Below are 72,089 nucleotides of genomic sequence, written 5' to 3'. Positions count from 1 at the left end.
AAATAACATGTATTTATAGAGTAATAAAGTAAATTTTCGTGTTGCCCAAGTTACTTGGAATATTTCCCAAGTTTTCTAAAATTTTGGGGGCCAAGCAATCAAATTTGGAAACTTTCCCTTGTTGTTATAAATTTAAAATCATGTAGGTCAGTCAACTAAAATATCGGGGTCAGTCACTTGTGCCCTTTAAGTACATCGTATTTTCAAACATAGAATGGGGTCAGCCTGATCCTAAGAGGTCAGTCGCCTGATTCTATTATGTCTATTTAATTTTCATTAGCCCAAAATGTCAGTCGCCTGATGGTAAGGCATCAGTTGCCTGATTATGCAAAACATATGCTTTTAAAAACTCTATTTTCGAAAATATTTTTAGTTTTTATACTTATAATATTGATTTGAGACTTTTGAAAATATTTTCCAAGATTTTAAAACATAGGTCTCTAAGTCAATATTAATTCCTAAAAGTTCCATGCATCAATATTGAATTGTTTGAAGTACTTACATGAGACTTCTTAAAGACTGACTTTCTAATCACTAAGTCTTCATGTATTTGCTTTGCTCTCAATGTCTTCATGTATTTGCTTTGACTTCCTTCATAACTCATTGACTTAAGTATATACTTCATCAAATTCTTCTAACTTTAAGTACAAGCTTTCAATAGACTTTTCAAGCACTTGATCTTGATCTTTTATCAACACACTTGAGTCCTGAAACTTCATTTAATCAAATATGTTAAGTCACTTTGATTTTTTTTCATCAAAATAAGATTTTAAACCTTGTGAGGCCAACACCATCACTGATATAAAGACTAGCAGTGTTGGTCTTTCTTCCTGGACAATATATATATATATATTAGCAACAGTTCCTTTCTATCCACTGCAACGACGATAGTCTCATATTGGCCTATCTGAATAGTAATCATCTTTACAAGAAACCCACCCATGCATGCATCGACATGGCTATTGTGTATGCAAAATCTCACTCCGGCTTAACTGCAGCCGATGCAGACCTCGAATTCATCCACTCAGACGGCTACTGGTAATCCTTATATATGCCTGGTTCACTATCAATGACAGATCTTCCATTTTTTTCATCCACTATGTTAAGAACAACCCCAGTCCATGGCCAGACATATAGATTTTTCCTTCAAATTTGAAAGATGTTGCTTCTATTAGGAAAAGTGAGAGAATACCTTCAGGATCTGATTCATTGAAGAAGCTAAAAATGAGTAATGCTTCCATACGTGAAGCATTTGCACATTAACACAACAAAGTCTGTCTCAAAGAAACTACAAATTAAAATCTTCCACAAATGATGAAAGTGGGACTTCCTAATTAGTAGAAAAGATATATAATATGATGTGCAAGGGGTCTGGTCCCATTAAACCTAGGACATGTTCTTCTCGTTGTAGTTTATCTTCAACTCATCTAGATTCTCATTTGTGGTGTCAAGTTTTTCTTACTAGCTGAACAATATCAACAACTCTTTTTATCTATCCGCTGCTACGAAGATAGCCTCTTAGCTTACTAGCCCTGCTGAATTGTAATCATCTTCATGAGGAACCCACCCATATATGCATAGACATTTGAACAAAAGCGCGTTGTTTCTCTTTTGTACATCCCATTCCTTTTACTATACGTGATGAACAACTTCAAAATATCTCTCAAATTAACTTTATTGCATTTAAGAAATCAGTCCAATCATTATAGAACTTCACCACACCTACCCTGGTCTATACATGATCATTCCAAAAGGTATGAACTTGAAGAGGTTTAAATTTAGAGAATCTTTTCAACCAATATTCACTATATATCAATGAAAGTTCTTCCATTTTTTTTTCGTCCAATATGTTAAGAACAATCCCAATCCATGTCCTGACATATAGATCTTAATTCCTTCATATTTGAAAGAGGTTGCTTCTATTAGGAAAAGTGAGAGAAGACCTTCAAGACTTGATTCATTGAAGAAGTTAAAAATGAGTAATTCTTTCGCGTTTGAAGCCTTTGCACATTAACACTACAAAGTCTATCTCAAAGAAACTACAAATTAAAATCTTCCGCAGATGATGAAAGTGAGACTTCCTAATGAGGGGAAAAGCTATATAATAAGATGTGTAAGGGGTCTGGTCCCATTAAACCTATGACATGATCTTCTTGGTGTATTTTATCTTTAGCTCATCCAAATTCTCATTGTTGGTGCATCTTGACCACTTAGGTGACCTAAAACACTATGTGCCAGGGTAGGCATATATGTTTGTCTAGTACGACAATTAAGGTGATTCCTTGGTAATCTTTATCTTAGTGGGAAGGCCTAACTTTTAGGTTTGGATTATCTATAAGCTAATCTACTTGTTTTTAGTGGCGAGACTAATATAAGACTATTAGTGATGCTTTAATAAATTCATTGCTAATAATATACTATTAGTAACGGTTTTAACAAATTGTCACTAATAATAGACTATTAGTGACAGTTCTTCTAAATCGTCACTATTCTTGTAAAAGAAATTGTGTTTATAGTTTTTACATAAAAAACACTATTACTAACGATTTAATAAATCCATCACTAATAAGTTACTATTAATGACGGTTTACCAAATCGTCACTAATATAGTTAAATAATTTTTTTATTTTTTAAATAAATAATTTTATTAGTGACAGTTTATCAAATTCGTCACTGATAATGGACTATTAGTGATAGTTTTTATACACCGTGACTAATATAATACTATTAGTGACGGTTAAATAACCGTCATAATATGTCATTTTAGTGACGTCATCACTAATACCCCAAGAAACGTCGCTAATATTTTCTCGGAAGGTTAAATAACCGTCATAATATGTCATTTTAGTGACGTCATCACTAATACCCCAAGAAACGTCGCTAATATTTTCTCGGAAAAGTTTAAGCGAGAAAAGTAGTTTCTCGCGATGGTTTGTGCGGGGAGAGCTGGTCTTTAGTGATGCAAGTAGTAGTGATGGTTTTAGTTTTGTCACTAAAAGTATATTATTAGTGACGACGTCAATAACTGTCACTAATAGTTGCACTAGTAGTGACGAATTTTAAAAACTGTTACTAATATGTCACTTTTAGTGACCAAATTGGAACTGTCACTAATACTTTCGTCACTAAAAAGTAATTTTTTTGCAGTGATTAATATCCGATAGTCTATAATAATCTGAGATTCTTCAGTTGTATTACTTGAATATTTGTTTATATTTGATAGTCTAAGATCTTCTTGATTTAGTATTTAAATACGTTCGAATTTGTAACAACTATGCCTTGTACAAGTCCTATATATAGGACATCTCCCTATCATTGAAAGTGTTCTGAATTTTCTATATGGTATCAGAGCTCTTTCTCTAACGAGCTTTTATTTTCCTCATAGTCGTTTCCTCTGAGTTTGTTATTGTCAACACTCTTGAGCTTCCCGGCAGTGACAAAACTCCCCTTATTGCCATCAATGTCGGCTCCCAGCTTCCTCTGAAGCTAACCCCTTCCAACTTCCCTCCTTGGTGTGCCCAAGTAACGTCATTGCTCATTGGTTATGACCTTTGGTAAGCTCGTCAAGGCTTGGGTCCTTAACTACCAAAGATAAAATTTATAATTTGTAGTGCTGTACTCATAAAGGCATAGAAGTATAAGCAAAGTAAGATCATGAGAGCATTTAATTAATATAGCTATGAAAGAAAAAAATGCTCTCCCTCAGTTATGCACTCTATACATTACCATCTTATGCATTTAGCTTCTTTTCAATCTTCAAGTTCTTAGCCAAGTGCCCTAAGATTTTTGATGTTTTAAACTTGGCTTTGAATCCCTAGGCTCCCTAGGCTTAGAGGACCAAAAAGTCACAAAGAATATCTCTTTATATGTACTAAGCCTATTTTTCCTCTTTTCTTATGAATCTTAATGCGTGAGAGGCTCAAGTTCGAATGGCTTCCAAATTTAACTGCTCATGCATAGGTTTCTTTAAACTTTGAACTGTTATCTAGATTGAAACCATGTGTAATCATCTTAACCATTCAACACATCTCTAAGGATATAAAGCTCTAATGGATTTGAATTTTATTTGAGAGCTTATGAAAGGAGAGACAGTACATTATTTAGGATAAGCAAGCCAACCATGATTAATGCAAACTGGGTCGTCATGTGTTTTTATACCATAATTTCACTGGCCATGTTTTTTCCTTTTCGTATATTAGGATCATCTTGCAGCATCTATCACTTAAACTATTAGGTCTCGCAAAGGATGATAGTATACGCATTGTAGGATCCCAAAGAAAATGGTATAGTCCTCCAACAACAAGGGTGCATTGGCTTCTTCTTCAAGACATCTTTAGACTCTCTGAAATCCTTTACAAAGCCTGGTGTGAAACTTTGATCCTTATCTTGGCTTTGATAATCATCTCCTAATTTCACAAGATGATAATCAGACGGTGAGTATTTCCTCTTGCAGGAAATTGGGTCAAAGACCATAATATGAAACACCAAGTTCCTGTTCATGCTTGAACACTAAGAAATTGCCCACGTGCAAGTCATGGTTTCTGGAAAACTCTAACCAACCATCTTCCAGATGCAACTGCTACTCAAGATAGCTTGCTTGCAATGTTCACCATGAGTGACATCCAATAAGTACTTGATCATGAAAGAAGATGTAATCAATAGTTTTGAATGTCCCAAGGAAGTTCAAGCTCTAAACATGATCAATAGATAATTGACATCCATCAAAGAGATTTAATCATTTAATATATTATGGATAAGCTAAGATGGATCCCTAGGGCTCAATTTTTTGTAATGGACGAAAGATGCTTAACTTAAGATATTCATGTTTAGGCAATGGTTAAGCATTAAGAATCATGCACCAAGCAAGGATGCTTTTATCCATTTGGAAGTGAATTTTAATTCAAGCATGCTTTTGAGATAATATTCAATAATGAATTTATGTTATTCATCTTAGAAATGAGAGGTTTCAGATATTTTAGCCAGTTAAGCCATCAACCTTTACTTTGAACCAATCAGAGGAATGATGTGGATTATGTGGAGACTGACGTCTCACTCAAGTAAAGATTACCACATTCCTATTCAGATCAAAGCTTGCATGCTACAACCAATAATTTTATATTTCAACCAATCATTACGATATATATGTATTAAGTTCAGATTGAATATGCTACTTGAATCTCCATATTGGCTAGCGTCACTAAGATTCTTAGTATAACAATAGTGTATAGTGAATGCATATACTAAGATTTGACCTTTTTAGGCACAAACCACTTCCTAAGCCTTTTAGTCATCACTACCCTTAAGCTTAAGAACTAAGGAAGGATTAAACAATTATGTAATTCCAATTGGAATCCACTCTTCTTTGGGTTCTAAAGGGTTTGCTTTTCTGATTATCCATATCATCTTCTTTTCTATGCCTCTAGCACCTTTTAATGAGCAGGTATATCAAATGTGCCCTTTTCTTTCATAATATAAGCAAGATTTACATGCGTGTGAAAGATTTTGCTTATATGTCCAATTTTTACTGAATGAGGCAAACAAATGACTATGGGATTTATGGGATGATCTTAAACCCTTTTTGATAAGATTATTTCTTTTAACTCTTAAGGGTTTATTTGAATTATCTTTTTCACTTATGGATTTGAAAATCATTTCAGAATAATCTTTAACTTTTCTTTCTAAGCAAGTGATTTTCAAAACCTTCACAATCTTTTTTCTTTTCTAAGGTGGCATGGTATTCTCTTAGATTGTCTAATTATATTGCCAACCTTTTATTTTCCTTTTTCAAGATTATTTTCTGCTTAGACACCCTAACTAAAAGCTTATGCATTTTAAATAAAGTTTTTTCTAGTTCTTTGTTAAAGGGCATGCTTTCATCATTAAACTCATTGCATGATTCATCACAAAATTTATCACAATAACTACTTCATAAATCATCACATGCAACATTAATAGTATCATCACTATATTCAATAAAGAATTAAACACATGATGTATCGCAGCATTCAACACAAGAATCATCAATAGAGGTAGAGTGAGAAACATATACCTCTTCGTATGCTAATGCAATAAAACAATACCTTTCTCCTTTTTTATCATTCGAGTTAGGAGCATCCGGAGAGGTGGCTATTTATTTCTTGGTCTCTCCATACCTCTTATCAAGCTCTTCCCATATGTCTCTCGCACATTTACATGTCATGATTTCATAAAAAATATTAGAGTCTAAAGCGCAATATAAAATATCCATGGCATTTGAATTTGCATGCATTAAACTAATATCATTTTCATTCAACGGCATACGAATTCCTTTAACAATCACTTGTCAGGCCCTCCAGTCCATTGATTTTATAAATACACTCATTTTTTGTTTCCACGAGGTGTAATCAACACCACGGAATATTGGAGGCGTGATACATGATTTTCCCTCATAGAATGGGGATACACCAGTATGAACCATTGCGATCTTTAACACAAGCGATTAAACTTTTTACAACGAGGCTCTGATACCAATTGACAGAAATGGTGTACTCTCAAGAGGGGGGTGAATTGGGTATTAAAAAATCTTCCTAAGTTAAGTGTGTTCAATTTTAAACTGCAACCACTATTACACAACCTAGGGTTTTTCTATGCAAACACCAATACCACAAATATTTAAAGCATGTATGTAAAACAATCAAGACAATAAATAATTAAATATACATGTACAGAAATTAAATAGATAAGAGAGAGAAAGAGCAAACACAATATTTGTTATCGAGGTTCGGTCAATCCTGCCTACATCCCCGCCTCAAGCCAACTCTCTTAAGGATTCCACTACCTTGCTCACTTAACTAGGTAGAGCAATGTCGTTTACAAATGTCCTTACAGGGCAGAGTTTCTCTAACTCACTTAACCGGGTGAAACCAAGTATGTTCTGCTTAGAGGGCGGAGTCTCACTAGCTCACTTACCAAGTGGAACCAAATCGGTTCTCCTTATAAAGTAGAGTCTCCCTAACTTACTTAACAGGACGAAGCCAAACTCTCCCTAGCTCACTTAACGGGTGGAGCCAAACCGGTTATAGATATGAAAATTTGTATATAAATAAAGTGCTTCTCAAAAAAGCTAATGTGTACAAATTAAAACACTATATGCACTCTTATATGATATGATTTCAAGCTCAATAGAGTATGTTTATTTTTCTCAAAATAATTTTTGCAATCTTTGAATAAGATGTATATGATAAACACTTCAAAGATTCAACCCCAATTAATATTTCTCCAAAAAAATATTTTTCAACAAGAAAGTAGGAGAACCTAGGGTTTTGCTTTCAAATGATTTTTGCAAAAACAAGATTGATCTATGAAAGCGCAAATGCAAAAAGACTTTTCAAGCACAATATATATGAGTGTAAATATGTGCTCAAGTCTTTCCAAAAATATTTTCTCTCAAGAAGTTTTTCAAATCAACAAGTAGGAGAAAATAATGATCTTTGATAAATAAATAAAATATTGATGCCCTGATGAATGCTAATGCTTCTTTAACAACCTTCAAGATCAATAAATTTGCAGATAAAGGAAGTAAATGATAATCAAAACTCTCTTTCAAATAATTTTTCAAATGAATAAGAGAAAGAGAGTAAAAGCTTTCAAGAAATAAGAAATAAAGCTCAAATATTTTTAGAGAGAATTTAAGATAATCAAATATGATAAATGAGCTTTAGAGTGGGCTATATATAGACATCTTTAAAATTTTGACCATTAGGAACATGTAGGGTATTAACTAATTTGAAACAAAAATTAATGACCGTTTTTGGTTAAAAACTTGCCCAACCCGAGAGGTCCGATCGAATGGGGAAGCCACCGGTCGGTTGGCCTTAGGAAAAAATTCAAATTTCAAAGACGTCCGGTCAACTGGGGAGACCTTTGGTCTGCTGGTTTTTGGCAAATTTCCAATACGCAAGGTCCGGTCGGCTGGAGCTCAAGGTCCGGTCGGCTGAGCCTCGAAGGCCATTCGACTAGGGTTCGGACATTCAAAAACGGACCGGTCGAGTAGGGCCTACAAAACTTGGCCTTAAGCTCTTGCCTGTCGACTGAGCTTAACAAAGCATGAGATGGTCGATCGACTAGGCACACACAACCCAGGCCAATATGACTGGCCAGTCGACTGGGCCATTTATACTTAACCACAACCGGTCGATTCGGTACCTTGAGAATTTAAGTTTTAACCCCTTTTTGACTTCAAACCCATTATAAAAACCTTTATAAGATTTTATCATTTTAGAAAAAAAATTTTCATTAAAGGTTAGGTTTCCTAAAGTCTGTCTATGGTCATGTTTGAGCTTAGTATCATACCATGCAAAATATGCATTATTATAATATAGAACTAAATGCAATACAATTTAAATAAATATCTTCATACCCTTTGCTCTTTAATTTTCCATGGAATATGCCGGACAATGTGTGTGCTGAATTATAAACTTGTTCACATACTAAAGACACACATAAGATACATGTGTTTTGTCATTATTAAAATAGGGATCAGACTCAAAAAGTCAACAAGTGTGTCTCAAGGTGTGGACGTAGTGAAAGTGTTGAACCACGTTAAAATTGTTTGTCAAACTTTTCTTCCTTACTCATTAATTTACGTCTTATGCATGATTTACATTTTATATATTGTGATATAATCATTTGTAACTTGCAAATATTTTACATTTTGTAGAAAAAAGCAAAAATACGCAAAAGAGTCTATTCACTCCCTCCCCTTTAGACTCGACTCTAGGACCAACAAATACCATGTTTTTTTTTTTTTTCGAAATATTGATGTTTTGTAAGATGATGAAGAAATTAAGCATATTGAATTTTTTATTGGCAATATTGAAAAATATTTGAATGATGATCATTTTGAAATATGAATATGTTATTGACCTTATTGGAATATATTGCTATGAAATTTAAGATGCTGAAATTTTTTTATTTATAAATAATCTTCTTGAGAACATTAAATTTTTTAAATTAAGCATATTGATTATCTTGTGAAAATTGAGCTTGCTTGAATCAATATCATGTCATTACTGAGCACATGGAGCACTATGATTTTTATTTTTTTTTATGATCATATTGGAATCTGAATACATCCTTGTAGCATACTTAATTGAATTGAGCATTTTGATGTTGTGAGCTTGCGGATGTAAAAAATTCTTGATCTTATTGAGATATTGAGGACATTGAATGTTTTATTATCATTGCCTCCTTGATGAAAATTGAGGATATTGTATACTTTGAAAACCTTTGTGAAAATTGAGAATTTTTTAGTATTATCTTGTAGAAAATTTCGTTGTGTATGAACATTTAAAATTTTGAAATATGGAAATCTTGAATGATTTTGGAATTTCGAACATTTTGTGTTTTTATTCTATATTGAATTTCAAACTTGAATCATATTTTTTTTTTTTTTTTTTTTGCAAAATTCATAATCCCCATCCCCACCTTTTTCCTTTTGATAATGACAGAGAGAAATTTTGTAAGCATGAAAAGCTTTAAAGTTAATTGGGCTTATTTTTGAAATGGCTTATAATCAGCAACAATTAATATCAATTTTCTCGAATGACTTATGACATGCAACACTTAGTATCAATTTTTTTATCATAATTTTGACCATGCAAAATTTTGAAATTATCTTGGATATATAGAGCATATTGGAATATTGAAATTGAGATGTAATTATGATTAAATTTTCATTTAAAACACTTTGTGCTTAATTAGTTGTCAACTTAAGTCTCACCTTCATTTGGTTTTGATGATGTTGAAAGGGAAGATATATGAGAATATATTGATTAGATTGAACTTCATTGATTATCTCATTTTACTTTAGTTCCTATTTTTGAAAGTAGTTTGTCATTATCAAAAAAGGAAAATTATTAGTCCCAATTCTAAGGTTTTATTAACCTAATTTTAATGATAGCAAATTATTTTGAACTAAGGGATTTGTATTAAAAGTTGTGCCTCTATAAGTTAAGTCATTTATGTGTAAAGATTTGAAAGAAGACTTCAAGTTGTTAAAACTTATTTATCTGTATTCATTTATCTCAAATGTAATACACTTTATATTGTAGATCTTTTAAAATATAAAGGTTATGCCACTAAAGTACTTAAACAGGGAAAAATAGAAACAAAATTGGATTGTTCTGGGCTATCCTACCAAGGATGGCCCTAGTCAATTGATTGGGCTAGGCAAAATGCTTAGGCAGTCGACCAGTCTTACTTTTTAGATATTCCCAGGGTCAATTTTTCTCTCTAATGGCTAGTGTCTAATTGACCAACCTGTGACACAGCTCGACCGGTCTAAATAGAGAATTGACTAATAGGCAGAAAATAACTATTTTGACTCCAAACTATATATATACTCTACTAAACCAAAGGAACGTTAGAGTAATTAATATTGATTTTCTAATTTGCCCACCTTTGAGAGAATTCTCCAAAACTCTAGTGCTATAATCTAGTATATTTTTTTTGAGAGTTGTTTTGTTACACTTCAATTTGTATATCCTTATAAGGAAATTTATGTTGCAAACATTTTTGTATTTAGTTACCTTGCCTCCATATAAGACAAAGATTATATTTAGATGTTTTGTTTTCATACAAAACAAGGAGTGTATTAGTGTCTTCGCCACCATAAAAGTAAGGGAAATAATGAAACCTTGAGGTGTTTTGTCTCAAGAGTGGAAGTAGGTGAAGACAATCCAACTACTATAAAAGAATTTACATTTTCTTTCCCTACTCTATCTATTAAATTGCTTTAATATTTATATATTTACTTGATTTGCTTAATTTGTTTTAAATTTAGTATCAACGACTTCAATTTTCATTCAACCCAATTCACCCCCTCACACTATTTGTTTGTGCTTTTGAAGGTTCACCTTATTCAGAGTGAGCACAACACACTGCGGGTAGTCACCGGTTAGTGATTTTTTTCTGCAACCGTGTACCATACCTCAATCAAACTAAAATGGGGATTCTAGTTCCTAAGATACTTCAAAATATTTCATGGACACTGGATTGGACTTGAGTCTGCCCCTTCATTTAACAAGGGTTCTATCTTCCTGAAACAAGAAAGCTAGATGAAGTCCAACTCCTTTGGCCCATAAATCAACCATGTGAAAAACATTTAACTAGAGGACGGACTTGAAGTAACGATAAGATTGCTCCTTTATGACCGATTGATCATGAATTCAAATCCAAGAAAGCAGCGCTACAAACCCTGTTATGACCCTTTCCCTGCCCTTCAAAGTGTGGAGCAAGACTTGGAAAATTAAAAGTTCTTGAAGAGATCATGTTATTGAGGGGAGAAAAAGTTGCTAAACCTCCATCCTAGAAAACAGTCATTCAATTCTTTTGCAAATTCAAGTCCTGCTGGAAATGAAAATAGCAGCCACGAGACGGGGCGGTCATCAAAGAGCTGATGGAATCAAATCACAAAAGGGAACAGATGTCCTTGAATTGTTTGGTCCACAAAGACACATAATACTGGACAACAATTTGCAATGCAAGCTGGGAGGGTGTAGTTTGTATTACCTCTTTAAACAACTCTTGTTTTTTCTGCAGAATCCAGGTAGAGCAAACATGGGAATAAATTGATGCTAGACATTGTCCGACATAGAAGAGTCAATAGCTAATCTCCACTTTTTAAGTCAGGTGACAACATTTTACCCGTCTCATGCTTCCAACAATTTACCCCATTTTCGGGGGTGGGTAATCTCTTTGGCAGGGGCAAGTTGAGGGGGCTAGTTATTCTGTTAGGCAACTGATAATCATCCAACTATAACATATTTCTACTCCCTTCTAGTCCTGTAGGACTAATAAGGTCGATACCGCCTGCCACGATTCCCATCATCACTGCCACTTCCTCCTCGCCCTTGGTGTACACTTAAGCCATTGCTCCGATCATTTCTACGAGGTCTTGGAGGTGGCATCTGTCCTCCAGGCTGCTGTCTGCACAATGCTCAAGTACAAGCAATAGTCAAAACAGTGGTGGAAATAGTATAATTGGATCAAACTGCAAGTAGAGCAACTTACAGAACATAGCCAATGCGACCATCTGGCAGAACCATTGGCACCATTTGCATACCAGCTGGCATTGGCCCCCTACCGTATATCACAGGCTGTTCCAGTTTGCAAACCCGTGAGATGAATATTGACTAATAAGTGAAGACTGATTTGGCAATTCTGTATTGTTGCTAATCCAACAACATACCTGCTGAAATCCAGTGGAAACACCGTACCCAGCAGCCAGAGAGCCATATGGATTTACAGGAAGACTACCATACCCAGGATGTGGAAGATAACTTGAATGAAGCCCGGAACCATGGAGAGCAGGCCCATCAAACTTTTTATCAGTCTGAGGCTTAGCAAGGGTAACTTCCAGCACCTGACCTGAAAGACAAGTACACCAATGCATAATTTTCCAAACCACACAGGTTAAGCAAATACAAATCAATTTGTAAAGCAGTCGAAAACCCAAGGATTGTGGTCCTTTCTTCACTACTGCATTTTAATACAACAGCTACAAAAAATAAAATAGGAGAAGTGATCCTCATTCCTCATCGTTTGTTTCTTTTATGCTGACAGGACATATTAATGCCACTTCTTTCCTGATATTTTTCTTTGCTCAGGATAGTGTTAACTGATCCACGTCCAAGCTTCTAAATTCCCAAAACAGGGGCTTTCTCCAGTAATAAGTACTAATAACCAATGAAGCAACGAGTGAAATATTTCACTACACCATATTTTGAAATATTGGTATCATTGAATATAATTTTATGACATGCAATTTTTTAAAAAGGAATCAAATTTAAAATCAGTTTTAAAATAAATAATACTACAATGGAGGTCAATCATAGTCCACATTTTTCCCCTTTTGAACTTTTGTGGCGTAAACAACTGCAACACATCTTGCATCATAGATCTTCCAACTAGACAGTATTTCAATTATTATACTCAAATATTAATGAACAAACAAGTGTTACAGAAGTTTAATTTACCTTTAACAGCTCTAATACACATATTTTAAAATAGAAAATGTGCTAGAACATTACCATGCATTTCATATTTCTCGGCATCTTTGATAGCTTTCAATGCACTTGACCTTTCTGCATAATGGATGAATCCAAAATCCCGCTTGTTACCAGATTTGGCAGGGGGCAAGACAACTTTTGTAACTTCCCCATGGCGCTGAAATAATTCCTTCAATTGTTCAGACGTTGTATTTTCTGGTATGTTTTTCACATAAAGGGCTTTCACCTGGGAATCCAAGTACAGAAAATTTCTCAAGGCTTAACAGCTTCCAAAATTTCAATAGCAAGGCAACATAGAGAAGTAGAAAGCTCAGCACGAGTTCTATAGACAAAAAAAATATTGGAAATCTCTACTAAATGTTTTAAAAGGCGGACTAAATGTTTTAAAAGGTGGAGGTGTAAGGCTAGGCGTTTTAACCCTAAAAAGGTGAGGCGTAAGCCTTTTAAGAATTTATTTTTAAGATTAATAAATGTAAATAAATTTTATATTTTTTAAAATGAAGAAAAATTAAGAAAATCACAAATATAATGTAAGAAAGAAAAATTATATATACTTTGCAAACTACTCGACTGCCGTTCAAAAATTGCTAACTTGAATACATGACATAAATCGTGACAAGGGATAGCTATACTATTACAAAGTTCAAATTATTTTCATGATCTAAGATGCAACTCTGTTATTTTGGAAATATTGAGGTTCAAGAGTTCTAGAAATCAACTCATATTATGTGATTCCTTCTATACAAACATGTAGTTAAAATTTTTTAACCAATTTTTACTTGAGAATCACATACCCAAAATGCATAAGCCTCAACTAAAAAGGCGCAAAAGGCATGCCTTTTGTAAATATACATTAGTCACATCATATAATGTGTTAACCTTTTTGGAATTTGGTATTTTAGATTGAGCCTAAAGTCATTTTAGGCATGTTGTGCCTTGAGGCGAGCCTTGATTAAGCCTTTTGAAACATTTTTTCTTTTTTGAATTTCTTCCCCCCCACTAAGGTAACTTTAAACCTCAAAATTTTCCTCTACGAATTGTTATCAATTTGAATAAGAGGTTAAACAGCATTAAAAAAGTTGCAACACCAATGATTGTTAAAGAAGGAAAGAAAAATATGGGCATTGAAAATTATTTCAAGTAATTTGTTCGAAGAATTCAACCCAAATGCAGTGGTGGGAAAAGCTTTGAGCAAATACTAATCCAGGAAAACATCTGAGACCAGGAAGACCATGTAAATACACAGGCCTATGTTCCATGAATATTTGCAAGGACTTCTAATGGAGTACTGTAAAGATTCCATTCCATGGTAAGATTAACTGTGTGTGTGTGTGTGTGTGTGTGAGAGAGAGAGAGAGAGAGAGAAAGAGAGAGAGAGAGAGAGTTGGAGGAATGGGGTGGTTGCAACCACAACTAAAAGAAAAACAGAACAAGCAAAAAGCAATACCTGGAAGGATTGAGGGGCATCAAGTCTCCAAGAAACCCTTGCAAAGCAAAATCAGCTTAGATAGAAAATCAACATCAGAGATGGCCCAAAGCCCATCTCAAAGGTCAAAAGATACTCACCTCCCCTGAGATTTGACAAAAAGACAGAGACCTCCCCTAAGATTTCAAAAATGCCATAAACCACTCCTGAGATTTCGAAAATGTCACGGACCTCCCTTGAGGTTTGCTAAAATGACACAAACCTCCCTTAAAAAAGCTTATCTTTTTGCAAAATACAAGTGAAAGTTTACGTCTCTTTGGCAAACCTCAGGGAAACTCTGATATTTTTGAAACCTCAGGGGAGGTCAATGTCTTTTTGCAACACCTTAGGGAAGGTCATTGTCTTTTGCCCATAAAAAAAATCTAATCATAAGCCTGAGAAGCTCAATGTCCTCTATGTAGAAGTTCCAACAGCCCATCTTGCCCAACCATAATACAAGTTCAATCTTCTCCTCAATCATGTAGGTTTAGTTCCAGGGGGCCTGCTTGTTTCTAGACCTTCTAAGCCCAACAATTGTATCTCTATTCAACTCATACAGGTGACACCATCACTAAAGCCTTAAAAATAAGCAAAATAAATAAATGAATTTTGTGACCTAACACCTAATTGACCTTAGCTACCTAAAGCATAAAGCACCTGCAGGAATTGAGCTTACAAGTTACAACAGCATTCGAGGGAGAAACCCAAAAGGTGAGAGAAACTAAAATTTCTTGTTATTATAGAACAAACTCCAATCCAGTCTCAGAGGACTAAAGAAGAGACTCCTATTAAAAACTTCAAAAACCAAAGCAAGAATAAAATAGTAAAACTTTTAGTTTCTTGAAATTTGACTCTTAGAGGCATGCAATCTATGCAGGCCAAACTAGATTAGTAAAAAATCAAAGATATGTGACAATGAAAGTAGAAAGCAGTCTTCGGAGTCTCAGGCTTCTTAATTCCTGCATATAGCATGACACAAATAATTGGAGAATTTGACTACAGGTTTTATATTACGAAGTAGGTACTAACCTTCCATTGAGCCACAACAAACACAAGTGCTTGACATTAAGGGAAACCTTGGCCATACCAAATGACTTATAAGCAGATTGGATGGAAGCAAGAGAAAACTGAAAAAACATAATGATATTGAGAAAGATTTGCAAAGAAAAAGAAAAGTGAGAATAACAAAAAGTTAGGATCAAGGGGCATCTTCAGCTGTTCAAAGCTCAGAAAGATGAAAACCTTCATGAAAGTCAGGAGAAACTGCACTTAAGTTCGGATTGAAACTAGGGAAAAAAAAAACCGACAAGGCTAGGAGTTTACAACTATATCTAATATTCCAGTTACAAGGAAGCTACGAAACATATACACCAAAATAACGTTTCATAACAAGATTTCACATAAATCCACACAGAATAAATATAGAGGGAAAACACGTGGATAATAAATTTCCCAGGAAAAAAATACAGTAGCAGTTGGGCTGAATTCTCACAACCATTTGAATTTTGACTCTGACAACAGCCAGAACATGCAAAAACTATTGGACTCTTTTAGAAGCCTTCAAATCCTCTCACCCAACAAAACCACATTCTTAACTGCCATGTTACTGATATGACACGGAGAACATTAAAACAAAATCCACTAAAAGACCCTTTCCCTCACCCAAGCTTGTCCACTATTGTTTTGGATTTCCACAATCCAACAAAAATTTGAACAAGAGCAATTAGTTTAAGAAATATTGCCAAGAGAGGATTGAATTAGTAGTGAATTACAGTAATTCTATTATTTAAAACCCATTATTTTTTGTCAGAACCATGATGTTATGAAATATCCAAAACCAACATGTGCTAAAATTTTTAACAGTCCCAGGATTATTTACTGAGAAGGGACCAAATTCTACAAGGCTACCCACTCAACAACTAACTCAATTCTTACTTAAAAACCAATATCACATTCATAAAATTTTGGGTTTAATTGTGTTGTCTATGATTCCAAACCAATGATGGATGAGTTTAGGTTTTTACACTCTTTAAGGTTAGCAAAAGAATCACGCAATGATTTAATGAAAGAGATACACATATTGCACCAAAACACCAAAAACCTCACTCTGTAAAAGGATTATGCATTATAATTATCCACTCAAAATATCATCCACCAACGTTCATAAAGAAAGGAATAGATGGCCTGATGATAATCGCACTCAAACTAAATAGAAAAACAGATAGAAGCTGATTACTGATTATCTCACACACCATTAACATTATCTTTCAAATCAACCAGGACAATTGACCCAACCACTAATCAATTCCATCTTAAGCCAAAGCCTTTCCTTTCAATGACAAAAACTAAGAATCCCTTATGTCATATCAGAATCGTTCTTAAGATCAAGTCCAATGAGAAAATGGATTCACCGGATCATTAAAAAACTCAAGACTCACCGGCAACAAGAACAAATCTCAGGATATAATATTAGGAAGTTCTTGCATATCTTGGGACTACCGAGCAAAAATATTGTATGAGATGTCTACAAGGCTAATGCCTCCCTTCCTCCCTAGGGAATACTTAAGGTATAATATCATAAGAGATGTCAACAAGGCTAATCTCTCTCTCCATCCCCATGCCCCTCCTGGGCGGTAATCACATCGATCATTCTTTGAAAACACATGCAACTCAACAAAATCATTAAGAGATCTTCCTTTTATTACATACTAAAATATTGATACAATGCAAAACTTGAACCATTAAGAACCAAAAATTTGTTTCTAACAAAAACAAAAGGAAGTACATTTTTTCAATTTCAAAAGGCTTTCCAAGCTATTAATGATTTTTCACTTTTCAAGCTATAAATGAGTTTTCGCTTTTCAAGGAACCCCAATTTCACTTTTCATGAAGTCTAGCAATGCCCCATAATATTTTTGACTTGCTTCAACTAATAAGATTCCAAATGTTTCCTAGTTATTCGTGAAAGTGGGGAATTTTTGCTGTTTTGAGGGGCATTTGGTTGGGAGAGGAATGCACGTATCTTTATGGGGAAGAAGATGTTTTGGACTTTGCTCCTGGATAGGATTAAGTATTTGATTTTGTTATGGGCCTTTGCAGCAGGTTGTTTGAAGGAGGCGTGTTTTTTAAATTTACAGCATGACTGAAAGGTTGTGCATTTTGACCGGAATTTTTTTCGTGTTTGTTCTTTTTCTTTCTTAGGTGGATTTCTTACACTCCTTTTTGTACGTTCTTTCATCTTTCATTATTTTTTCTATTTCTATCCCCAAAACAAATTAGTACAGAGAAGAATATGTTTTACAGAAATGTGTTTAATTTGCTGGTAACTAGAAAATTTTGGAGGTTAAACCAATTATAAAAGAGTTTCCGAGACTCGCATCCAGAAGCCAGATATATTGATAAAACATCTTAAAAATATTTGGATTTCTGTGACTGTCTTGCGTCCTCTATTTGCAGTAGAAAATTTTAGACAATTAAAAAATCACCTCCCAATACCAAAGGACTCTGTTCCAGGGTGCAGGTAAGTGAGATCATCTCATAATTCATCCCAAGCCTAGGATCAATAGAGACACATACCAATAACGCCAAGAGGATTTCAATTTTAGAAATTAATTAACTACAGAGTTAATAAGAGGACCTCAACCCTCAAATCAAGTGAATGCCAAATACAATCCAAAAGGAACCAATTTTAGAATGCAAACCAGAATTTTTACCATTTTAACATTCCACAGACAAATTTACGTTAAGAATCATACCTTTAGTGAACCTTGATCCTCTTTTCCTTCCAAGGACCTTATTGCTCCAACTGAAATATTAAATTCGTAACTCTGTTCCTCTTTTAACCCCTTAAATCCTCCTTGGCCTGGATGATTTGTTAATGATGCCAAACTTAAATTTCCTAAAAACTATAAACACTTTCAAATCCCTGAAGGATTCTCGAAAAACTTTTTACATGGCAGTACTCTCCTATTGGGATACAATGTTATGCTTGTTACTATCCTTTAGAGACATCCCCTACTCAGAAACTAACAGAATACAAAAGGGCCCACATAAAACATAAACCCTCGCAAGGATTCATCACACATAAAAAAAAAAATTAGACAATTAAAGAAAAAGGTATTACGATGAACAAAGACAGTAACAAGGATGCCTATAGTTTGAAATTATTTTGGCAAGGCCAAGAATAAAAAAGCTGCCAACCATGGGCAAACATTGCAACAGGATGAGGAAAAATTTTGCAACAAAATTAAGATCAGAATCATTTATAACTGAAGTCTAAGAAATAGATGACTGAAATATAAGGACATTGTAAGAATATTAATGCCTGGATGCAACTAAAGCAGGAGACAACGGCAGATGCTTTCTAGAAAAGGTTGAAATATCCTCAGGCATGCCCTTTCAAAGTGCCAAGTGGAATTATACTATCACAGTCCATGCACACAAAAAAATCACTGTGGAGCAACCTCTGGGATTTGAAACATTAATTTACATGATCACATCATTATTTCATGGGGATTCTAAATAAATGGCAGCAATACCAGGCACAACATGGCATCAGGGCCCAGCTGGAGATGATGACTCTGTTGCTGACCTGTAATCCTCAAGAACATCTGAAAAATCAGTGTCTAAATCTGAGTTCCCCAATCCAACGATTTCTGTAAGGCTGATGAACAGTCCATAAAGTTCCAGTAAACCACCAAGGAGTGAAAGGTCTGGAGAGCAGTAGGTTTAATGGGGAGTGAAGTGACTGCCTCGGGGGGATTGTCCGGGAGAAAAAAAAAAAGACAAACATTGGGCAACAGGAGGAAAGAGGCCTGGGCATTTAGGGGAGCAGGAACAAGATATTGATGGGACTAAACACTGAACAGGAAAAAGGTGGTAAGAAGGTCCTCATATAAGCTGGATCTCTCAGGTTCTGAGGTTCTGAGTTGAGGTCTAGAAGATAAGCCAGAATTTATCTTTCAGGTTCACTTAACTGACTCGACAAGCTCAGACCAAGTATCTAAAGGGTCAGGAAATACGCCATTATTACTCAAAGATTTGGGCAAAGTTGTTCTTGAGCCGATAGTTGTACCTGTAACAATGCAACACAGAGGCTAGCAAAGTGAGGCAAATGCCTTCTCTTCAGGTAGTTATTGGACTGACTCAAAAGGGTTCAAAAAGTGTACCACATCATCCTCTAACTTGAAATATAAGCTCACAATGTATCTGTATGCATGTGCACGTGTGCATTTCTTGTCCAATATCCCAGTCATTTATTAACTTTATTCCCAGTTTTTCTCTCTTTTCTTCGTGTTATTTTTGTGTGTACACATGACTGTGTGTGTGTGAGAGGGGGGGGGGGGGGGAGGTTTAGGTCCTACCGATTATAATTCACGAAATGGCACTTTGGATACACAAAATTGCATGAAAAAAAAAACAATTTGATCAGGTCCAATGAAATGTAAACCTAATTTACTAGATAAGATTTCATAGATCCATTTCAATAAATGAGAAAGAGAATTATAACCTTCCTCTGGGAGGTTAAAAATGGAAAAAGGAAACTTAATATTGCAGGCAAAAAAACCTTAGACCTATATAGAAGGGGGATTACATATATCATGGGAGTGCATATCTGTTTGTCTGTTTTAACACTTTTGCAGAAGTAAACTATTGTGCGTAGTCTAAGAGCTTCTAGATGAAAAGAGAAAAACCTATATAGGAGGGGTTTTACATATCTTGGGAGTGCATATCTGTTTGTTTTAACACACCTGCAGAAGTAGACTATTGTGCCTAGCCTAGTAGCTTGTAAGATGAAAAGAGATAAAAATGAGAGAAAATGCATGCTCCCTCAGTTATAAAAAATTTAAGTGGATCATGTAAAAGCTTTTTAAAATGTAGTTTTTCAAAATTATCCATCTTTGGAATTTACCTGAGCAGCAGCAGCGTGGTCTGGTGTACTCTTTGGATCAGCCCAGCTGACAGTTGGTGTATTGCCATCCAGCTTAAAATTTGCACTTGACATCTTCTGTCTTGAATAATCAGCACAGGCATTGTTGTAATACTCAATGAATGCAAAACCACGATTACGGCTTGGATTTTGAGGATCCTAAATGTACAAGAAAAACAATGGACTAGGCAGTGTGAGTAGATACAAGTCATAAATGATACAACACTGCATTTTTAATAACAGACCTCATTTTAAGGATTTTGAGGATCATAAATACACAGAAAAACAGTATAGCTGGTAGTGTGAGCTGATAAAATCTAACAACACAGTGTTCTTGATAAAAGAATGATAGCCTTTTAAGCCAAACCACCTTTATAAGCTCAATGTTATCAATTCCAAGTCCAGCCTCCTCGATGACTTTTCTAAAATCATCATCCGTCCAGCTCTTTGGGATGTTTCCAATAAATAATCTGTGCTTTGTTTCAGACAGCGAGCATCGTATCATTTTTCCCTGCAGTAACAAAAATTAGTAAAAAATCCCCAGCCCTAATGTACAAATAAGGCAGGAAGAGGATGCACTTGCAATAAAGTGTTTTCAAATATATCATGCCACAGAGATTAATAGGTCTTTCATAGAATCATCAAGCTTACCTTGAATTCCTTATTATGTAACTCTTCAATGGCCTTTTGTGCAACATCTTTTGACTTGAAAGCTATAAAAGCGTAGCCCTTGCTTTCACCAGTATCCCTATTTTTCATCAGCCTTATCTGCAAATTAGTTCAAATTATAACCAAGTTAAAAATCCCAACAAAGAACTGCACAAAATCTGAACATGTGAAATTTCACTGTTTCAACCTCATGAACTTCGCCTAATGGTTCACAGAGATTGCGCAAATCTTCTTCCCGGACATCTCGAGGAAGCCCACCGATGAAAATTTCCGATCCATGGGGAGGAAGAGCAAGAAGATGGGAATGCTTATCTTTGTCACCTTCGTCATTGGAAGTAGTAGGCTTTGCTTTGTCTTCAACAGGTTCAGTGGCTATTTGGTCTCCATTAGCTTCGAGCATCTGATCTTTCTGAGCATCCCAAGTTTCTGAATTTTCAACTCCTTCAACATTTTCATCATCACCTCTATCTGCTCCTTCGTCTTCTATATGTTCTTCGACATCATCATCAATCTCTTCGCTGTAGTTGTCCTCATCAAGATCCACCCTCTCTTCAATTTCCGTACCCTCAGCCATGAGTGTTTTATGTTTGAGGCTTTGTCATCCAATCTGTCCCTGATCAGGTCCTAAACTACATGAAAGCATGTATTTAAGATATGAAGGATGAACAAAAAGCCATGAGAATTTGCATACATGCATAATGCAGGGATATTCATACGGGTGTGCCTCATAATGCAGTGTTGGCCAAGAGAACATGTAGGACAGAGAAATCTTGACAGTATCTCTTCAGGTGCGCAACAATAACAAATAGAAGGACAAATATTCAAGGTATTTCTTAAAGACATCATAAGGATGCTTCCAAACTGACAACGTTACCTATCAGAAACGCTCTGCTTGGCTGCCAGGAAATTTATGGGAAAGGAAAGAAAACTTGGGATGTTAACACTGCCATAGTGACAACGACCAGTTATGAGAAACCACGCTTTCAAATTTCATGTAAAAAAAAAAAAAATGATTTATTGATGTTTAAAAAGACTAAGAGAGTCAAAAGGCGAACACAAGAAAAAAAAAAAAAATGCTTCCCCCGAATATCTCTGGATGGAATAGCAACATCTGGACCAAAAATGGCACAGAAACGCCCTATGAAGTAACCAGATTTGCAAAAACCAATTTGAAATTATCACATCTACAGAAAAATGTTGAAGATATAGAAGAAGACTGATTAACACAACTCAATATCCAACCAGATAACGAAAAGTGGAATAATTTCATCAATATAATATTAAAATTTACGCGAAATGTACCCATTTTCATAAGTTCATCCACTCCAAATCGAAAACATAGATAGCGGCGGAGGCGGGGGCAAAAACCAATCCTAAACCCTAAAACAAAAGGATAAATAAGGGATCAGAATTTGAGTGTTAAGAGCGAATCGTAGGTCTAGAACCAGTGAAGGATGCCCAAAAATAATCACATTTAACTGAAACTAAACAGATTTCTAGAGATTGAGCTAACGAGCTTCGATTTGCCAAATCTGAACACTCTAATTGGAGAAACTACAGGCTCGGAAAAAAGGAAATAAAACTGAAAAATGACGAGGAGGGAGAGACTGCATACCCAGGTTTATTCTCTTGCGATTTTGCGTTTGGTCCGTATTTGGTCTCTGCCCTTCTCAATAGCTGTTACTGCTCCGTCAAAGCCTTCCTCAATAACATATTTATATATATCGTTTTCAGTAGGTATATATACCCATGTCTTTCCAAAGGCATTAATTTTGTTCTAAAGTCGGAATTGATGAGGTCTAGTAGTACAATTTTGAATAGGAAAGAAGAGAAAAATGGCGAAAACAAAAATTAATAAAGTAATATTTGAAAGAAATAAATTTAATTATGTTGCTACTAAATTTCATCTAAAATTATAATAATGTTAAGTATGAATTCATATTAAGTGTGGGGTAAAGATTTTGTTGTAATATGAATCGGATAAGTAGAATGCAGAGCGGAATAAATACGCAACAAGCAAAATCAAAGTCAACCAAACAACATGAAATAACAAGCACAACAACAAGATATACGTGGTTCAATAAAACTTATATCCACAGAAACAATTGGTATAAAAATTTCACTAAAAAATTTGAGAATATACAATACACTTCACAAAAATCTCTCTCATGTCTCACAATACCCTTAGATAGGGATAAATAAACATTCTTTCAGAGGTTTCCCTCCAGTTACCCAACCACGCCAACATTCAAATTCAAAATTAAAATTTCTTCTTACAACTCAGGTGCACTCGTCGACGAGAACAAAAGATTCGTCAACGAGTTAAAGAAGTTCAATCGTCGATGAGTCTATCCTTTTTCGACGAGTCTTTAACTCTAAGTTTTTCAGGCTCTTGGCATCCATTCGTCGATGAGCACAGGACGCTCATCGATGAATCTTCTGCTACCAACACAAGAAGACTTCTCTCACATGTTTTTCTTCCTTTACTTGTGATCCCACTAAGAATAAGAATCACACACAAATATAACAATTTCCACCTTGGTGATTATACGCCCCTTAGGAGAACCCAAAAAACATGATTGATTCTTGAACTTGAAACGCTCGGTTAGGACCGTCTCCGGTCTAGTACTTGGAGAGGTGCACCAAGTCCAAGCAATGCCACTTGAACTTCCCGATGGCAGCTTCAACTTCTACCATCAAATCTGATATAGTTGTAGATTCACCCGAAAACTCCACACTAGGCTTCCAATAAGACTTTCTCACAATAGTAAATACAATAGCTACGGCAAATCTTATATCACCAAAACCTCGTGCATAGTCTTCAATAGAACTAACAACTGACGATCCACTCTGTTACCTGCTAAAACACTCCATTACACAATCATGGAGGACCTTTGACATATCCCGAACATCACAGTCCATCATTGGGTACCAAACGGTAGACATTTCACAACGATTCTCCACAAAACCTCCCTGAGACAGCAAACAAAGTCTCCCTACAGTTCCCTCTACAAACCCACTGCAGCTTTGTCCATGCAAATCAGCAAACCAAGACCCATCTTGGCTATACCCAACACACACATGTCAAAAACTTCCAACATAATTCCCAACTGATTAGCCTCAGTTAAAGCATTTCCAGTCAAAAACATGTCATTCACATACAACAGATATATCACTTTATGCATCACTATCACCCTCTTCCCAATTGGAAGCATCACCAATTTATACCTGAATGGTGGTCTGGTAATGCACATGGACCCACCGTGATCCTGCTGGTCTCCCAAGTTGAAACTCCCTACAATATGACCAATGTCAACTTTGCCCTGAATCTGTTGCTCCCCCTGCATCGCATGCTTATTCATACTGTGATACTGTTGACTCGAGATGGAACTCCCCACATTTCTGCCTTGAGTGCCTAACTCCACCTGAATAATATGATTGCTACTGCCGTAATTTTCTGCAATTTGTTTCTCTTCCTTTTACCTAAGTACGCTGCCCCATGACTTTAACAACAAAAGTCATGTCCTCGATCACCCCATTGTTTGCCATAGGATCACCTAACTTGCACCCACCTTTCTTATAACCCAAAAAGATGTATTGTCCGGACATAACACCAAGCCTAGATACTCCATCACTAGAATAGTGCACCAGTGGACATCCACTCACAACCGAGTAGTCTACCGCGAAACCTGCCCATAATTCACTTGCAACTTTCCCATCTAGCGATCCCTTTGGCGATCGGTCACACGAGAAACGCATCATACTCATTGACTTCACCAAGAAGTACCCTGCAAGCCTTGCATATGATTTGCCATGCTCACAAAACTCCTTGAACAAAACCAACCTACTCAATCCTAATGACTGACATGAGGATTTTTGTAACACCCCGAAATTTCTAGCTATATATATATATATTTTTTTTCCATTTTACTTAATAAACCCTAATACCACAAATAGTAAACAAAGTCAATCCAAACCAAAAGCGGGGTATTAGGGATACACCTATTCATAAATACATATCAACTATGCGGCGGGAAAACATGATATACCTAAACCTTATACACAATACTAGAGCCCTACTAACTTCATAATTATATATATACATCCCCATAAATCCATAAAAAATTTCTAGGGACTCACACAAAAACCCTATTCTAACTCAAATATTTACCCTGTAGCTAGGGCAGCACTAAAACCTCTTCTATCTCGAAGCTCGCTCCACTCATCTGATTGAGTTTCTTGAAATGTTTGAATCTAGGGGTGAGATATCTCTCAGTAAGTGGGATAGAATAACATTAGTGTGTGGCATATGAGTTCTATTGTGTTATAAACATATATTGTACATAATTAATTGCATCTAATAAATCAAGTAAATCTGTTCTGTATAAATATGAAGAAATCATATTTCAACATAGACATACTGAGTCATAAAAAATTTCTGTATGCATATAAATCATCTATATAATACTAAAATTATATATGTATAAAAATTGTCTGTTGTAACTGTATAACACTGAAATTATGTATGCATATAAATTGTCTGCTTTATCTGTATAATACTAAAATTATCTCCAAGATGGATAGGTAGCTGATATCATGTATTACCCCCACATGATTAGGCTGTGCAGCCCGTAGGCGGGACCTAACAATGGTTAGCCTACCATGCTAAGCCAAAACTGACTCGTCTGTGAGTACGATTGGCCTGCCCAGCCTAGTCCGAAGGGGGGCACACTACTACACTGGGCTCAATCGACTCTCCATACACCAATACTCCATCGAAGATGTGTGGTGACACTAATTTGAACAGATAGCTACAGTACCGTGCTCTAAAACTAAACTAAGTCATCCGGGTTCTGCTATCGTATAATAAATTTCATAATTAACTATAATATAACTGTTTCATGGTTTTGTGTAAAATATGTCATAATAATGTTTCTGAATAAACTGTTATAACTATATCTAGTTACGGCATCTGGGCCGGCTGAAATATCACGGCATCTGGGCTAGTTGAAGTATCATGGCATCTAAGCTGGCTAAATTATCATGACATCTGGGTTGGAAGAATAATCACGACCTCTAGGCTGGCTGAATAATCACGACATCTGAGATGGCTGAATAATCACGGCATCTAGGTTGATTGAATAATCATAATATACTGAAAATATCATAAGCACTGTACTATTTATAGATTTTCTAAAAATTCGTTATAAAACATGCTTGTTCTATATAACCATAAAATAACCTAACATGCTAATATCTACAGTAAAATATTTATACTCATGTCACACGAGTGAGTGCTATTCTATAATATGCTGACTGTCTGGGAAGATTATATTTTTTTGAAAAATAATATTAAATTTGTTTCCATAAATCTGAATATCTAGATAATTCATATATATAATTTCTAAATCAAATACTATATTTTAAACAATAAACTTTCTGAAATACCTAACATAATCTATCCCCTTATATGTTTCCTAGAACTATGTCTGCAGGGAATTCAAAGCTTGTATCCATAAACCCTAATTCAATCAACTTAACCCCAAAATAATAGTCATTCAACATACCTAGGCCCACATATTACTAATAACTAGCTAAACTTTTAAAATTAACCTGCTTACCTTGGTTTTGGAGTGGTACTTAAAATGCCTCATTCTCAAAATTACTCCGATTAAACTGCAGAGAACATTGCCAGGATCCCAAAATGGCGTTCCTTCTTTGATTCGGGCTTAAACTGGGTGAGAAAATGAAGAGAGAGAGAGAGAGAGAGAGAGTTTGATCGTTAATCAATTAAAATGATTTAAACCCTTTATATAGGGTTGCTGGCGTAGAGGAAACCGTCGACGATTTGGTCTTTTAACAAAGTCATTTTTATTGTTTTACCCTTACCCTGTCGCGGTAATAACAAAATCGTCGACGATTTCCTGCTCCCCCACCAAACCGTCGACGGTTTGGTCTACACCAAACCAAATTCCTCTTTTTCTTTATTTTTCTCATTATTCCTATTTTCCGAGTACTACATTCTCCCCTCCTTATAAAAATTTCTTCCTCGAAATTTGTCATCTATCTATAGTACCAATCCTGAAGAAAAACACTAAAATTTTATTAATTACCCTCACTTATGGCGGAGGAATACCGTGGTACATATACAATTTTGAGAGATTACAATAACTAAATCAAAACTCTCCCAAAACCAACCAAAATAGAAAATTATTACATTCAACTAATTAACCTGCACAAAAATCTACTTACATACATGATTTCTTACCTAAACCATTACCTTTCCCTAGCTAATGCTGAATCCCACTAAATAAATGTGGGTACTTTTGATACATTTCCACCTCTAACTCCCATGAGGCTTCCTCAACTACATAATTCCTTCAGAGTACTTTCACCAGTGGGATTTTCTTGGTTCGTAATTCTAGCTCTTTATAATCTAAGATCTGAACGGGCACTTCATCATAAGGTAAGGTCTCACCAATCTCCAGTGCCTCATAACTTATTATATGAGATGGATCTGGGACATATTTCTTCAACATGGACATATGAAATACATCATGGATTCTAGATAACGCTGGGGGTAATGCTAGCCTGTAGGCAACTAGGCCAACTCTTTCCAATATCTCAAACGACCCAATATACCTAAGGCTAAACTTACCCTTCTTCCTAAATCTCATTACCCCTTTTATTGGTGCAATTTTTAAGAACATATTATCACCTACATCAAATTCTAGTGCTCGTTGATGAGTATCTGCATAGTTTTTCGATTGACTTTGAGCTTTTCTAATTCTTTCTTGGATAAGCTTGATTTTCTCAGAAGCTCACTGTACCGTTTCTAGCTCTAATGTTGGAATTTGTGTATTCCCAAGAGGGGGGTGAATTGGAGATTTAAAAAATTCTTCTTAGGTTTAATGTCCAGGAGCAGTATAACACAACCTAGGATCAGTCTTTGCAATCCCAAATGCGCAGATAGATATAACATGCGGAAATTGAATCATGCGCAACAGTCATAGCCTATTGAAGATAACATACACATGCAGTAAGTAAAGTGCAAAAATATAAAGTACACACACAATATGTTATTAGGGTTCGGCCAATACTACCTACGTCCCTGCCTTGAGTTCATAAACAAGAGGGTTTCCACTACGGCTCACTTAACGGGTAGAGTAGCACCATTTATAATACCTTACCAAGATGGTACACCTAACTTTCCTAACCGAGTCAAAGCCAATTCGGGACTTTTCCCAAGGCAAGTCTCCCTCTTCAAGCCCACGCTTAGAATACAATCAATCAGCTTAAATTCTGCTTACAAATAAAGTTGCTTCTAATACAATAAGATTTGTACTGATACGCACAAGCAATAACTAATGCACTTTCAAATGATAGATCTATAAACTCAGTGAAGATATGTGTAATAACTCTCAAGGTAAAGTTAATAAGCAATCAAGCATGTGAGTGTATTATCAATCTATCTTTGAAACAATATATAATTATATATCAATCACAATTAGGGTTTCAAAGATTTTCCAAGAATGTAATCAAATATCTCAAAATGATTTTCTCAAAATTTAAGCACAAGAGATATTAGTAATACTAGTTTGTCAAAAAAAAAAAAGTTTTTGCATAATGAGTCTTGCAATAATAATGTAAAGACTCACTAGTTAAAAAGTTTTGCCCACACAATGAATTTATTAATTAAATTGGGGCGAAAAACTTTGGCTAAACTCTCAATCAAAAAACAATCAAACAATCAAAGCAATGAGAGTTATAACTTTGGTAAACAATGTAGGATGATTTAGAATACTCTTACTCAAATAGATTTTACAAAGTAATGATAAAAGAAAGAGTATTTGGCCTTGTATATGAAGAAGGTGCTCTCAAAATTTTCAAAGAAAATTTTCCTAATCAAAATCCCTAATCCCTCTATAATTTTTGCAAATGAGCCCATATATATATAGACACACTCAAAAAATAACCGTTGGGGACATAGATGGAATTTTAGAAAAGATTAAGTATGGTTAATAAAAAATAACCTCATTTTAATCTTGGTAAAATTCGAGCAACCCGAGAGGTTCGATTGACCATTTTTAAGGTTCAGTCAACTAGGGTGTTTTTGAACTGAGGTGTTGGTCGACCAAACTTGAGGCGATTTTTGAACCTTCGAGGTTTGGTTGACTTGGCTAAGTTCAGTTGACCGAATTTGGATGTTTGGTCGACCAGACCATTTTATAACTAGGAGGTTCGGTTGACCAGCGCGTTGGGATTTCCCATGTGCCAATTCAATCGACTAGGGCGTTGAAGTTCATTTTAAGGACGGTCAACCAAATAGTCCAACTTTTGACCTTAGGGAGGTTCGGTCAACCAAAGGTCTATGTGTGTTTTGGTTCAGCGACTAAGTAGTCAAACTGTTGACTTTGGCAAGTTCGGTCGACCGAAGCTTTTATAGCTCTTCGGGTTTGGTTGACTGAGGTCATTCAAATTGTGCATTTAAGTCCGGATTTTCATTTGAAGTCGCCTCTATCCACATGATTGTTACATCTAAGTTATAGGGGACTTGTTATGAGGAACTTGGGGACCTAAGGTTAGTTTGTGGTCTAGGCTTTTAAATTAAGCCCAAAAATTCGACGTTGGTCGACAAAAGGTCAACCGAAGGGTGATCCCTAAGGTCATTTTATAGTCTTTGAGCTTATAGTCATTGCCATGCATAATATGTAGATTATTACAGACTGATAGATAATTAATACAGACCTGATTGATAAATATAAAAATATAATACAAGTTGAAACACAAATCGATCTTCATGCGCTGCTCCTTTGCAACTCCATGGAATACATCGAGGCATGCTCATTTAGGTGCTCTTACGGCTTCCACATTGCATCATCATATGTGCTAACTAAAACATAAACCCGCCCAAGTACTCAAAGCACACAGATGAGATATTATGGTTTGTCATAATCAAAACAGGGTTCTGACCAAAAAGTCAGCATCTAATATTTGCTTTTCTCCAATTTCATCCCAATATGACGAAGATCGACATCTCCAACCATATAATGCCTTATACGGGGCCATCTCAATACTGGTTTGGTAGCTGTTGTTGTAAGCAAATTCCACTAGTGGTAGGTTTTGAATCCAATTACCTCTGAAATCAAGCACACAGGCACGCAACATATCCTTTAGTTTTTATATAGTCCTCTCTATTAGTCTATCGGTTTGAGGATGAAAGGTCGTGCTAAAAGCCAACTGGGATCCCAAAGCTCTCTGTAAGCTTTTCTAGAATTGAGACGTGAAACGTGGATCCTAATTAGAAACGATGGACATAGGCACTCCATGCAATCTGACTATTTCCTGTATATACAGTTCTGCCAATCTACCTATGGAATAGTTAACTCTAATGGGAAGAAAATGGGCAGTCTTCCTCAATCTATCAATGACTACCTAGATGGCGTCCTGTCCATGAAGTTTTGGCTGTAACCCCGATATGACGTCCATAGAAATATGCTCCCACTTCCATTTAGGGATGTGAAGTGGTTACAATGGTGCCACCAGTCTCTGATGTTTAGCATTCACCTACTGTCATGTCAAACACTGCTCTATATATTCAACAATTTCTCTCTTCATATTGCTCCACCAAAGGATATCCACAAATCCATGTACATTTTCGTACTTCCTGGATGTACTGTATATAGGGAACGGTGCGTCTCTTCCAAAATAGTCTTTTTAATTCTGACGTCATCAGGTACACATAACCTACTATGAAACCTCAGAGTTCCATCATCTAAAATATTAAAATCAGCTCCCTGTCCAGTCTACACTCTATCTATGATCTTTACTAATTCTACATCTTGCATATGTGCAATCTTAATTTTCTTCAGCAAAGTCGGCTGAAGTACCAGATGAGCGATTAATGCCTAATGACTACCCTTTACCAGCTTTACACCAAGTCTTTCTAAATTCATTATGATCTGAGGTGCAGTTACTATTGCTGATATGGATGCGCACCCTAATTTATAACTCAATGCATCAGCTACCACATTAACCTTCTCTGGGTGGTAACTGATGGTACAATTGTAATCTTTAATCAGCTCGAGCCACCTCCTTTGCCTTATATTCAACTCTTTCTACGTGAAGAAATACTTCAAACTATTATAATCTGTAAATTTTCACACTTTCCACCATATAGATAATGTCTCCAGATCTTTAATGTGTACACCACTGCAGCTAACTCTAAATCATGCGTAGGGTAATTATTCTCATACTCTTTAAGTTGACGATAAGCATAGGCTACAACTTTCCCCTATTACATTAGCACACATCCGAGCCCCTTTTGAGATGCATCACTGTAGATTACAAATCCACCATGTCCTGATGGAATAGTCAAAACTAGTGCAGTGTTGAGCCACTGCTTCAATTCCTAGAAGCTTTGCTCACAATCGTCATTCCATTCAAACTTAGCATTCTTCCTTATTAGCCATGTCAGAGGCCCTAATAGCCTAAAAAATCCTCTATGAACCGACGATAGTATCTCACCAGTCCCAAGAAACTTCTAATTTCTTGAACATTCCTCGGTCTCGCCTAGTTCACTACTGCCTCTATCTTACTTGGATCTATAGAGATACCATTCCCAAATACCACATACCCAAGGAATGTAACTTTCTCTAACTAGAATTCACACTTCATGAATTTGGCATACAATCCATTTTCTCTAAGTATCTGAAGTATCATCCTCAAATGTGTCTCATGCTCCTTGGGACTTCTCGAATAGACCAGTATATCATCAATGAAAACAACAACAAATTGGTCCAAGTACTGATGGAAAACTTTGTTCATCAGACCCATGAATGCAGCAGGAGCATTGGTGTGATGCCCTATTTTTTTTTTTTTTTCAGTCAAATACCTTTGATACCATAATAATGATAATAAAGTCCACCCGGACCCAAGGTGGGCTACTGGGGATACACCTGTCCATATCCTTATTTTATCTATGCAGCGGAAAACATAATCTTATTAAACTTTAAGTACAATACCAGAGTGCTATTGTCACCAAAAAATATACATACTAACCCCCAAAAATCATCAAAACCTCCCAGTCTATAAAAACATATATCCAGTCCCAAAATAAAAACATGCCCGCACTAATAAAAATCTACTCCTCCTCTATCTCGGAGCTCAGTCCACCTGACGTCCTGGATTTCCTGAAATGTTAAAATCTACGAGACACCTATCAGTAAGTGACAATAAATTATTATTAGTGTGTGGCAATGAGTTTTCGTGTATCACATCATTTTTATAAAAATATTAATTTAACAGAGAAATCATGGAAATCTATTCTCATATCCATATATATATATATATATATATATATATATATATAAAAATATATATATATATATACATCTATAACCATATATTATTCTCAAAATATAATCATGCTCAACAAATATTCCTGTGTACAAAGTAACATATCTATCAAAGTACAATCACATGAGTGTATCGCATTTGTAATGAGGAGACCCATTCATATCATCGTCATGTAATAACCCCACATGACTAGATTGTGCAGTATGAAGGCGGGACTTAACCCTGGTTGGCCTACGAGGCGAAATCAAAATACCTCGTTTGTAGTATGATTGGCCCACCACAACAAATATTCCTGTGTACAAAGTAACATATCTATCAAAGTACAATCATATGAGTGTGTCGCATTTGTAATGAGGAGACCCATTCATATCATCGTCATGTAATAACCCCACATGACTGGATTGTGCAGCCCGAAGGCAGGACTTAACCCTGGTTGGCCTACGAGGCAAAGTCAAAATACCTCGTTTGTAGTACGATTGACCCACTATAGCTTGGTCCGGACCTAGGGGCAGTTAACATCTTTTTGAAGGCTCAATTGACTTCCATTACCAACATGCTCCCCGAGCTGTGTGGTTGCACTATCTCAATCACTAGTGACGGTACCGTGCTCTCATATCATTAAACTACTGGTCTCTTATTTCCATCACTCGTTATACATATAAGTTTATTTCCAAAATTTATATTTCTCATAAATATGCTTAAGCTCATGAGTATCCATGTGTATGTATCACATCTCGTTTGTAACTCATGGCTCATTTCTCATGAATATGCACGAGCTCATGAGTATCCATGTATATGCATCACATCTCGTCTGTAACTTATGGTGGTACATCATATCTAATAAAAACATGTCTGTATAAAATCTCATTTCATCATATGAAATATTCACAGATTTATTTCTCAGTAATCACAATCGTTTCTCACGCCACACAAATTTTCAATAATATTTAACCATATAATAATTATCTAGTAAAACATTGGTTATTTCCAAAACTACCAATATATATATATATATATATATATATATATATATATATATATTTGATAAGTCAGAAAATTCACATATAATATTTTCATATCATACTTCAATTTAATCAGTAAAATTCCCCAAAAGTCTTGACATAATTTATTCCCTTTATTTCCCGAGGAAACGCTCGCAAGGATCCAAAATCAATGCCTGCGGTGTTCGCACAAAACCCTATATTCCACAAATTCTAATTTAGTCAGCTCAACCCCAGTATGCATACCATCCTAATATTCCTAAGTCCACAAAAATTAAATAACTAATTAAACTTAAAACAAATCCCTTACCCTAGTTTTGGAGTGGTACCTAGGATCCTCAAAACACAAATCGATCCCGGTTAACTTGACGAGGATCATTGCTAGGCCTTAAAAACAGTATCTGATCATCAATCTAGGGCTTTTGGAGAGAGAGAGAGAGAGAGAGAGAGAGAGAGAGAGAGAGAGAGAGAGAGAGAGAGAGAGAGAGATGGGGAGTGAATTTTAAGTTTACAAAGAAAAATGACATGCAGCCTTGTATAGTTTTCTATTCCAAAGCAAAATCGTCGACGGTTTTCTCAAGCTCTCTGAAACCATCGATGGTTTGGTCTCTAACCAAACCTAAATTTTAACTTTTTTACCTTTATTGGGCCTCGGTAGTACGAAACCATCGACGGTTTTCTGAGCTCCCATCAAACCATCGACGATTTGGTATGCACCAAACCATTTTCCCCCTTTTTCCTTATTTATATTTATTCTTGTTATTTTCCGGGTCACTACATTCTGCCCTCCTTGTAAAAATTTTGTCCTCAAAATTTGTTATCTCTTGCTTATACTATCATTTGAAGAAAGACTAGTGAAATTTTATTAATTACCCTCACTTATGACGGAGGAATACCGTAGTTACTAAGGAGGGTCCTGAGAGATTACAATCAGTCACATAAATAAAAGTTCTCTCAAAATCATTTATAACCTAAAATAAAAATACATTTCTATAGTTAACTATCCTATACTGTACAAGACAATAACCAAAAATCATTATTTACTTTTACCTGTCTAACTCTGGGTCCCACCGAACAAGTACGGATATCTCTGACACATCTTTTCCTCCAATTCCCACGAAGCCTCCTCCACTGCATGATTGCGCCAGAGCACTTTTACCAATGGGATCCTCTTCATGCCCAATTCATGTTCCTTTTAATCCAAAATCTAAATGGGCACTTCCTCGTAAGACATGGTATCTCTAAGTTCTAATAATTCATAATTGATCACGTGTGAAGGATTTGGGACGTACACTTCAACATAGCTACATGGAAAACGTCATGGATTCTAGATAATGCAAAAGGTAAAACTAACCTGTAGGAAACTGGACCTACTCTTTCCAAGATTTCAAATGGTCCAATATACCTAGGACTTAGCTTACCCTTCCTCCCAAATCTCATGATCCCTTTCATCTGTGCAATTCTAAAAAACACATGATCCTCTACTTCAAACTTTAGCTCTCACCAGCGAGTATCTACATAACTTTTTTGCCGACTCTGTTCTGTTTTGATTATGTCTCTGATAAGCCTGACTTTATCATAAGTTTTTTGTACCTACTCTGGTCCCAAAATTTGCCTTTCACTAATTTCATCCCAGTATAAGGGAGATCGGCACCTTCTACCATACAACGCCTCGTACAGTGCCATCCCAATGTTGGCTTGGTGGCTATTATTATAAGCAAATTCAACCAGTGGCATGTACTGGATCCATCTTCCATTGAAATCCAATACACAAGCCCTCAACATATCCTCCAATATATGTATTGCTCTCTTTGTCTGTCAGTCAGTTTGAGGATGAAAGGCTATACTAAATGTCAACTGAGACCCCATGCCCCTCTGCAAACTCCTCTAGAATTGTGACGTGAACCATGGGTCTCAGTTAGAGATGATGGACACGGGCACTCCATGTAATTTCACTATCTCTTGTACATATATCTCTGCCAACCTGCTCATGGAGTAGCTAACTCTAATGGGAAGAAAGTAGGCAGTCTTCGTCAACCGGTCCACGACTACCTAGATGGCATCCTGTCCATAAGGTGCTGGCGGCAACCCTATGACAAAGTCCATTGAAATATGTCCCCACTTCCATTCGAGGATGTGAAGTGGTTGCAATGTTCTTGCCGGTCTTTGATGCTTAGCTTTCACCTGTTGGCATGTCAAACACTGCTCAACATATTTAGCAATTTCTTTCTTTATATTATTCCACCAAAAAGACATCCACAGATCCCTATACATTTTTTTGCTTCTAGGGTGCACTGTATAAAGGGATCGATGCACTTCCTCCAAGATAGTTCTTTTAATTTCAGTATCTACAGATACGCATAGTCTGGTACGGTATCTTAACACTCATTCATCTGAAATATTGAAATCATTCCTCTGTCCACCCCACACCTTATCCATGATCTTTATCAACTCTGTATCTTTCATCTGAGTAGCTTTGATCCTTTCTTGTAGTGTGGGCTGAATAACCAAATTAGTGATGTATGCTTGATGATTACCCACAACCAATTCCATTCCATATCTTTCCAAATCCATTCTGATCTGATGCTAAGCTACTATCGCCGATATAAATGCACTTCCTGACTTACGAATCAACGCATCAGCTACCACATTTGCTTTCCTTGGGTGGTAACTGATGGTACAATTATAATCTTTAATTAATTCTAGCCATCTCCTTTACCTTATGTTCAGTTCCTTCTGTGTGAAGAAATATTTAAGACTCTCGTGGTCTGTAAATATCTTACGCCTACCCTCATACAAATAGTGCCTCCAAATCTTCAATGCATAAACCACTGCTGTAGAGACTCGAACCTGTAAAAATAAGAAAAAGATAAAAAGGGAATTTTGCAAGCTTCATCAACGAAGCCAATGTTCTTGTTGACGAAGGCAATTTAGTGCTTCATCACCAAGATTCAGATTCGTCGATAAAGAGATCCTAACCGACGAGGAAAATATCTGGCTTGGGTTCGTTCATAAGGGAAGAGGGTCGTCGACGAATAGCCTTCTATGGTTAATCGACGAGGGACCAATTCGTTGACGAATTTGATTGGGTCAAAAGGCCTATAAATAGGATTTTTCATTTCTTAAGGGTTAAGAAACCCAAAAAAATCTCTCTTTTTTAGCCTTGGTGTATTCCCAAGAGAGGGGGGGGGGTGAATTGGGTATTTAAAAATTAATCCCCTTGGTTCAACTAACCTAGAAAGTAGTATTTCACAAACTTAGGGTCTTTCTATGTATTGACAATCCCAACCAAATATTTAAACGATAAACATAAACATACAGGTGCAGAAAGTAAATTGCAGAAAAGAAAATCAACACCAGATATGTTATTTGGGTTCAGCCAACTGTGCCTACGTCCCCACCTCTAACTTGCAAGCCCAAGGATTCCACTAAAGCTCACTTGACGGGTGGAGCGGCACCGATTACAACCAGATCAATTAACGGGGTTGACCTCAACCAACATGCCTTACAAGGATGGTGCACCTAGCTTTCCTAATCGGGTCTAAGCCAGTCTGGGACTATTCAATAGGGCTAGTCTCCCTCTTCAGGCCCATCCCTAGAATACAACAAATGATTTGAAAATTTATGTACAAATAGATGCTTTTTGCACAAGCAGATATGTACCGATTCAACACAAATTAATCAATGCACATCAATATGTATGAACTATAAGCTCTGTGTAATGTGTTCAACTACACTCTCACACATGTCAATATACAATAACCACAAGGAGTGTACAATTAATTTATCTTTAAAACCAAGTGTCAATATTGATCAATCATAGCAAGGGTTTCAAAGATTTTCAACAAGAGTGTTCAAAATATCTCACAAATGATTTTCTAAAAAATATAGCTCAAGAGATATTTGTAAATTTTGCTTTAGAAAAATATATTTGCACAATTAAAAACACAAGCCAAGTGAGTCTTACAATGGTGGTGCAAAGACCGGCTAGCTATAAGTTTTTCCCACCCAAAGAATATTAGTTAAACTGGGGGAAAAACCTTAGCTATAACTCTCCAATAAAATCAACAATCAATCTATGTTCAATGAGAGTTTTAAGCAAGAGTAGCTGATCAAGATCACACCCTAACACTCTTTGAAAACAAGGTTTGTCAAGGTAATCACAAAGAAAGAGTGTATTTGGCTTGGAATATGAAATATGAGCACTCAAATTTTCAGAGGATTTTTAAGATAATCTAGGTGCTAATCCTATGTTAATTTTGCAAATAAGCTTGTATATATAGGCATAGGCAAAATTATGAACATTGGGGACTCAATGGGTATTATTAGATTTTTTTTTAAAACCAATTAAGAAAATTAACCCAGTTTATTCCATTTAAAAATCAATAAAAAATATTTTAACCCGAAAGGTTCAGGTGGCTACACTAGTTCGGTCGCCCGAACAGAGATAATAAAAAAAGCCCTTTAAATCAGTTTGGCAGCCTGAGTTTCCATTCGGTGGCCCGAATCAAAGTCAAAAACATTTCTTCATATTTTTAGGTGCTCGATCATAAGTTCGGTAGCCCGAACTCATGTGTTCGGTCGCCTGGGGCTTAATTTGAACTAAATCGCTCGGTAGCCCGAGTTGGTGAAATTTCCTTTTCAGGTGATTCGGGCGCTCGTGGACAGTATGCACAAATTTTTTTGGTCGCCCGAGAGCCTAAGTCAACTGCTGACTTCTCAATAGTTCGGGCGCTCGAGGAGTTTTGAACTCCTAGGCTTCGATCGCCCGAGCTCTCTTAAATTCCCTAAACATATTCAATCAAGTGCATTTGTAACACTCCTGTATTGTGTATGATATATGTGCATGAGTGTTGGGACCTAGAATCAACTAGGGTTTTACTGAGGCCGTTTTGAGAGTCCCAAAAATCTGGCATTGATCGACTAAAGGGTGCCCTAAGGTCGTTCGGTCCCTATGGTCAATCTACGACATTTCTGAGCTTATAATCCTACATGTATGATATGCATTAATATTATAGACCTTTTCCTATATTTATTATTACATACCTGAATAGAGCAAATATTAATTACAACAAAAGAAGTATTCGGGGTCTTTAGACTTTGAGTCTTCATGTGCCATTAGTTGATCTGCTAATTATACCTGCACACAAACAAGAAAGTCATCAAATACCAAGAGTATTTGTCATTATCAAAGCCCGGTATAACCTATAAGATCAACACACTCTCTCTAAAACCAGCGAGTTCTATCTCTCTCTCTCTCTCTCTCTCTCTCTCTCTCTCTCTCTCTCTCTACAGTTTTTCGCCATTCGTCGTCCGTTTCGACGATTGGAAGTTACTGCGAGGATCAGGGAGCTAAGATCTACAGTACTAGAGGATTATATTTTTGATTTGGTGATAAAGGTTGGGATTGATTTTTGAGCATTTTGGTTTCTATTTCGAAATTAGGTAAGGTGATTATGTTTAATGCAATGTTTTATCATTTTTGACCGATGGAAATGTTTATGGTGTGAGTATGTTTATGTTTTCTGTTGTTCTTCTAAAAACCAAACATTCAAAAAGCTTGTTTCTAAATTTAGGATATATGATATGATATTTTGAGTAGAAATGAACGGTGGAAAGTTCGGTTTGATCCTATAAACCATTTATTTAGTGTTTTCTGTGGTTGTCTATGGGCTATGTTTTAAATATGAAAATTTGTGTGGCATGTGAATATGAGTTTTAGACTGATGGAAATACTAGGATGGATATGTTTGTGTAATACTAAACTGTTTGCGAAAATACTGGAATTGTTTTGAGAAATGCAGGAACTTATGAGAGGGCCGAGGTCGAGTTTGTATTAAATGACCAAGCCTGGGTTTTATAAATAACAGAGTTTATTTTGAGGCAGGATTTTGTATTAAACGGTCGAGTTTTAACAGAGGGGCCGAGGCTCGAAATTTGTACTTTATGAGAGGACAAAGACCCAAGTGGTGTAAAACGGCGAGTGGCCGGGTTTTATGAAATGAGTTTTAAAGTACAGTTTTATTTACTTAAATTGCATGATATAGTTTAGGAAACTTGTGAACCCAGTGTTGCAAGCGCCGTACCATTGCTAGAGAGAAAGTTTCATCATTTGACCACATGCATCCACATCTACGAGCGTGTCGTGTTGGGTGGTCCTAGCTAATTGACCTTGGTAGATATAATACCCTTCTTGGAAGTGGTAAGACAGTTGGACTTGCAAGTGAGCTTGCGGAAGCCTGCCAGTGGAATGTGCAGGGAGTTGACTTGCCTTGGGTTGATCACACTAGGTTTTTATCCAACCTTCGGGCCACACAACCCTTACCACGGGGGTTTATACATGGCGAGTAGTTCTAGGGTGTATCTTTTATGCATATCTAAATATTTATGTAATGATGTAATTTTTTTCCAGTATTGATTTATGTTATGAGAAATGAGTATACATACTATGTTTAATAAAAGAGAGAGGTATGGTTCTAGTATACACTGAAAAGCATGCTGCCACACACTGTTATTAACTTAATCTTCCTTAGAGAGGTGTCTCACCCCGTTGTACAACGTATCTTTTCAGAGAATCACAGAGCTTAAGTTTAGCTGATTCTAGGGGGTAGAGAATAGAATAGTTTTTTGTGAGTGTCTTCAAAAACTCGGATGTGAGTATGTAAACTCATTTTTGGGATGTAATATGTGTATGGACAGAACCTTGATATATATGTTGATTTAGACTCTGGTAATAGAATGTTAAGAATGTTTCATTTACTCCGCTGCATATCGTATATGATATGATGGTATTAGATACTCAGGTGTCACTAAAGTAGCACCTTGGGTCCACATATCGGATCGAGGCGTTACAACTGTTGCTAACACCAGATCATGGGTAGGATAATTCTTTTCATACTCCTTAAGTTGTCGGGAAGCATAAGCTACAACTCTTCTCTACTGCATATGAACACACCCAATCCCTTTGTGTGACGCATCATTGTAAATCACAAAGCCTTCTTCTCCTGAAGGGATTGTCAATACCAGTGTATCCTGGTCAATTTGGTCAAAGAGCCCGACAATTTAGAAAGCCCCTCTACAAAGTGGCGGTAGTATCCTGCCAATCCCATAAAACTCTTGATCTCGTGGACATTTTTCGATCTCTCCCAGTATACTACTACCTTTATCTTGTCCGGATCCATAGAAATACTACCCCTAGAAATAACATGCCTGAGGAATGTGATTTGCTCTAACCAGAACTCGGACTTTTTGAATTGACATATGATTTCCTTTCTCTCAGCACCTGTAGTACTGTCCTCAAATGATCCTCATGCTCATGAGGGCGCTTTGAATATATTAAGATATCATCAATAAAAACCATGACAAACGGATCCAGGTACTGATGAAAGACTGTGTTCATCAGATCCATAAACACAACAGGAGCATTAGTCAGTCCAAACGGCATGACTAGAAATTCATAATGACCATACCAAGTTCGGAACGCTATTTTTTTTTATAAACATCCTCTGCTTTGACCTTAACCTAATGCTACTTGAATCGTAGATCGATCTTTGAAAATTCTGTGTCCCCTGTAGCTGGTCAAACAAATCATCAATGCGGGGAAGTAGGTATTTATTCTTGATGGTCACTTTATTGATTTCTCTGTAGTCGAAACACATCCTCATTGATCCATCTTTCTTTTTCACGAACAATACCAGCACTTCCCACGGCGACACGCTAGGCCTTATAAATCCCCTGTCCAACAAATCTTGCAACTATTCTTTCAACTCCTTTAACTCTACCAGAGCCATTCTATATGGAGCATTGGAGATCGGAGCCGTCCCCAGAGGTAAATCAATCACAAACTCAACTTCTCGATCGGAAGGCAAACCTGGAAATTCCTTTAGGAACACATCAGGAAAGTCCCTCACTATTAGGATATCTTTCAACTTTAATTCCTTTTTTGGTGTCTCTTTCATATAGGCTAGATACCCCTGGCATCCTTCTAGAAGCAATTTCCTCACCTGAATTGCTGATAACATCTGCGACGAGGAATGCACACGTGTCCCCACATATCGGTACTCCTACTTCTCAAGAGTTCTGAAAACTACCTCTTTCTTATGGCAGTCAATACCGGCATAACAGGTAGCTAACCAGTCCATCCCCAAAATCATGTTGAATCCATGCAAATCCAGAACCACCACATTAGCAATCAGTATCTTTCCCAGAATACTGATCGTAAACCGTCTAAGTACTCACTTACACAATGCTACGGTCCCCATCAGTGTAGCCATAGATAGACTAACATCTAGTGACTGAGCTTCTATCCCACATAATTTAACAAACTCCTGAGCCACAAAGGAATGTGTTGCCTCTGAATCAAATAAAACTACAGCTTTATATGTCAAAACATAAATGGTACCTAGCACCATGTCGCCTGCTGGCTCGGCATCTCCGGAGTCAATGCATATACCCGCGTCGGGGCGGTATTCCTTTATTGGTTGCCTCGGGGTGCTGGATAGTTCCCTCAGTACGGTATGGGAGATGACGCATCGTTCAAAGGCACATGATAGTCTCACACTATATGGCCTGACCGACCACATCGATAGCTAGTAATCATCCCAGCTTGACACTCTCCAGAATGTATCCTGTAGCATTGAGGGCAAGTAGGGGGCGCTAAACTGCCCTGCAAAACTAGGTGTCCTCTCATTTATTGCTAAACCACATCATGTCTCCTCCACTGGCCTTGGCTCGTACCCACTTGAAAACTAGGAGGTTCCAACCTCTTCCTTTGACTCTGTCCTCTTACACCCCTTTATTGACTGGCCTCAGCTACGGTGGCTTTATCCACTAACTTAGAAAAATCCTGTATCTACAACAGTGCCACTTGCTCATAAAGCTTATGCCTTAGCCCTCTCTCAAATCTCTGAGCCTTCCTAAGTTCATCTGGTATCATGAAAAGGCAAAGCGTGACAGCTTTACAAATCTAGCAGTGTACTATGGAACTTTCAAATGACCTTGAATCAAATTCAAGAACTCCTCCATCTTGGTATCTCTAATGGAGGAGGGGAAATAGCGGTCGGAAAAGATCTCTTTAAATCTTCCCTAAGTTAGGGCTACTAGTACGGGCCTCTAATCCTCCAGGAGCCTCACACCAGACCACCAACACTCAGCCTCCCTAGTCAATTTGAAGGTGGCATATAAAACCCTCTATTCGTCGGTGCAACGTAGTACAATCTAGATTTTTTAATCTCCTGTATCCAATTCTCTACCATAATCGAGTATGTACTCCTTGAAAAGGCCAAAGGATTCATCTTGGTGAACAACTCTATAGTGCAGCCCCGGTCCACTGATGGGCATCCCTACTCCCTAGAATTTCATGCTATCTCGGACATGACCTGCTAAGCAACACTATGCAGGACTACATCAGAATTACTACCACCTATACTAGAAGGCCTTGCATCATCACCACTTCCAGCATGAGCGTTGTTATTTCCAGGGTCCATCTTGAAAATAGAACAAAAACAATTTTAGAATTTCAATACCTTAATATGACAGTAGTGTTATCTAACTAAGAACCTTAAGATATCCTCCTGCACCCAATCAACCTAACGTTCTCATTCCCAAATTAAGATTCAGTCTTACCACTCAGAAATAAGATTTGGTGAAAGTTTACTATGACTTTTATGAAATCGTCACCCCAGGAAAAACATAGAAACCACCACGAAATTTCCTGCCTCTAAGCTGCAAGATAGAACCCTAAATTCTAGGCTTAATCCTCACCAAAATCCATTCCTATACTCTGGTATTATTATCCGCTGTACCCTAGAGTCTGCAAAACCTAACAACCTAGGGTCTAATACAAAATTGTGATGCCTCGTTTTTTTTTTTTTTAAAGTCAAATACCTTTGATACCATAATAATGATAATAAAGTCCACCCGCACCCAAGATGGGGTACCGGGGATACACCTGTCTATATCCTTATTTTATCTATGCAGCGGAAAACATAATCCTATTTGTTGACATTTTGAGTCTGATCCCGTTTTGATAATGACAAAACACAATTGTCTCATCTGTGCATTGAGCCTTTTTAGCAGGATCATTATTTAGCACGCACGAATGATACGAATGCTATGGAAGCCATGAGAAACTTGAAGTGCATATGACCTGACATATTCCATGAAAGAAGAAGGGTAAAAGGATGAAGATATCTCAGATTTTCAAATGTAATGTGTGTTTAGTCCAACTTGTATTTACATATATCATAAGATATAATTAGGAGCTCAAATATGACCTTAGATTGACCATAGGACCTCCAAGTAACATGAAAAACCTTTTTCATAAAATTCCTAACTTATACAAATGTTTTAAAATGGTTTTGAAGTTAAAAGAAGGAAAAAACTAATTTTTAAAAATGGGTTAGTTGACTAGCCAGCCGATCAGACAGTATAAATGAGCATTTTTCTCAACCCATAACTTCTTATCCTAACACTTGTTCAACATAAAAGTTGTGGAATTTTCTTTTAGCTTTCTGCTGACATTAGGAATGTCCAATTTGGAATCATATAAGAAAAGGTATGGCCAAAACACTGAAAGGTGTACATAGTACAAAAATTTCCATTATGTTTCTTTTGTCACATTAATGGACATTTTTATTAATCCATAACTTATTATCTTAAAATGTATTCAACATCAAAGTTGTGGGATTTTCTCTTAGATTTCTGTTGACACAAAGAAAGTCCAATTTGGAGTTTTATAGTAAACGTTATGTCCAAAACATTGAAGGTCGCTCAGGCAGAACGTCGGTTCAGCGCGGATATGGGTGGAATTTTCTTGATTAAATTGATGTAACGGCCAGAACTTAACCTAAGGCCGAGAAAACCTTTAAATATGACCTCTAAACCCTAGAGTATGTGTTTTTTTTGCCTACCTCTTGAGAGTTTTGAACAGATTGCCAAACTTTTGCATACTTTGCCTACACTCTATCAAGTTTAAACATCATTTGGCCATTCTCTCAACTTCACAAAGGGAATTCATGCACACATCTTGCTAGAATGTTTGATATTGAGGTTTGGTATACAAGGTTTTATATTTGGGCATTTAATCTTCATTGTAAAAGTTTTTCTTCTCTTATATTTTTATTTAATATTTTATTGAGAGAGCAAGAACCATAAGTTTCATATTTTTGTTTGAAAAATCTTGAGGGAAAAGTTCATTCTAAGACCATAAAATCTTTGAAGCATTCTTGTTATTATTTTTATTCAAAGATTTAATATTCTTTTATTTGTGCCAAAAGTTATTTGAGAAAACCCTAGATCTCCAATACATATTATTTGAAAAATAAATTTTTGGAGATATTTGCATTGGGTGTAGATCTTTGAGAAAACTCATCATACATATTTTTATATACAAAGATTATATATTTGATTATTATTGAAATCATCATATACATTCATTAAGCTTCAAGTTATATCCTATGAATGTGTTTTATGAATTTTATTGTACTCATTAGCTTGTTCAGAAGCATTTGAGTGTTTAAGAATTTTATCAACCTATTATATTAACTGTTTGGGTTTTGAACTGAGGAAGAGGAAGTTATGCCTCTTGTAAGTAGCGGAGTAGGAGGAAGCTACGCCTCTTGTAAGTAGTGGTTTGTAACGGGAAGCTCCATCTAGGTTTAAGGAGCAGATTAGTTGAATCCTTGGGTGTTTTGCCCAAGAAGAGGACGTAGGCCTGGTTTGGCCAAATCTCGTTAAAAATTTAGTGTCTGCACTCTCTCTCTCTCTCTCTCTCTCTCTCTCTCTCTCTCTCTCTCTCTCTCTCTCTCTCTCTCTCTCTTTCTATTCCTCTTTATATTTACGCACTTATATTCATATTATACATGCTGTGCGTATTTTAAATATTGGTATATATGAATATCTAAAATACATGAGAATAATTGGGTAATACTGATTTAATTGAGATATCCACTGATTTTTCAATTAAGTTGTATAATACTGAAATCTGTGTATATCCAAGTTTGTACTTGTATGTTTGGGTTTTCAATTAAGGATTGAAGTACCAAAAAATTTTTAAATACCCAATTCACCTCCCTCTTGGGATTACCCCTAAATTAACAATTAGTATCAAAGCCTTGTTACACTAGACTTAAACATTTTTGTAAAAGGTCACGATGTCTTACATCAATGTAATCCCATTCGGTGAGGGACGATCTTATTTTAGTCCTCCAATATTTTACGGTGAAAATTTTTCGGCTTAGAAGCTAAAAATGAGTGTTTTTATAAAATCAATGAACTGGAAGGCCTGGAAGGTAATAGTTAAAGGAATTTGTGTGCCTACAAATGAAAATGATACTAGTTTAATACATGCAAATTCAAATGCCATGGATATGCTTTATCGTGCTTTAGATTCTAATATTTTTCATAAATTTATGACATGTATATGTGCAAAAGATATTTGGGAAGAACTTGATAGGAAGTATGGGGAAACCCAGGAGAAAGAAACCACCACTCCGGAAATGTCAAGCTCAAATGATCAAGAGGTGGCAAATTGTAAACAAAATGAGTTAGTCGAAGAGGAGGTATATGTATCTCAGCCTATTTCATATAATGATTCATTTATTGATTCATGTGATAATTTTTATGATAAATCTTGCGATAAATCTTATGAAAAATCACGTGATGAATCATGAGTTATGTTATGTAATGAATCATGTGTCAAATCATTTGTTGATAATTCTAATAATGATTCATGCAGTGTCCCTTGTGACAATATTGCTATTGATGCATGCAATAATTCAAATGATGGATATTATGACAATTCTTGTAATGAATCATGTGTGAAATCATCTGTTGATAGTTCCGTTAATAACGCGAGCAATGATTCATGTGATGTTTACTGTAATAAATTTTATGTTGAATCACATGTTGAATTGTATAATGAAAGCATGCCTTCATATGGAGATGTAGAAAAAACTTTAGTTAAAATGCATAAGATTCTAGCTAGGATATCTAAGAAGAAAATGTGTTTAAAAAATGAAAATGAAAGGATAGCTAAACAATTAGAGGAATTAAAAGATTATCATGCTATTCTAGAAAAGAAGAAAATCATGAAGATTCTGAAGATCACCTGTTTAGACAGAAAAATATATGAACATCCTGAAACAATTTCCATGATTACAAGTGAAGATAGTTCAAATAAACCCTTAGAAGTTAAAAAAAATTATATTTCCAAAAAGGGATCAGATGTATCTCAAAAATTCCATAGCTATGCCTCATTAAGCAAGAAGAAAAGAAATAAGCATACTTTCCTACAAATATACAAAACTTTCTTATTTTGTAAAATGAAAGGGCATACCCGATATAAGTGTCCATTTAGAGGTGTCTGAGACAAAGATAAGAAAATGACATAGGTAATCAAGAAAGGTTACAATTGGAATTACATGATCATTTAATTCTTTCTTTGTTCTTAGGACTAGTTATAGGGTAGGTGATGACTAAAAGCTTAGAAATTGTTAGTGTCTAAAAAGTCAAAAATTAGTATATGCACTTACTATATAAAATTTTAAATACTAAGAATCTTGGAAAAGCAAGCCAATATGTTTTCTTATAAGTAATATCCAATCCAAACTTAATGAATATATATATATATATATATATATATATATATATATCTCATAATGATAAGGTAAGATATAAAATGTTGGTTAAAGCATGCTAACTTCGATTTGTTCAAAGTAAAAGGTTGAAGGCTTAACTAGCTAAAATATCAGGAACCTTATATCTTTGCAATGAGTAACACAAATTACAATATTGAAGAATAAATCCACTTCCAAATGGATTAAAGCGTCGTTGTTTAGCGAATAATTCTTATTACTTAACCCATGCTTAAATATTAAAATCTTAAGTTAAGCAGGTCATGTCCATTGCATAAGACTAAGCCTTAGGAAATAAATCATATACAAAGCATCATCTAATCCTAAACTCATCCTTGGAGCCTTAAATACCTAAATCAGTCATCACTCTAGCCACAAGCACTAATAATCATAAATTTCATATCTATCAAATGCTTATTAAAAGACATCCTGTTATGATTAAATCAAGGGCATTCTCTAAGGGAATCGAATTGTTTATCAAGACATTTTAAATAAATATTCCCTTTGTGCTTAAAATGTAAAATTCCTTAATTTTGATTTATAATTATGTCATTTCCTCCACAAGAAATCTTTACCATACCATGATCATATCCGGTGAAGATTCATTTATCCTTGGCTCGTTCCCTTACTTAAAATTGAGATCATACTTGTGGGATACCATCCAATGGTGGGATAATCAGAAATACCCAAGAGCAGTATTCAAAAATTAATATTCTCCCAAATTGCTCTTTGCCTAAGTAGTTAGATATATTCGCTTCCACAAAATATTTTGAATATTGTCCACTTAAAATGAATTTTCTTATGAACTTAATAATAATTTAATTGTTAAGAGTATTCGTTCAATCTCACTACACAAGCTCTTAAACCTCAAATCAAATCTATCAGAAGTTTTTTTTTTTTATTATGTCAAATGGCTAAGTTATTTGTAATAGTTTTCAATCTATATGAAAATGCAAATGACTAGGAAACCTACGCGTTGAGATCCATGAGAAAAGAAACGATATAGGCTTATGATCCTGAAGAAGAATTGTTTATGACTTTTTGGTCCTCTAAGCCAAAGCAGGTATAGGCAAGTATAAATCATTGAAAATTTTAGAACACTCGGCTGAACTAGTGAAGAATGATAAAAAAAAGAAAAAAGAAAAGACATAAGACGATGATAAGTGCATAATTGAGGGGGAGCATCTCTTTTTCATGATTATATAAATTAGATGTTTTCATGATCTTACGTTGCTTATGTCCATATGCATATGTAAGTGCAGCACCACAACTTACCATTCATATTGTGTTAAACAATCGAATCTCTTTAATGGATAGTAAGTATCTAGTATCATAAACTATTATTGGTTATGCAAATTAATGTGGTAAAAAAAGGATAACTATACTGACTGCTTGTGAGAAATGAATTAGTTTATATCCAGTATAGTTGTTTTAAAGATTAGGAATAATTGCTTATACTGCTTGGTATGATTAGTGAAATTAATCATTGATAAATATAAGCATTTCATTTCATCTAAGCAAGTATTCAAACTCATAGGGGGAGCTTTCTGAAAATTATTTCCTATCTTATTATGATCACCAATATTTTATGCTTAGATGTGCATTAAACTTTCTGTAGCATGTACTTAATTATGATGATCCCATTGAATACTCTAAATGAAAAATATATTACTTTACCACAAGTTTCTGGAGTTAACCATATGATCTTGTTTTAAAATGCATTGATATAATTAAAGTTTGTATGGTTAATCTTTTTAGTTATATTTCTTTTCGTAATGTACTAGAGCAAAATTATTTTAGATCTAAAGAAAAGGGGAGAGATATTTTTTAAAAAAATTGCATATTCTGCAATGTGTATGAGCTTAAATGACAAAAAAAAAAAAAAAAAGTAGGGAAAGTTTTTCAAAACGGGAGAGTTATCCTTTTAAAGCTAAGAAAAAAAAAAAATATTTTCCATTTAACTTAACCCTTTTGCTGATGCCAACAAGAGGAGAAGATTAATGAACAAAATGATAAACTCCTTGGTTTAGGGGGAGAGGATTAATGTGCATATGCTTTATTGCTTTATCTAGATACATATTGAGCTGAACTTAAAATTCTCAACTTGAAATATCTTAGTGTATTCTTTCTAGATATAATTGAATTATAATGTCTATTTTGAAATTTATGCATTTTACTCTTGTATTTGTCATCATCGAAAAGGGGGAGATTGTTGACTTTTTGAATCTGATCTCGTTTTGATAATGACAAAACACAATTGTCTCATTTGTGCATTGAGCATTTTTAACAAGATCATTATTTAGTACACACGGATGATACGAATGCTATGGAAGTCTTGAGAAACTTAAAGTGCATATGACCTGATATATTCCATGAAATTAAAGGAGTAAAAGGATAAAAATACCTCAGATTTTCGGTTGTAATGTGTGTTTAGTCCCACATGTATTTACATATTTCATAAGATATAAGTGGGACCTCTGAGTAGCATTAAAAACCTTTTTCATAAAGTGCCTAACTTATACAAATGTTTTAAAATGGTTTTGAAGTTAAAAGAAGACAAAAACTAATTTTTACAAAGGGGTTAGTTGACCGGCCAACCAACCAGACAGTATAAATCAGCATTTTTCTCAATCCATAACTTTTTATCCTAACAAGTATTCAACATGAAAGTTGTGTGATTTTCTCTTAGATTTCTGTTGATACTAGAAATGTCAAATTTGGAATCATATAGAAAAAGTTATGGCCAAAACACTGAAAGGTGTATGTAGTAGAAAAATTCCCTTCATGTTTTTTTATGTCACATTGATGGGCATTTTTCTTAATCCATAACTTCTTATCTTAAAATGTATTCAACATAAAAGTTGTGGTATTTTATTTTCTGTTAGAACATCCAATTTGGAGTTCTATAGTAAACGTTATGTCCAAAATACTGAAAGTCGCTTGAGCAGAACGTCGGTTTAGCGCGGATACACGCGGAATTTTCTTGATTGAATTGATCCAACAGCCAGAACTTAACCTAAGGCCGAGAACACCTTTAAATGACCTCTAAACCCTAGAGCATGTGTTTTTGCCTACCTCTTGAGAGTTTTGAATAGATTGCCAAACTTTTGCATACTTTTCCTACACTTTATCAAGTTCAAACATCTTTTGGGCATTCTCTCAACTTCACAAAGGGCTATCACACACACATATTGCTAGAACATTTGATATTAATGTTTGGTATACAAGGTTTTATATTTGGGCGTTTAATCTTCATTGTAAAAGTTTTTCTTCTATCATATTTTTATTTAATATTTTATTTAGAGAGCAAGAACCTTAAGTTTCATATTTTTGTTTGAAAAATATTGTGGGAAAAGTTCATACTAGGACTTTAAAATCTTTGAAGCATTATTGATATTATTTTTATTCAAAGATTTAATATTCTTTTATTTGTGCCAAAAATTATTTGAGAAAACCCTAAATCTCCAACACATATTATTTGAAAAATAAATTTTTGGAGATATTTGCATTGGGTGTAGATCTTTGAGAAAACTCATCATACATATTTTTATATACAAAGATCATATATTTGATTATTATTGAAATCATCACATACATTCATTGAGCTTCAAGTTATATCCTATGAATGTGTTTTAGAAATTTTATTGTACGCATTAGTTTGTTCAGAAGCATTTGAGTGTTCAGGAATTTTATCAATCTATTGTATTAACGGTTTGGGTTGTGAACCGGGGAGGAGGAAGTTGTGCCTCTTGTAAGTAGTAGAGTAGGAGGAAGCTACGCCTCTTGTAAGCAGCGGTTTGTAACGGGAAGCTCTATCTGGGTTTAAGGAGTAGATTAGTTGAATCCTTGGGTGTTTTGCCCAAGGCGAGGACGTAGGTCGGGTTTGACCGAACCTCATTAAAAATTTGGTGTCTATGCTCTCTCTCAATCCCTTTTTATATTTCTGCACTTATATTCATATTATACCTGCTCTGCATGTTTTAAATATTAGTATATATGAATATTGAAAATACATGAGAATAATTGGGTAATACTGAATTAATTGAGATATCCACTGATAAAATCAATTAAGTTGTATAATACTGAAATCAGTGTATATCCAAGTTTGTTCTTGTATGTTTGGGTTTTCAATTAAGGATTGAAGTACCAAAATATTTTTAAATACCCAATTCACCCCCCTCTTGGGATTACACCTAAATTAACACTATTAAACTTTATGTACAATACTAGAGTACTATTGTCACCCAAAAATATACATATTGACCCTAAAAAATCATCAAAACCTCCTAGTCTATAAACACATATATCCAGTCTCAAAATAAAAACATACCCCCACTAATAGAAATTTACTCCTCCTCTATCTCAGAACTTAGTCCACCTCACGTTCTGGATTTCTTAAAATGTTAAGATCTATAGGGTGAGACACCTCTCAGTAAGTGAGAATAAATTATTATCAGTGTGTGGCAATGAGTTTTCGTATATCACATCATTTTTATAAAAATATTAATTTAATAGAGAAATCATGGAAATTTGTTCTCATATCCACATATATATATATATATATATATGCACATCTGTAACCATATATTATTCTCAAAATATAATCATTCTCAACAAATATTTGTGTGTACAAAGTAACATATCTATCAAAGTACAATCATATGAGTGTATCACATTTGTAATGAGGAGACCCATTCATATCATCGTCATGTAATAACCCCATATGACCGGGTTGTGTAGCCCGGAGGCGGGACTTAACCCTCATTGGCCTACCAAGCAAAGTCAAAATATCTCATTTGTAGTACGATTGACCCATCGCAGCCAAGTCCGGACTCAAGGGAAGTTAACATCTCTTCGAAGGCTCAATTGACTTCAATTGCCAACACGATCCTCGAGCTGTGTGGTTGCACTATCTCAATCACTAGCAACGGTACTGTGCTCTCATATCATTAAACTATCGGGCTCTCATTTCTATCACTCGTTATACATATAAATTTATTTCCAAAATTTTCATTTCTCAAAAATATGCTCAAGCTCATGAGTATTGATGTGTATGTATCACATCTTGTCAGTAACTCATGGCGGTACATCATATCTAATAAAAACATGTCTGTATAAAATTTCATTTCATCATATAAAATATTCACAGAATTATTTCTCAGTAATCACAATCGTTTCTCATGCCACACAAATTTTCAATAATATTTAACCATATAATAATTATCTAGTAAAACATTGGTTATTTCCAAAACTACCAATATATATATATTTGATAAGTTAGAAAATTCACATATAATATTTTCATATCATACTTCAATTTAATCAGTAAAATTTTCCACAAGTTCTGACATAATTTATTCCCCTTACTTATTTTCCGAGGAAACGCTCGCAGGGATCCAAAATCAATGCTTGCAGTGTTCCCACAAAACCCTGTATTCCACAAATCCTAATTTTGTCAGCTCAACCCCAGTATGCATACCATTCTAATATTCCTTAGTCCACAAAAATAAAATAACTAATTAAGCTTCAAACAACTCCCTTACCCTAGTTTTGGAGTGGTGTTTAGGATCCTCAAAACACGAATCTGTCCTGGTTAACTTGATGAGGATCATCGCTAGGTTTTTGAAAACAGTATCTGATCGTCAATCTGGGGCTTTTGGAGTGAGAAAATGAGGAGAGAGAGAGAGAGAGAGAGACCGCAACCAGAAAAGAGAGAGAGGGAGAGATTTTTAAGTTTACAAAGAAAAAATGACATGCAACCTATAGTTTTCTGTCCGAGAGCAAAAATGTCGGCGATTTTCTGAGCTCCCATCAAATCGTCGACGGTAAAACTATCGACGATTTGGTCTACACCAAACCATTTCCCCTTTTTATTTATTTATATTTATTCTTTTTATTTTCTGGGTCACTACGATTCATCAGTCTGAATAACATAACCAAAAGTTCATTGTGGCCATACCGAGTTCGAAACACTGTCTTGGAAACATCCTCTACTTTGACTCTCACTTGATGGTACCTAGAGTGAAGATCTATCTTAGAATAGACCCGTGTTCCTAGAGCTGATAAAAAAAGTCATCAATAAGGGGAAGAGGATACTTGTTCTTAACTGTCACTTTATTTATCTCTCTATAGTCAATGCACATCCTCTTCGACCCGTCTTTCTTCTTTACAAATAGAACTGGTGCTCCCTAGGGTGATACACTAGGTCTGATAAATCCCTTATCTAATAATTCTCGCAACTGATCTTTTAGTTCTTTTAATTCTATTGGAGTCATTCTGTAGGGAGCTTTAGAAATTGGTGCCGTTCTTGGTAGAAAATCAATAGAAAATTCAATCTCATGATCAAAAGGTAATCCAAGTAGCTCCTCTGGAAAGACATCTAAAAATTCCTTCACTACTTGAATATCAGTAAGTTTCAAATCTTTCTCTATAATTTCCTTCACACAAGCTATGTACCCCTGACATCCATCCAGGAGTGGCCTCCTCGCTTGAAACTGACACTAGCTGTGGTGAGGAACGCATGCGTGACCCTATAAATCTGAACTCCTGCTCTCCAGGAGGTCTGAATACCACCTCTTTCTGATGATAGTCGATGCTGGCATAGTTGTCGGCTAACTAGTCCATTCCTAATATCATATTGAATCCATGCATGTCTAACGTTATGAGGTCAGCTAGTAGCACTCTCCCTTGAATATCCATTGGATACCCTTTAAGTACCCTTTGACACCTCACTACTGATGCCCTTTGACACCTCACTATTGATCCTGGTGGTGTGGCTATTGATAATTCGGTGTCTAGAAATTGAGTTTCTACCCCACTTAACTTGATATACCTTGTAGATACAAAAGAGTATGTGGCCCCTGAATCAAATAAAACAATAACTTTAATTGAAAGCATAGTAATAATACTTGTCCCACATCGTCAGTCGCCTCAGCATCACCTGGTGTTAGTGCATAGGCCTGCACCTGCGTGGTATTCCTCTGCTGGCCACCTCGGGGTGCCTGATTGTTTCCCCAGATTTGTCTGAGAGCAGGAGCATTGTTCGGTTGCGCATGACAATCTCAAGCCAAATGAAGCAGTTTACCGCACTGGTAGCAGACATTCTTCCCTACTCGACACTCTCCCACGTGCCTCCTGCCACATCTAGGGCAAATAGGGTAAGTCTGCTTGCCCTGAAACCCACGGTAGGACTATGTACAGGGCAAAGTGGAGCTTAACAAACTTTGCCGCGTATTGCTAAACTGTCAAGTGCCCTTAAGTCAAATTCAAGAACTCCTCCACTTTAGCTTTTCTAGTAGTGGTGGGGAAATATCAATCGAAAAACATCTCTTTAAACCAGCTCCAAGTCCTAGTTATAGGTTCTGGTCTCTGCTCCTCTAGGAGTCTCACAACAGACCACCAACGCTTAGCCTCCCTTGTTAGTCTGAATGTGGCATAACAGAACTCTTCATTCATCAGTGCAGTGCAACACGGTTAGTATTTTCTTAATCTCTTGGACCCAGTTCTCAGCCACAATCGGGTCTGCACTCCCTAAAAAGGCCGAAAGATTCATCCTGGTAAATTGCTCTATAGTGTAGCCCTAGTCCACTGATGGGCATCCCTGCTCCCTAGAACTCCATGCTATCTCAGCCATAACCTATTGAGCAACACTGTGCATTACTACATCAGAATCACCGCCACCCATACTGGAAGGCTCTGCTCCATTACCCCCGTCAACATTCATATGATACCCAAGGTCCATTCGGAAAATAGAACAACATAATCTTAGAATCCTAACTTCATAACATGACTAATACATTTATCTAACTAAGAACCTCATATAACTTATTAACCTAACGTCCTTATTCTCAATTTAAGATTCAGTCCTACAATTTAGAAACAAAAGCCAACGATAGTTTACCATGGTTTTCATGAAATCGTCATTCTAGGAAAATCACAGAAACCACCACAAAGTTCCTGCCTCCAAACTGCGGAACAAAACCCTAAATTCTCATCTTAACTTCCAACATTGACTCTCTAAAATCCTGATCTACTCATTTTCTGTCTTCTTCAAGATCCATTCCTATACATTGGTTTTGTTTTACACTATGCACTAAAGTCTGTAGAACCTTACAACCTAGGCTCTGATACCACACTGTAATGCCCTAGAAATTCTAGCTATATATATATATATATATATATATATATATATGTATATATATATATATATATTCCATTTTACTTAATAAACCATGATACCACAAATAGTAAACAAAGTCAACTTGGACCCAAAGCGGGGTACCTGGTATACACCTGTTTATAAATACATATCAACTGTATGGCGGGAAAACATGATATACCTGAACCTTATACACAGTACCAGAGTCCTACTAACTTCATTATTATACATATACATCCCCATAAATCCATAAAAATATTCTAGGGACTCACACAAAAACCCTCTTCTAACTAAAATATTTATCCTGCAACTAGGGCAATACTAAAACCTCTTCTATCTTGGAGCTTGCTCTGCTAGTTTGTCTGAGTTTTCTAAAATGTTTGAATTCTAGGGTGAGACATCTCTTAGTAAGTGGGATAGATTAGCATCAATGTGTGGCATATAAGTTCTATTGTGTTATAAACGTATATTGTACATAATTAACTGCATTTGATAAATCAAGTAAATCTGTTCTGCATAAATCTGAAGAAAACATATTTCAACATAGACATACTGAGTCATAATAAATTTTTGTATGCATATAAATCATCTGTATAATATTGAAATTATGTATGTATAAAAATTGTCTTCTGTAATTGTATAATACTGAAATTGTGTGTAGAGACCTGAAGAATTATAACAATTAAATAATAAAAGAAGGAGAGAAAAACAATTTTAAAAAAGGGATTTCAGCAAGATCTCGTTGACAAGTGCAGATGTGCTCGTCAGCGAGCAAGGCTCTTGGGCTCTTCGACGGGGACGCGTCTCATCGATGAGAAATTACCGAGAAGACTTCTTCTAGAACCTGAAACTCATCAAAGAGAAGATGATGTTCATCGACGAGAATATCTCTTGGACTCATCGTCGAGGAAATGTGACTCATCGACGAGGCCACATAGACAAGCAATTCTATAAAAGGCTAGAAACTTATTTTTGGTGAGAGAATCATGCAGGATCTCTCTCTCTCTCTCTCTCTCTCTCTCTCTCTCTCTCTCTCTCTCTCTCTCTCTCTCTCTCTCTTTCTCTAACTTCATCCCCTCCCCATTCTCTCTAGAAATTTGGCCCCGTTCTTCACGGGTTCGATGATCCGAAGCTGCCACATTACTCTTGGGAAGATTCTCTACAAATATGCTAGAGTGATTTGTTGGTTAGGTCAATTTGGACACCATCCCAAAATTTGGGCAAGTTAGTTATTTTAATATTTATTAAGGTATTTAGTATTTTTGGGCCGAGGAAAGGTATTAGATGGGTTTATACTGAAATTTTGTTAGGGAAAATGTAAATTTCAGGGCGTTGAGCTGGGAACACCACAGGTGTAATTTTGGAGTATTTTGTGGGCTTTTCAATAAGTCAGGTAAGGGGATAAATTAAGTCAGAAATTTTCATGAAATTATTTACCATATTACAACTTTTATTTTCAAAAATTATGTATGTATTATCATGGTGTTTGGGAATACTGTAATTGAACAGGAAAATGGATTTAATGTTATTTATCAGAAAATATGATTTCACATCAGGTTTTTATGCTTAAAAACATTATTCATATTTGTGTGATATAAGTGTAATTTTCATGAAATTTTATTATATTAGAATATTGTGATTTTCAAGAATAAGCATGTTTTTCATAGTTTTTAGGAAAACCATGAAAACGATATAGGAACTATGTTTAAAGTATGATATTGAAACAGTACAGGGATTTCAAAACTATGTATGCTAAAATAATTAGCCGACATAAGGGCCATGATTTTACATGACATTATATGTGGGCGTAAGGGCTGTGATTTTTACATGATATAATATACCAGCATAAGGGCTATAATTTTTACATGATATACTATGCCGACGTAAGGGCCGTGGTTTTACATGTTAAAATATGCCGGTGCAAGGGTCGTGATTTACATGATATGTTATGCAAAAATTCATGAAAATATTATCATGACAAATATTATTATGAAACAACTATGTATCATTATTTGAGATCTACTATATGTTATCAGATTTCAAATGACTTGGTTTAGGCTTTCACGAAGCATGGTACCGTAGCTATATGTTGACGATTATATATATGTTAGTGCTACCACAAGTCGTGAGGGACTGTGGGAGAATGACAGTTGATGTGGTTTTATGGTAGTGTAGGTGTCCCTCTGGTAGTCCGAATTAGGAGGGGCAGACCCATCGTACTTATAGACTTATATTGATCTAGTTTAGTAGGCTAGCCATTGGTAGGCCTCACCTTCGAGCCGCACAACCTAGTCATGTGGGGGTAAGACATGACACCAGCTAGCTATCCATCAAAGGTGTTATTTCATGTACGGTTATAAAATATGATTTCATGTATAGAAACTCAGTACGTTATACCATGTTATGATAAATTATGTTTTATCTAGTTATGATATAGACAATTTTGCTAAATATGATTTATAAACTATTATATGTATAACACAAAAATACTTATGTTACCACACACTGATGTTAGTTAATTTCCCTTTCTGAGAGGTGTCTCACCCTAGCTATATAAACATTTCAGGAGACCCAGATAGAAAAGCGGATAAAGCTTCGTAGCGTTAGAGATGGACTGTTCTACCCTGTTAGAAAGGTAAGTCATTTTGCTAGGGTTTGATGGATTTTTGGGTTATGACCCTAGGGCACTTTTTGGTCTTTTTGCGATGTGTATATGTATATGACAGGTTTGGTAGAACTCTGGTATTGTGTTGGTTGAATGATTTGATATGTACATAATTTTATGTTTTCTACTGCCTAGGTATCATAAGTTGTATTTCAGGTATATCCTTGGTACCCTTGGGTCCAAGTTGATCATGTTTTATCGGTTTAACAAGTTATCAGAATTATTATATTAAATGTTATTAAATGAAAAAAAAAAGTTTTATGGTAAAATAGGCAGGTCGTTACAGTTTGGTATCAGAGCTTAAGTTGCTAGGTTCTGTAGATCCTAGAGTGCAGCGGAAACAATCAGTGGAAACAATACCATAGTATAGGAAGAGGATTTGAGGTTTTGTTCTGCAGGTTAGTGATAGGACTTCTGTTATGGTTTTTATGTCTTTCCTGGGGTGACAATTCCAGGAAAGCCATAGTAAACTATTGTCGAGTTGTGCTTCTAAAGTGTAGGACTGATTCTTGAATTAAGATAGGGATGTCAAGATAAGGGGGATGATATGAGATTTTAGTTAGATGCGTAAATTATAAGAATAGGGTCCCTAAGCCATGTTTGTTGTCTTTTCAGGATGGACCCTGGAGGAGGTAGTGCCCATGCGAGTGGTAGTGACATTGTAGGGCCCTCGCGTGCAGGCGGGGCTAATTCAAATGCAGTACTACGCAGTGTAGCTCAGCAGGTTATGGCTGAGATTGCTAGGAGCTCTAGAGATCAGGGAGGCCCGTATGCAGGCCATGGGTGCATGATAGAGAAATTCATCAAGATGAACCCTCTAGCATTTTTAGGAGGTGCTAATCCTGCAATCGCTGAAAATTGGATGCAGGAGATTGAAAAGGTGTGGCAATATTGTAGTGTATGGAGGAGTAGAGGATCCTCTTCGGCACCTATAAATTGACAGGGGAGGCTGAGAGGTGGTGGACTACTATGAAACTCTTGGAACAGAAAAGGATGATGCCGATAGCCATGACATGGGACCGATTTAAAGAATTATTCTTTGCTAAATATTTTCCAGCCACTATTAGAGAGGCCAAGATGGAAGAGTTCTTGAATCTGAAGCAGGGACAGCAATCAGTCCAGTAGTATGTAGCGAGGTTCATAGAGTTGTCCCGATTTGCCCCGTATGTTTTTATTGATGAAATAAAGAAGACAAGACAATTTGAAAGAGGATTGAGGCGTGGAATATACAAGCAGGTAGTAGTGTTGAAGATATAGGATTTTGTTGAGTTGGTCGACAGAGTAGCATTGGCTGAGGCTAGTGAGCGCATGGATGTAGAGGAGTTGGGATAGAAGAAGAGATCTATGCCTTCAGGCTTTCAGTAGGGATCTAGGCAGGGTCAGTGGAGGAAAGGAAATTATGGCAAAGGACAGAGACAGGAGACTGGAGGTCGTGAGTTGAGGAGGTGCAGAATTTTCCTGTTTGTCAAACTTGTGGAAAGAGACACTTGGGAGAGTGTCGAGTGGGGAAAGCTATTTGTTATCGCTACGGTAGGCAGGGACATCTGATGCGAGATTGCCCTACACCACCTGGTACCACTTTTGCTCCCAGACATTATCGGGAAGGCTATCAAGCACTTCGTAGAGGCCAGCAGAGGAATGTAGCCCTAGCGATGGTTTATGCTCTAATGCCAGGAGACGCTGAGGCTACCGCAAATGTGGTGACCGGTACCTTTACTATTTTACCATATCAAGTTATTTTTTTATTTGATTCAGGTGCTACTCATTCCTTTGTGTCTTCGACCTATGTTAAATTGTCTAGAAACAAGATCCAATTATTAGATGTAGAATTGTTTGTAGCTACACCGTCAGGGTCAGTGATGAAATGTAGTAAAGTGCTTAGGGGTTATCCAGTAGAAATTCAGGGAGGGTGTTACTGGCTAATTTGATTGTGCTAGATATGTATGGATTTGATATAATACTGGGTATAGACTGGATGACAACTAATTATGCTAATATTGACTACCATATGAAAGAGGTGATATTTAAACCACTAGGCAAGCAAGAATTTAAATTTTTGGGATCACAGGTGTGTTCCCCACCTCAGTTAGTGTCAGCTATACAGGCGAGAAGACTACTCCTAGAGGGATGTTAGGGGTTTATGGCCTTTGTAAAGGAAATGTTGAAAAATGAATTAAAGCTTGCTAATATGCCAGTGGTGAAGGAATTTTTAGATTTCTTCGCAGATAAGCTACCTAGTTTTCCTTCTGATCACGAGGTAGATTTCTCTATTGGTCTACTTACGGGGATGACACCGATTTCTAAAACTCCTTACAAAATGGCTTTATCAGAGTTGGGAGAGCAAAAGAATCAACTACAAGACTTACTGGACAAGGGTTTCATTCAGCCCAGTGTATCACTGTGGGGAGCTCCAGTGCTACTTGTAAAGAAGAAGGATGGGTCCATGAGGATGTGTGTAGATTATAGGGAAATTAATAAGGTGAAAATCAAGAATAGGTATTCTCTACCCCGTATAGACGATTTATTCGATCAGCTTCAAGGTACGCAAGTGTATTCGAAGATTGATTTGCGCTCTAGGTACCAACAGGTGAAAGTTAAAGTAGAAGACATCTCGAAGATAGCCTTCAGGACCAGGTATGTGCATTATGAATTTCTAGTTATGCCATTTGGTTTAACGAATGCTCATGCTATGTTCATGGAATTGATGAATAGAGTTTTTCACCAGTATTTAGATCAGTTCGTTGTAGTTTTCATTGATGACATATTGGTTTAATCAAGGAGTTTTTAGGAGCATGAGACTCATTTACGGTCGGTACTTCAAATGCTCAGGAAAAATAAGTTGTATGCCAAGTTTAGTAAATGTGAATTTTGGCTAGAGAAAGTGTCATTTCTGGGGCATGTTATTTCAGAGGATGGTATTTTAGTGGATCCCAGCAAGATTGAGGCAGTGTTGAATTTGGTCAGGCCAAAGAACGTTTAGGAAATTAGGAGTTTCTTAGGACTGGCAATTTTTACTGTCAGTTTGTTAAGGGGTTTTCAGCTTTATCAAGGCCTCTCACACGTCTGACTAGGAAGAATGTCAGGTTTGAATTGGATGATGATTGCGAGTAGAACTTCCAAGAACTAAAACAGAGGCTAGCCATTGCACCAGTATTGACGATTCCATTCGGGAGTGATGGTTATGTAATTTATAGTGACACGTCTTTTAAAAGGCTCGGTTGTGCATTGATGCAACATAGTAGGGTTGTAGCTTATACCTCCTGAGAATTGAAAGAGTATGACAAGAACTACCCTACCCATGATCTGGAATTGGCTGCAGTGGTACACGCGTTAAAGATTTGGAGGCATTATTTGTACGGCGAGAGATCCGAGATATTCTCTGATCACAAAATATTAAAGTACTTTTTCACTCAAAAGGAGTTGTATATGAGATAGAGGAGGTGGTTAGAACTTATTAAAGATTAGGACTGCATTATCAGTTATCACCCAGGGAAAGCAAATGTGGTAGTTGATGCTCAAAGCAGGAAATCAATGGGATCAGCATTTGCAGTTGTGGAGGTTCAGCATCCTATCTAGATTGATCTGGTGAGACTTGGCGTAAAGTTGGTAGAGAGTGATCCTCAGGATTTTATTGCTAACCTGGTAGTGTAGCCTACTCTACAAGGAGGGATTAAGACTGCTCAGAGAGATGACACAGAGTTAGAAGAGCTGATAGCTAAGGTGTAGGATGGACAAGGAGAGGAATTCAGTATTTCTGATGATGGGGCCTTGAGGTTCCATTCCAAGTTATGCATGCCTACAAATATGGATATGAGAAGGACAATCTTAGAGGAGGCTCATAGGTCCTTGTACAAGATTCATCTAGGAAGTACTAAAATGTATAGGGATCTACGAGAGTCTAACTGGTGGAGCGGCACGAAAAGAGAAATTGTCGAGTTTATGTAGCAGTGTCTGACGTGCCAGCAGGTAAAGGCTGAGCACCAGAGGCCACTGGGTCAGTTATAGTCGCTTTACATTCCAGAGTGGAAGTGGGATCATGTATCTATGGACTTTGTGGCAAGTTTACAACCAGCACCGCTTGGTCGATATACTGCGAGCGTGCGTGTTGGATTTTGGGGGTAGTTGGTCCCAGAATATGCCGCTGGTAGAGTTTGTATACAATAACAGCTATCAGGACAGCATTGACATGGTACCATATGAGGCGCTCTATGGTAGGAGGTGTCGTTCTCCTCTATGTTGGGATGATATTGATGAGAGGTGAGTGTTGGGACCAGAGATAGTGCAGCAAGCCTACAACAAATTTTGGCTCATTAAAGAAAGAATCTGTGTAGCTCAGAGTCAGTAGAAGAGCTATGCCGATACTCACCATCGAAAGTTGGAATTTGAAGTTGGGGACCATGTGTTTTTGAAGATAACACCGTTGAAGGGAGTTATGAGGTTTGGGAGGAAGGGTAAGTTGAGCCTTAGGTTCATTGGCTCTTTCGAGATACTTGAAAGAGTGGGATCAGTTGCCTATCGGCTAGTTTTACCGCCAGTTTTGATCAGAATGCATGACGCATTTCATGTTTCCATGCTGAGGAAATACGTCCCAAATCCCTCCCACGTGGTCAGTTATGCAGAGTTAGAGTTCAGAGATTCACTGGCTTATGAGGAGATACCAATGCAAATTCTAGACAGAAAAGAATAGGAATTGTGCAGTAAGAAAATTCCTTTAGTAAAAGTCCTGTGGAGAAATCATGCGGTAGAGGAAGCCTCATAGGAGCTCAAGGAGCAGATACGACAGAAATACCTACACTTATTTAGTGGAGATCAACACTAGGTATCCGAGTAAAGTAAATGTAGTATGGTTTAATGTTATGAAAAGTAAGATGATATATGTATGAATAGTATTATAGGTTATAGAATAGGTAGTATTTTGGTTTTGGGAGAATTTTAGTTTATGTATTTTTAATCTCCCACGATCCTGAATGTAACCACGGTATTCCTTCGCCACAAGTGAGGGTAAGTAATAAAATAAGTAGCCCATTTTATTTAAAGGATAATGTCAATACAGATAGTAAATTTCGAGTACGAAATTTTTATAAGGAGGGGAGAATGTAGAGACCCAAAGAATTGTAACAATTAAATAATAAAAGAATGAGAGAAAAAGAATTTTAAAAAAGGGATTTTAGTAGGGTATCGTCAACGAGTGCAGAAGTGCTCGTCAACGAGAAAGATTCTTAGGCTTGTAGACGGGGACACGTGTCTTGTCGATGAGAAATTACCAAGAGGACTTCTTCTTGAACCTGAAACTCATTGACGAGAAGATGGTGTTCGTTGACGAGACTATCTCTTGGACTCGTTGACGAGGAAATGTGACTCGTCGACGAGGCCACGTGGATAAGCATTTCTATAAAAGGCCAAGAACTCATTTTTGGCGAGAGAATCATGCAAGAATTCTCTCTCTCTCTCTCTCTCTCTCTCTAACTTCATCCCCTCCCCCTTCTCTCTAGAAATATAGCCCCGTTTTTTGCTGGTTCAACAATCCGAAGCCGCCATATTACTCCTGGGAAGATTCTCTACAAATTTGCTAAAGTGATTTGTTGGTTAGACAAAATTGGGCACCATCCCAAAATTTGGGTAAGTTAGTTATTTTAATATTTATTAAGGTATTTGGTATTTTTAGACTGAGAAAAATATTATATGGGTTTATACTGAAGTTTTGTTAGGGAAAATCTAAATTTCAGGGTGTTGAACTAAGAACACCACTGGTGTAATTTTGGAGCAATTTGTGGGCTTTTCAATAAGTCAGGTAAGGGGATAAACTAAGTTAGAAATTTTCATGAAATTATTTACCATATTACAACTTTTATTTTCAAAAATTATGTATGCATTAGTATAGTGTTTGGGAATATTGCAGTTGAACAGGAAAATGGATTTAATGTTATTTATCAAAAAATATGATTTCAGATCAGGTTTTTATGCTTAAAAATATTATTCATATGTGTGTGGCATGAGTATAATTTTCATGAAAATGTGTTATATCATAATATTGTGATTTTTTAGAATAAGCATGTTTTTCATAGTTTTCAGGAAAACCATGAAAACGATATAGGAACTATGTTTAAAGTATGATATCGAAACAGTACAGGGATTTCAAAACTATGTATGTTAAAATAATATGCTGGCGTAAAGACCATGATTTTTGCATGATATAATATGCCGGTGTAAGGGTTGTGATTTTTACATGATAGTATGCTGGCGTAAGGGCCATGATTTTTACATGATATACTATGCTGGCATAAGAGCCGTGGTTATACATGTTAATATATGCCGGCGTAAGGGTCGTGATTTACATGATATGTTATGCAAAAATTTATGAAAATATTATCATGACAATATTATTATGAAACAATTATGTATCATTATTTGAGATCTACTATATGTTATTAGAACCTAGATGACTTGGTTTAGGCTTTCACAAGCATGGTACCGTAGTTATATGTTCACGATCATGTATATGTTAGTGCTACCACATGTTGTACGGGACTGTGGGAGAAGGGCAGGTGATGTGGTTTTATGGTAGTGTAGGTGTCCCTTTGGTAGTCTGGACCAGGAGGGGCAGACCCATCGTACTTATAAACTTATGTTGATCTAGAGTGGTCGGTAGGGGTGAGCATAATTTGGGGAAAACCGAATTAACCAATTTAACTAGACGAAATTGGCTAGTTCGGTTCGAGTAAAAAACCTGGTTCTGTCGGTTTGGTTCGAATTTACAAAAATTCAGTTAATCGGTTTCGGTTCGATTAACAACAAAAAATAATTTGGTTAACCGATTAACCAATTTATTAATTAATTAAAATTTAAATATAAATTATGAATATAATTGTTATTTGTTAGGGACGGGACTGACGGGTTAGGGTCCGATATCCGGATAGGGCTCGAGCTTGGGCCTTGGGGGGAAAAAGGGCGGAGGGGTCTCACTTCTTAGACCGACAAACTCAGTGAAGGGATTTGGGGCTTAGGGCTAGGGTTTCGTTTGTCTGCACTGTGAAGTTCCTCTGCCGCTCTGCGCCGTAGCTCTCCATCGGACCACCGAGTCACTGACCATCTCCTTCTCGACTTCTCCATTCTCTAATCTCCACTTCTCATTTTGCAAACGGTGAATCCCCTCTTCGGCAGCTTGACTCTCCATCCTTTCTTGGTTTCATGAATCCCTCCTCGGCTCTTCCCTTGCATGGGTGTGGCGACGACTCTCCAGTCTTCACTCAGTGACTCAGCCACTCAAGTACCTTCGATGACCTTCCCCTCTTCCCCTCTTCTATGTCTTTTTTTCTTGGTGCATTTTTTGCGTTGTAATTCCATGGTGAAAATTGGACAGATGTGAGTTTGGCACATGCTCACAGTATCCTATATCTTTGCCCCATTCAGGAAATACTCTTAGCATAAAGGCTGTGTTTATAATTCTGACTAGCTCTAATGAAATCTAGTTATCCCGCTGTCTTAGTTTTTTATGTTGTGTGTTTTTTAAATATTCAAGGAATTTTATGTATGCGCATTCACACGGTTTGAATTATTTTCCTAGATCATAATCTTAATTAAATTATTTTCCTATATTCAAGGCTGTTTGATCCTGTGTATGGTTGTGTGTCTACTATAGTTGCTCTAAAACAACAGGTTTGATCAATCTCCGTACTTGTTGCCGAAGAAAAACTAAATATTTGAAAGAAAAGTGCAATTTTAATGAAATGCTGTTCTTCCCTCATATAAGGACAATGGAAATCTAGAACAAGTTATACCCACATGTTTTTTTTTTTTTCTCAAAACATAAATTCAGGAAAAAAAGAGGATTTTTTTTAATGAATTCATTCATTCATTATTCATTTTCCTCAAATTTCTTGCGTAAATTGGGAACTTGGAACAAGGCTTGTGCAAAAGCTTCATGGATTATGGATTTAGCTCTGTGATTGATTAGATTGATATTGATGGAACTCACCCTAGACAAGAGGAAAAATAACTCATTTCAAGAGATTACAACTTGTCTACACTTGCTAGAGGTAGTTTTTTAATTTTTTAAAATTATTTTGCATATTTATATTTGAAAGATGAAAATCATAATTCATCGAAGTTGTTATGTGCCATTTGGATGAAATTGTCACTTTGACTTTGATAAAAAGAAAAAAAAAATTTGTTTCATATTTCTATTAGTACTATATTAAATTTCTATAGTTACTTTAATTTTGAATTTTAAGATATAATTTTATATATTAAGAGCTTTCAATGGGAAATTCTTGCTAAAATTTTATTTTCCTTCATCACTGTTCTTTTTTCCTAGCTAATTTCACTGACACCAAGCAAGAATCTAGGAAGAGTAAGGGTAGAAGCAAATACCCCGGTTTTTACTTAGTTCATTCAAATTTATGCTTGCCAAAATTGTGACTAAGTATTAAACCCATGCCCCCACGCTCCTTTCATACTCTCAATTGACTTAAATGATATTTGCAGGGATGCTAATTAAATTCATCTCTACCTAACATTATAGAAGTTATAGTTTACTTGTTTAAAAAAATCATGTTTTATGAATCATGCATGATAAGGTGATAAAACATTGATGAAAATGTTAAATTAATATCTTAATAACTTTTACGGATTTTTGATTAACAACTTACTTGGTGATCGAAAACATAATAAAGTTCATTAATTCATTCCAATTCAAGTTTTTTGTCTAAATTTAAAATTTAATAAACACAAAAATAAATCTATGATGGACTTTACCCTTCTTTTTTTTTTTGGCCCGTTATGACCCATAATGGTGCTCTTCTATGATGAACTTTATCCTTATTTTTTATTTTATTTTATTCAGATATTAAAGGGAAAATGAGCAATGGCTTGCCTATAAAGGTAGAGGTGCCAAACTTGGAGGATGCAATAATAACGCCAGCTAATTCCCAACATCAGCCTTCAAATCCCAGCATGACAAGTGAGAGTGCTACTAATCCTTCTACTCAATCTAATCAAAAAATGAGGAAGAGAATGAGACCAAGATCTGAAGTGTGGGATCACTTCACTAAATTTGTGACGGAGTCTGGTGAAATTAAGGGTAAGTTTCATTATTGTCATCTTGATTACTGTGCTGATCCTAAAAAGAATGGTATGGGCACACTTAGATATCATATGGTTAGATGCACACAAAATCCACATGTTGAAGAAACAAAATAGACGCAATTAAATTAACAACCAACCTAAAAAAATGTAGAGGGGTCAGAGGCAACTCTTACAAATTGGAAGTTTGACCAAGAGGAAATTCGAAAGGCATTATCTTACATGCTTACTGTTGATGAATTGCCTTTTAAATTTGTAGAGAATATGAGATTCAAACATCTTATGAAAGTTGCATGCCCTCGTTTTTCGAATTCCATCAAGATGGACAATTTTTAGGGATTGTTATGACCTTTACATGGAAAAGAGGTTAAAGTTGAAATTTTTTTTGAAAACCTCCTCTTAAAGGGTTAGTTTCACAACTGATACATAGACTTCTTTGCAAAATGTCAATTATATGTGTTTGACTGCACACTTTATAGATAATGATTGGAAATTGAACAAAAAGATCCTTAACTTTTGTCCAATTTATAGTCATAAAGGTGAAGAGATAGGTATGGCCATTGAGAGGTGTTTGCTTGATTGGGGAGTTGATAATGTGTTTACAATGATAGTAGATAATGCAAGTTCAAATGACGTTGCAATTGCCTACATAAAAGGAAGAGTTTCAAATTGGAGAAAAGACATTCTAGGGGGCAAATTCTTGCACATGAGATGCATTGCACATATAATTAACCTAGTTGTGCAAGATGGTTTGAAAGAAATGAGGGATTTAGCTGCTTGTGTTAGAGACATAGTCAGATATGTTAGGCATTCATCTGCTAGGTTGAAAAAATTCAAGCATTGTGCAGAAGTAGAAAAAGTAGAATGCAAGAAGATGTTAGCACTTGATGGAATTCTACTTATCTTATGCTAGACATAGCTCAAAGATATGAAATAGCTTTTGATAGGTTTAGGGATGAAGATCCTTCATTTAGAATTGAGCTTGACACTAGGGATGGCATACCAAGTAGTTTTGATTGGGAAAAAAGTAAAAAAATTTGTGATGTTTTTGGAACACTTCTATGAACTCACTATACGAGTTTCAAGTTCTTTGTATGTTATAAGTAATACATTTTTTGATGAAATTAGTGGGATTTATTGTCTTATAAAAGAGTCGGAAAATAGTGATGACCTGGAATTGAGTTTAATGAGCATGAAAATGAAGGATAAATGCAACAAGTACTGGGAAAACATTGACAAAATGAATATGTTGTTTTTTGTTGTATATGTTCTTGACCCTAGACGTAAGTTGGGATTTGTGAAATATGCTCTTTCTATTATGTATGAAGGTGATAAAGGTTTATTGGTGGGGAAAAAGGTTCAAGATACAACATTTGAATTGTTTGCTGAGTATAAAAAGTTGTCACAATCTAAAAATGAAGAATCAAACAGAAGTGAAACTTCAAGCTCCACTGGTCAAGGTGAAGCAGCAGAACAAAAGTTCAAAGTTTTGTATCAAAAGTACAAGACTCAAATTGGAGGTGGAGATAATAAATCAGAGTTGGATAGGTATTTGGGCGAGGATTGTGAAAAGGACGTGGAGGGCTTTGATATTTTTGAGTGGTGGAGGTTAAATAGTCAAAGGTTTCCCATCCTTTCACATATGGTTCGTGATATTTTAGCAGTACCCATCTCTACAGTTGCTTTAGAGTCTAATTTTAGCATAGTGGGGTGTGTTCTCAATGCCTTTAGGAGTTCTTTGACTCCTAAAATTGTTCAAGATCTTATCTATACACAAGATTGGATCCGGAGTTCATATACTCCAATTAAGGTTGAAGAAGACATAGATGACCTTGAAAATCTAGAAGAAGGTAATATTATATTTATATATTGTCAAAATTTTTCATTTGTTCATTGAATGATTAATTATTACAACTTACAAGTGCTTCTATACAATTTTTTAGAGTTGTCAAAGGTTGCATTGGAGTCCATAATTAGTGAATAAGCCAAACAAAGAAAGACAAAGGGTTAGTTTCATATTGAGATTATGCTTTAGTGTTTTGTCATATAAATTACATGCTATCAATTATCATTATTGACAATATATAATTTATTGTTTTGAAAAATTGTTGAAAACTTAGAATTTTAATGGTTTTTCATTTTCATATATTTATAGGTTACAGCATGCTATGCGATGGTAGGAAGGGCTTGCAGTAAATGAATGGGTTGGGTTTTGGTGGAAGTCATATAAATTACATGCTATCAATTATTATTATTTTGGTTTGTTGCAGGTGAAATAAGCACGAGGAAATTGTAGTTTGTAATGTAAGAAGCTGAAGAGTGGGAGTTTCTAATATAAGAAGCCATGAAATTGTAGATGTCAGCTGATGTATGAAGCATTGAAGCCCTAGTCTTTATTTTAATTTTTCAGAAACAATTTATATTTCATGTTTGCTTTTTATTTTTATTTTGCACAAACTGTTTAAATTGGCCTGTAATATAATATTAGGGACTTTGAACTCTTAAACTCAAAGCCAAGTAGACACTGCAGACCTTTAAATTTCATGTTTGGTCTGTGATTATATTTTTTTAGGAAGATTTTCTAGATTGTTTTAGGAAGAAATTTAGGATTAGATTGATTAGAATTTCATGTTTGGTATGCAGACGATTTTATTTTTACATTGATTAGATTTTATGTAAGCAGGGTTCTATTTTTACATCAATTAGATTTTATCTAAGCAGGGATAAGACACTTAGCTGGCTAGATTTGGGCCTCTGATGGTTTCATTATAGATTTTTTTTTTCTTCAGAATTAAGAGTTTCTTAATTAAGCTGACGGTGGGTAACGTAACACTGTAATAGTGTAAATTTTATTCTTAGAGTTCAATAGTAAAATATCATTTTTATTAATAAAATTAATAGATAAGGTGTTTAGTTAAGTTGGATTTGGTTAAAAAAAATTATAATTGTATTATGTTTTTAGCAATTAATCCCAAATAATTTCAGTTAAATTCAATTAAAATCAGTTAACCGAATTACCCAAATTGGTAATTCAATCGGGTTCGGTTCAGTGTTATTCAGTAGTTCGGTCGGTTCGATTAATAGCATCATTTAACCAAAATTTTTGATTAATTCGGTTAATTACCCGAATTTGGCCAAACCGACCGTTTGCTCACCCCTAGTGGTCAGCTAGCCATTACTAGGTTCCGGCTTCGGGCTGCACAACCTAGTCATATGGGGGTAAGACATGACACCAGCAAGCTATCCACTTAGGGTGTTATTTCATGTATGGTTATAAAAGATGATTTCATGTATAGAAACTCAGTATGTTATACCATGTTATGATAAATTATGTTTTATCCAGTTATGATACAAACAGTTTTTCCAAATATGATTTATGTACTGTTATATGTATAACACGAAAATACTCATGTTGCCACACACTGATGTTAGTTTAGATCCCTTACTAAGAGGTGTCTCACCCCAACTATATAAACATTTCAGGAGACCTAGATAGAAGAGCGGATAGAGCTTCATAGCGTTAGAGGTTGACTGTTCTACCCTGTCTGAAGGGTAAATCGTTATGCTAGGGTCTGATGGATTTTTGAATTATGACCCTAGGGCAATTTTTGGTCTTTTTGGGATGTGTATATGTATATGATAGGTTTGGTAGAACTCTAGTATTGTATTGGTTGGATGATTTGATATGTATATGATTTTATGTTTTCCGCTGCCTAGGTATCAGAAGTTGTATTTCAGGTATATCCTTGGTACCCTTGGGTCTAGGTTGATCATGTTTTATCAGTTTAACAAGTTATCAGGGTTATTATATTAAATGCTATTAAATGAAAAAAAAAGTTTTATGGTAAAATACACAGGTCGTTACATTGTATATGCATATAAATTGTCTGCTATATTTGTATAATACTGAAATCATCCCTAGGATGGATAGCTAGCTGATATCATATATTACTCCCACATGATTGGGTTGTGCAGCCCATAGACGAGACCTAGCAATGGTTGGCCTACCATGCCAAGAAAAAATTGAATTATCTGTGAGTATGATTGGTTTGCCCAGCCTGGTTCGAACTGCTAGGGGGGCACACTACTACTCTGGGCTCAATCGACTCTTTATACACTAACACTCTATCTAAGATGTGTGGTGGTACTAATCTGAACTGATAGCTATGATACCGTGCTTTGAAATTAAACTAAGCCATCTGGGTTCTGCTATCATATAGTACTTTTCATAATTAACTGTAATATAACTATTTCATGGTTATATATAAAATCTGTCACAATAATGTTTCTGAATAAACAGTTATAAAAATATCTAGTCATGACATCTGGGCTGACTGAAATATCACGACATCTGGGCCAGTTGAAGTATCATAGCATCTAGGCCGACTGAATTATTACGACATCTGGGTCGGTTGAATAATCACGACATCTAGGCTGATTGAATAATCACAACATCTAGGCTGGCTGAATAATCACGACTTCTAGGTCGGCTGAATAATCACAGCATCTGGGCCGACTAAATAATCATAATATACTAAAAATATCATAAGTTCTGTACTGTTTATGGATTTTCTAAAAATTTGTTATAAAACATGCTTGATCTGTATAACTATAAAATAACCTGACATGCTAATATCTCAAGTAAAATATTTATACTAATGCAACACGAGTGAGTGCTATTCTATAATATACTGACTGTCTGGGAAGATAATATTTTTTTGAAAAATAATATTAACTTTGTTTCCTTAAATATGAATATCCAGATAATTCATACATATAATTTTTGAATCAATTACAGTATTTTAAATGATGAACTTTTTGAAATACTTGACATAATCTATCCCTTTACCTGTTTCCTAGAACTATGCCTACAGGAAATTCAATACTATGCGTGCAGCGCCCGCACAAAGCCTGTATCCATAAACCCTAATTCAATCAACTTAACCCCATAGTAACAATAATTATCCATAAACCCTAATTCAATAAACTTAACCCCAGAGTAACAATAATTCAACATACCTAGGCCCACATATTACCAATAACTAGCCAAAATTTTAAATTAACCTCCTTAACTTGGTTT

The 72,089-nt window shown here is 35.8% G+C and overlaps 1 protein-coding gene across 8 annotated transcripts; it reads right to left on the bottom strand.

Moving 5' to 3' along the window:
- Positions 1–11,423: 11,423 nt before the first annotated feature.
- On the bottom strand, positions 11,424–22,880 carry LOC131165796 (heterogeneous nuclear ribonucleoprotein Q). Of its 8 annotated transcripts, none has more exons than XM_058123876.1 (11): positions 22,728–22,836; positions 22,415–22,492; positions 21,987–22,055; positions 21,300–21,741; positions 21,095–21,211; positions 20,814–20,954; positions 20,426–20,602; positions 13,071–13,275; positions 12,230–12,408; positions 12,052–12,137; positions 11,424–11,967 (listed from the first exon to the last, which is right to left on the bottom strand). In XM_058123876.1, the coding sequence occupies exons 4-11, from the start codon at positions 21,684–21,686 to the stop codon at positions 11,832–11,834; spliced, it is 1,428 nt and encodes a 475-aa protein (XP_057979859.1). In that variant the 5' UTR covers positions 21,687–21,741; positions 21,987–22,055; positions 22,415–22,492; positions 22,728–22,836; the 3' UTR covers positions 11,424–11,831. The 8 variants fall into 8 exon arrangements, with proteins under 8 accessions (XP_057979859.1, XP_057979861.1, XP_057979863.1 ...); XM_058123878.1 differs by having other exon boundaries at positions 21,300–21,736; XM_058123880.1 differs by having other exon boundaries at positions 22,585–22,739.
- Between the last annotated feature and the right edge of the window lie 49,209 nt (positions 22,881–72,089).

The sequence above is a fragment of the Malania oleifera genome, chromosome 10 (assembly GCF_029873635.1).
Source record: "Malania oleifera isolate guangnan ecotype guangnan chromosome 10, ASM2987363v1, whole genome shotgun sequence".
Taxonomy (NCBI): Eukaryota; Viridiplantae; Streptophyta; class Magnoliopsida; order Santalales; family Ximeniaceae; genus Malania; species Malania oleifera.
Note: the sequence above shows the minus strand (reverse complement) of the source record. Positions and strands in the feature narration are given on the sequence as shown.

Bases quoted from the DNA above. Each gene is read 5' to 3' on its own strand.
- LOC131165796 (XM_058123875.1), bottom strand. From the start codon at position 21,686: ATGGCTGAGGGTACGGAAATTGAAGAGAGGGTGGATCTTGATGAGGAC. The intron at 12,409-13,070 runs GTAATGTTCTAG...CTTGTCTTTCAG, and splicing joins CGAGAAATATGAAATGCATG to GTCAGGTGCTGGAAGTTACC. The intron at 11,968-12,051 runs GTAAGTTGCTCT...AGCATTGTGCAG, and splicing joins GGTCGCATTGGCTATGTTCT to ACAGCAGCCTGGAGGACAGA.